Raw genomic sequence first — 72,089 nt, 5'->3', positions numbered from 1 at the left:
TTCCCAGTCAGACAATGGCACTGTATACCAGTATTAAAAATTGTGGGTGCACATAACCCCCATATATTCTTTGAATTCCCAGTGAGACAATGGAACTGTATAGCAGTAGCAAAAATTGTGGGTGCACGTCACCCCAATATATTCTTTGAATTCCCAGTTAGACAATGGCACTGTATACCAGTAGTAAAAATTGTGGGTGCACATAACCCCCATATATTCTTTGAATTCCCAGTCAGACAATGGCACTGTATACCAGTATTAAAAATTGTGGGTGCACATAACCCCCATATATTCTTTGAATTCCCAGTCAGACAATGGCACTGTATACCAGTATTAAAAATTGTGGGTGCACATAACCCCCATATATTCTTTGAATTCCCAGTGAGACAATGGAACTGTATAGCAGTAGCAAAAATTGTGGGTGCACGTCACCCCAATATATTCTTTGAATTCCCAGTTAGACAATGGCACTGTATACCAGTAGTAAAAATTGTGGGTGCACATAACCCCCATATATTCTTTGAATTCCCAGTCAGACAATGGCACTGTATACCAGTATTAAAAATTGTGGGTGCACATAACCCCCATATATTCTTTGAATTCCCAGTCAGACAATGGCACTGTATACCAGTATTAAAAATTGTGGGTGCACATAACCCCCATATATTCTTTGAATTCCCAGTCAGACAATGGCACTGTATACCAGTATTAAAAATTGTGGGTGCACGTAACCCCCATATATTCTTTGAATTCCCAGTCAGACAATGGCACTGTATAGCAGTATTAAAAATTGTGGGTGCACGTAACCCCCATATATTCTTTGAATTCCCAGTCAGACAATGGCACTGTATACCAGTATTAAAAATTGTGGGTGCACATAACCCCCATATATTCTTTGAATTCCCAGTCAGACAATGGCACTGTATACCAGTATTAAAAATTGTGGGTGCACATAACCCCCATATATTCTTTGAATTCCCAGTCAGACAATGGCACTGTATACCAGTATTAAAAATTGTGGGTGCACATAACCCCCATATATTCTTTGAATTCCCAGTGAGACAATGGAACTGTATAGCAGTAGCAAAAATTGTGGGTGCACGTCACCCCAATATATTCTTTGAATTCCCAGTCAGACAATGGCACTGTATACCAGTAGTAAAAATTGTGGGTGCACATAACCCCCATATATTCTTTGAATTCCCAGTCAGACAATGGCACTGTATAGCAGTATTAAAAATTGTGGGTGCACGTAACCCCCATATATTCTTTGAATTCCCAGTCAGACAATGGCACTATATACCAGTATTAAAAATTGTGGGTGCACATAACCCCCATATATTCTTTGAATTCCCAGTCAGACAATGGCACTGTATAGCAGTATTAAAAATTGTGGGTGCACATAACCCCCATATATTCTTTGAATTCCCAGTGAGACAATGGCACTGTATACCAGTAGCAAAAATTGTGGGTGTATATAGCCCCAATTCTATTGCTAGGGGACTTGCAGGGTATTTCTGAGGTGAAGGTGGGGGGGCACACCGTTGGAACGGGGATTTGGGGTGTATATATGGGGTATACGGGAATACACTGTCAGTGTGTTCCATTCAGGATCCTGGGAAAGCTGGGTTGCGGCGATTGAGCCCGTCAGTGCCACGTTACACTGACAAGCTTCTCCCTGGAATTGAAGTTATATGTAAGCCCAATATATTCTTTGAATTCCCAGTGAGACAATGGCACTATATGGCAGTAGCAAAAATAGTGGGTGTATATAGCCCCAATTCTATTGCTAGGGGACTTGCAGGGTATTTCTGGGGTGAAGGTGGGGGGGCACACCGTTGGAACGGGTATCGGGGGTATATATCGGGTATACGGGAATACACTGACAGTGTATTCCATTCAGGATCCTGGGAAAGCTGGGTTGCGGCGATTGAGCCCGTCAGTGCCACGTTACACTGACAAGCTTCTCCCTGGAATTTAGCTCTTATAAGAGCTGTTGGTTGTCTTCTCCTTCCTATCCTAGCCTGTCCCTGCCTACCCAGAATCTAACCCCTAGCTAACTGGACGGAAACCTCCGTCCTCGGTGAATTGCAAGCTCAGAATGACGCGAAGCTGGGCGGCGCTGTTCTTTTAAATTAGAGGTCACATGTTTTCGGCAGCCAATGGGTTTTGCCTACTTTTTTCAACGTCACCGGTGTCGTAGTTCCTGTCCCACCTACCCTGCGCTGTTATTGGAGCAAAAAAGGCGCCAGGGAAGGTGGGAGGGGAATCGAGTAATGGCGCACTTTACCACGCGGTGTTCGATTCGATTCGAACATGCCGAACAGCCTAATATCCGATCGAACATGAGTTCGATAGAACACTGTTCGCTCATCTCTAAAATCAACCCTTTCTTGAGCAATCAATCGCATTATTGGGCACTTTCACCAAACATTGCTTTGACTGTCAGATCTTTGATAATCATCCATTATGTGCATATTATCACATTTCTCCACAAGAGATGAGGAAGAATGGGCATAGAGACCTCTCCAGGGCGTGGAAATGCAGCTGGGGAGCAAGGTTGTGGTCAAGCTACAGCGCATCCAATGGCTATTGGTGAGAGGCAGCCAGCATTGCGCTTCTCCACAATCCCTTGCTTGATGGCTACATTAAGCAGGGTACAACATTGACCAGGCCCAAGCAGCAGAAACAGGTGTTGCAGTGGCTAGCGGATATCGCTTCCAGCAGCTTTTCCACCAGCCAGTCAGCCGCTACCTCCATTTGTCTTCCTAGCCAAGAGTCTGCCCCTCCTTCCTCCCAACATGTCCAATCTTCCCAGCAGAGTCATCCCACCTGTGCCCCCTCCCAGGAGCTGGTTTTGGGTCCTTTTCCCATCTTGCACTATGTTCAACCACTTCCCGAATCCCAGGAGGTAACAGATGACTTTGTGTGTCCTGATGCTCAAACACTGGAGCATCCGCCATCTCCTGGCGATTTTGTGGTTGTGGACCCGCACTGATGACGGAGTGATGATGACGAGACACAGTTGCCATCAGGGCAGGCTGTTATCATGTGCGGTGTGCAGGAGGAGGAGCAGATTGAGGAATTGGAAGAGGAGGTGGTGGACGATGAGGTGACCAACCCCACCTGGGCAGGGTTGATGACTAGAGGGGAAAGCAGCGTAGATCTGGAGGCAAGCGCAGCACCAGAAAAGGTGGCTACAGGCAGCGGCATGTCCAGAGGCAGAGGACAGCTGCTTCACAGAAGCCAGGCCAGACCCAGCAAGGCCCAAGATGTTCCCTGTCCTAGCCACTCGAGAAAAACTCCCCCATCCAGGCCACGTTCCTTGATGGTGTGGAGATTTTTCAATGCATGCGCGGAGGACAAATTTATTGCGGTTTGCACACTGTGCAACTCCAAACTGAGTAGGAGCTCTGAAAAGAGCAATCTTACCACCTCAGGCATGCGCCGTTATTTGGAAGGCAAGCACTGGGCTCAATCGAAGAGAGCAAGCGCAGGACAATCGTCGTCTGGCGTTGCCGCCACTGTCTCTTCCACTGTGTCCAGTGCTGTTGCTGCAATCCAGACCACCTGCCAGGACACCTCCACATCTGTCTCTGCCTCTGTCACTTTGGGGACGCCGAGGAGTTGAAATCAGGACATACCTCCCACCGACCGGGACAGGACACCGGATTCGTGAATGTCCCGCGGAAAATCGGCACGGTTGGGAGGTATGCACACATGTATGTAAGCTTGTGCACTTTTGTTGAATAACAGAGTTCCTAGAGAGCCAAGGTAAAGAGACGAGGGAGAAGGGGCATAGAGACCTCTCCAGGGCAGCCCAGAGTCTAGTGGCAGCAGTGTCAATCTATAATACACGTGGCCACTGCCACTAAGTAATATCTGAAACAGTGCAAAAGCCAAGTGAGAAGTAAAGGGAGGAAATGTCACAATACATAGCCTGTATCATAAAAATGCATGAATGCACCAAACTAACATCACACCTATCGCATACCCTTATTGTAAATAACAGGCAATAGGCCATATAATATGAGGTACTCAGCAATAGGATTGAAGTGGTACAAAACAAGCAACAGTAACGCAAGCAGGCAAAACATATGAGAAGGTCCCAGTACTAACTCACCTAACCAGTACTTAACCCCCATCTTATACAGGGTCAGGAGACGGGGCCTATGTTTGGAGAAGACGGGCCCCATTGTCCTTACATACTATCAGCATGTAAGCTGTGATGTTAGAACAGGTCAGGGACGGGTCTCAGGTGGAAATCGGATTTGATCTAAATCTGAGTTAAGCCCCCAGCATCCAAATGGGCACCCAAGGAGCAGTGGGCCCCGCAACTACTGGGGTTATCCGGGTCCCCTTTATTTTTGGTACACTGAAAGAAAGAAGTATCCTCCCTTATCACAGAATGGCCACACTGAAGTTCTGGTGATTTTCAGCACACGGAAAGCAAGAAGCATCTTACCCCGTCTTACTGTAGTGTCAGTGCCAAAGACAGTGGTGAGACCATGGTGGGGGGCCACACACTTATCACCATCACTGAATGAGCTTCTGGTGGGTGGGAAAGAATGATGAGACCAATATGGATGTCACAGGCTTCTCACTAGAGATGGGTAAATCACCAGTGACCTTAATAAGGGAACGTGAATGTTTTTTTTGTTTTTTTTTTCACCTCCCCCAGGCTTCCAACTATTATACTCTAGGGTCTCTTCACAGTTTGGTTTCTCAATTTTTTTATTCATAAAAACTCATAACTATTTGGAATATTTGGGTTTGACCCAGCTCTGAATGAGTAAATTGCCCATCTGTATTCACCAATCCTAGGCCTTGCTAACACTCAATGGCAAGTCATGAACTGAAGGGGGATGACTGAATGAAGAAGATGAATGATGGGATTATCCAATCATAGGTTTGGAGGGAGATTGTTACATCACTGACTGTGACAACATGCGGTCTCTACAGAGAAAGCTGTGATGGCACATAGAGAGTGACCCTGCAACAAGCTGGAACAGGAGACCGCAGAGCATCAGCAGCATCACACACTGGTACAGGACGGTGCTGTCTTGTGGGTTAATATGGGGTTAATAGGTGTCTATGTAACAGGAATGGAACAATGTCTCAACTACACTCACCGGCCACTTTATTAGGTACACCATCCTAGTAACGGGTTGGACCCCCTTTTGCCTTCAGAACTGCCTCAATTTTTCGTGGCATAGATTCAACAAGGTGCTGGAAGCATTCCTCAGAGATTTTGGTCCATATTGACATGATGGCATCACACAGTTGCCGCAGATTTGTCGGCTGCACATCCATGATGTGAATCTCCCGTTCCACCACATCCCAAAAATGCTCTATTGGATTGAGATCTGGTGACTGTGGAGGCCATTGGAGTACAGTGAACTCATTGTCATGTTCAAGAAACCAGTCTGAGATGATTCCAGCTTTATGACATGGCACATTATCCTGCTGAAAGTAGCCATCAGATGTTGGGTACATTGTGGTCATAAAGGGATGGACATGGTCAGCAACAATACTCAGGTAGGCTTTGGCGTTGCAATGATGCTCAATTGGTACCAAGGGGCCCAAAGAGTGCCAAGAAAATATTCCCCACACCATGACACCACCACCACCAGCCTGAACCGTTGATACAAGGCAGGATGGATCCATGCTTTCATGTTGTTGACGCCAAATTCTGACCCTACCATCCGAATGTCGCAGCAGAAAACGAGACTCATCAGACCAGGCAACGTTTTTTCAATCTTCAATTGTCCAATTTCGATGAGCTTGTGCGAATTGTAGCCTCAGTTTCCTGTTCTTAGCTGAAAGGAGTGGCACCCGGTGTGGTCTTCTGCTGCTGTAGCCCATCTGCCTCAAAGTTCGATGTACTGTGCGTTCAGAGATGCTCTTCTGGCTACCTTGGTTGTAACGGGTGGCTATTTGAGTCACTGTTGCCTTTCTATCAGCTCGAACCAGTCTGGCCATTCTCCTCTGACCTCTGGCATCAACAACGCATTTCCGCCCACAGAACTGCTGCTCACTGGATGTTTTTTCTTTTTCGGACCATTCTCTGTAAACCCTAGAGATGGTTGTGCGTGAAAATCCCAGTAGATCAGCAGTTTCTGAAATACTCAGACCAGCCCTTCTGGCACCAACAACCATGCCACGTTCAAAGGCACTCAAATCACCTTTCTTCTCCATACTGATGCTCGGTTTGAACTGCAGGAGATTGTCTTGACCATGTCTACATGCCTAAATGCACTGAGTTGCTGCTATGTGATTGGCTGATTAGGAATTAAGTGTTAACGAGCAGTTGGACAGGTGTACCTAATAAAGTGGCCGGTGAGTGTATATTTTTTACAACTTCTGATCCAGATGGATGACTGGAAACTTGGCAATCAAAGACTTCAACCCAGACAGTGAACAATATGGTCATAAAACAGAGTATTTACCCAGACAGTTTGCTGTTCTGTCTGGGGTATAATTATAGTCACAATGTAAGTTTAAGTCCAAGTCTTCTAACTGCAAAGGTTGCACAAGGTGAAGAACAAATTCTAAACCGGCTCTGTCAGTATTGTGAGCCACCTGGTTCTGCACATGTCAGTTCCTTAGCGGGTTCTCTGAGATCTATGGTTAATGGATACTGATAACCAATCTATCTCTCTGGATCAGACATTACCTCTCTGTTGGCCAGAGTTCCAGATTGGCCAGTTCAAATCGCACGTTCAAACACTCAACACCTCCTGCCGCCTCCAACTCAAGAACATCCTTCGAATCTGCTCCTTCCTCACTCCTGAAACTACTAAGACGCTCGTCCATGCCCTCAATCTCCCGCTTAGATTACTGCAACACCCTTCTCCATGGACTCCCAGCTAACACCCTCGCCCCCCTCCAGTCCAACCTAAACTGCGCTGCTCGCTTAATTCACTTCACCCCCTGTTCTTCAGCAGCGGCTCCCCTCTGCCAATCCCTTCAATGGCTACCTATTGACCAGTGAATAGAATTCAAGCTACTAATTTTAACATACAAAGTCATCCACAACCTGTCCCCTCCATATATCTCCGACCTAATCTCCCGCTACCTGCTCACACGTAACCTCAGATCCTCCAAAGACCTCCTACTCCGCTCTACTCTCATCCGCTCCTCACACAACAGTCTCCAAGATTTCTCTCGTGCATCCCCCATACTCTGTAACTCCTTAACAAGACACATTAGACTGATCCCCACAATCACAGGGTTCAAGAAGGCCCTGAAGACTCATCTATTCAGGAAGGCCTACAACCAGCGCCGCACCTCCCATGAGGCGACCTGAAGCGAGCGCTTCAGGCGGCGCTATGCCGGGGCCTCAGGGAGGGCGGCATTTTTGCTAAGCTGTCCTGGACTGGCTTAGCACCGAGCGGTGGTTTAGGGAGGCCACTGGAGCAGTGCTGCTCCAGCAGCCTCCCCTCACTCTCAGTCAGAGAGCAGGCAGTCTCTGGGCCTGCTCTCTGCCGGCGAACGGTGCTAAGCCCCGCCCACTTTGATTCACCACGCCCCCTCTTCTCTGCTCAGCCACGACCCCGCTCGGGGGGGGGGGGGGCGGCTTTCTGTAGTTCGCCTCGGGCGGGGAAAGGGGCAGGTTCACCCCTGCCTACAACCTCCAATAACACTACTGTTGCCACATCACCATCTGAACAGTCTCTCACCTCACCTTCTGTCTCTATCCATCTTCCCGCATAGATTGTAAGCCCTTGCTGGCAGGGTCCTCTACCCCACTGTGCCAGTTGGTCATTGTTAGTATCATATCTGTTTAGTATATTCTGTGTACTGTGCATGAACCCTCAAATGTAAAGCACCATGGAATTAATGGTGCTATATAAATAAACTATAATAATAATAATAATAATAATAATCTAGGTGCAGGACCCCCACCATTCTGATACTGATAAGGTATCCTGTGGATGGGTCATCTTTATCCATTACCATTAGGTCTCGGACAACCCCTTTAATACTTTATTATCTTTACAATAAAGGTTGATTCAGATAATAGAGAAGACCAGTAATTCCCATGGCCTCTCACTACAGGATTTTCAGCAGAATACAAGCATCAGATATATAGTAAAGAATAAACCATTAAAGGATTATATATAGCTGTGGATAAGTAAAAGTTAAATATTTTTGCAAATATAAGTAGTTAAAAATTCTGCAGAGTTTTAAAGATTTTCTTTAACCATCTTTGTGGCGACATCTGTTGTCTTGATCGGTTGCCAATGGATACGACCATGAATGCAGAAACTTTCTATGGACTGGGACTTGTCAGGAATCCAGCCATAATTTACTTATTGTATCTGGGTTATCAGGCAGGGCCACTACATGTGTCAGAAGATATCCAGGCCACAATACAGAAATCATGGCTGATTTTCTGACCTTGGAAGGGTCCTGCATTCATGGTCATATCCACTGACAACTGATCAAGACAACAACTGAGGCTGGTCTTACACGACCGTAATGTAAGTCCGCAATTGAGGGTTTTCAATTGCGGACCATTTGCGGACACATTATATTCAATGTGGCCTCTTACACCACCGGATATTTTATGCACGGTGTGCCAGGCCGCAACAGTGGTCTGCAACTTATAGGACATGTCCGTAATGGCCGTGAATTGCGGCACTGCATGGACTCGCCCATAGAACACTATGGGCGAGTACGGCAGAACACGGACATCTGCGGAGCCTATGTTGCCGATCAGCAGCTAGTGTTGCTGATCAGCAACTTGTGGACTGTACGTTCAATACGGTCGTGTAAGACCAGCCTTATGCCCACATGAAATTTAGAGAAAATCTTTAAAAGTCTGAAAAATGTTAATCCCCAAATTTTACTTAACTCCTTGCTCTAGACCAGGGGTGCTCACACTTTTTCAACATGCGAGCTACTTTATAAACTGACCGAGTCAAAAGATCTACTACCTACTTCTTGTGGGCGGGGCCGGGGTGGAGCAGGACACAGCGGCGTTCTGTGGTTGCCTAGTAACGGCCCTCGCTCAGCATGATGGGAAGCCACAGAATTCCCACAACACGGAAGCAAGGCGGCCGCCCAGGGATTCCCGGTGTCTACTTGTTCACAGCGCAGGATGAGAGTCATCTCTGGACACTGGCAGGCCGGGGTCGCCGCAGCCCTAACTGCGAATGAGTACAAGGGCCTTGCACTCGTTCGCAGTCAGGGCTGCGGCGGCCCCGCCTGCAAGTGTCCGGAGATTACTTTCAGCCTGTGCTGTGAACAAGCAGCACCCCGACTGCTCCCTCCATCCCTAAATGCGGGGAGCGCATGATCCCCCTGAGCTGCTGCTGCCCGGCCTGCAAGTGTCCGGAGTGATTGTTCACAGCGCAGGCTGAAAGTACTTTGCGATCGACTGGTAGATCGCGATCTAGACCATATATTAACACTCAGCACTGTAATAGTATGGAACTCTCATGCCACAGCCACAGGCGATGGGGGGGAGGGAGCAATCATTTATGAGAAGGGAACTATTTATAAGGGGTATAATTGTTAAGTGGGTTATTATTTATAAAGGCGAGGGCTATTATTTATAAGGGGAACTATTAATTATGAGATGGCTATTATTAATAAGGGGGAACTATTTATAAGGGAACAGTATGATTTTTAAGGGGTGACTGTTACTGATAAGGGGGAACTATTTTTTAAATGGGGGGACTATTACAGATACAGGGCACTATTTATAAGCAGATACTATCATTTATAAGGAGGCGCTGTAATAAGTGATGAGGGGGGCAAAAATCTATTAGGTGGTACAAAGGTGGTCATTTGAATTGTGCGTGGGAAAAATTGGGGTTAGTATTAGAGATGAGCGAACAGTAAAATATTCGATATTCGTTATTCGTTTCGAATAGCCGCTCAACATTCAACTTTTCGATCGAATATTGAACCCCCTTATAGTCTATGGGGGAAAATGCTTTGTTTCAGGGAATCCCACCATTTTACTCAGGAGGGTCACCATGTCCACTATGACACCTCAGTAAATGATGCCAACACCTCTGGAATGCAACTGGGACAGCAGGGGAAGCATGTCTGGGGGCATCTAACAAGCCCAATTCACAGTTTTACCCCACTATCACAGTCTATCAACTACACACTTTCCACACTCCACAAACCTCTATCAAAGTGGGAAAATACCTGGAAACCTTCTTTACTCCCCAATTGTATGGACAGAAACCCAAGTTTTACTCTAATGAAACCTTAACAAGCACCCCTTTAAATCGCGTTGCCCATGACAACCACCGATGGAATAGGCAATGGGAAATCCAACAGTACCCACCCTGAACTGTCATTGTGGATGTTTGTGTGTGTGATGTGGTAAGACCTTCCAAAATTCACTTTTATGGCCCTTAACGTGAGCCCTTCAAAATTAAGTTACAGGACCTTAAGCTGAGCTACCAGCAGAGATTGAGGCCCTTCAGGTGACTTCAGCCTTCTACCTGCAGAGTTTTAGGCCCTTTTGGGGAGTTAAGCCTTGGACCAGCAGAGTGTTAGCCCCTTTAAAATTCTTAGCCCCTAAAACGGTGGTTCCAGAACCATCATTCTCATTGTGTTGGATTGATGCAGTGGATTGGCCTTGATTTGGATTGGCAAATTGATAACATTTTGGCATCAAGTCCTGGGGGTAACTTTTATTTAGAGGACCTCAATGGTGGAGAATTGGCTGAAACCACTACTACCGGTAATGGTCCTCTAATATGGGACTGTACATTACCTCTACAGGGTTCTGATCAGGTGTTAATAGTCCAAACAACATGCTCCAGTACTTTAGATGTAGATCAGAAACCCCTTTCCCTTTTGACACCAGATTTAACCAAGCTTCACCATCATCATCCTGCTGAGATGGAGCCACTAAAGGAAACCTTGCCTTCAAAGGCATGTTCTGGAGCTGCGACTGAGCCAAATCTAAACACAGAGTCCTTTGGAACTGAACAAAATTCACCAGCAGTGTTTTTGGCCCTTTGGGTGAGTTGAGCCTTGCACCAACACGTGTCCCGTAACATCAGGCGGGCCCTAAGTTCTGCACTAAGTTGCACAAAGTTCCACTTGTCCACCGACGCGTGAACAAGTGCATGCGGCCAGGGACTCTGCATCTCAATAGCGGCACACTGGCTGAATGTAGTTGAGGCTGGGACCGGGTCGCAAACTGTGGCAGCCTGCCTTGTCTCCCCACCCAATATTCCTGGCAGGAGTGTTGAAACACCACCCTCCTCCTCCACCATTGAATCGACCCCAGCTACTGGCGTGGGCAGACGTCAGCAGGCCATGCTGAAGCTCATCAGCTTGGGGGACAGACAGCACAGTGCCTCCGAGGTCAGGGATGCCATCCTGGATGAGATGGCAATGTTTTTTGCTGCACTGCACCTTGGCCCAGGAGCAGGTTGGCGTATGTGAAAATGGCCGGAACCTGGTAGCAGATCTGGAGCTTACCAGACTCAAACACGGTCCACACATGGTCCACGTTTTCAAATTATTGGTGCAACAACAATAATAACAACTTACCCCAATTTACACAAGCTACTGGTTAAAATGCGGTTTTTGTGCTCACATTTTGGCAAGTCTACAGTACCTGGTGCTATACTCAATACACTCCAGAAACGCCTACCACCACCACCACATGCTGAAACCCTAGATACTGTATGTTGAGCAGGGTGTGTGAACAGCAGAGACCTTTTATGGAGTTCCATCTCCAAAACCCAAGGGTTCATCAAAGTTAGCTCCCTCAGTTTCTGCACCATGAGTTTCCATGGGTGGCAGACTTATGTGAAATCCTATCCCATCCTTTCCACTGGACAAGAAACATTAGCATGCACTCATCACAATTCCTGATATGACAGCTGCGTTAAGCAGGATGCAGGGTATAACGCAGACCAGGCCCGAGCACCAGGAAGAGGTGTTACAATGGCTAGCGGATAATACTTCCAGCTGCTTTTCCAGCAGCTGGTCAGCTACTACCTGCAGTCGTATTCATACCCAAGAGTCTGCCCCTCCTTCCTCCCAACATGCCCAATCGTCCCAACCTTGCCCCCTCCCAGGATCTCCTTTTGGGTCCTTTTACTGCCTCTCCCTCTGTTGAACCACTTCCTGAATACTAGGAGCTACCAGACGACTTTGTGTGTACTGATGCCCAAACACTGGAGCATCCGCCATCACCTGGCAATTTTGTGGTTGTGGACCCGCAACCAGCATTTTCCGTCCTCAGTGATGATGATGATGAGACACAGTTGCCATCAGGGCATGCTGTTGTCATGTGCGGTTTGCAGTAAGAGGAGAGTGAGCAATTGGAAGAGGAGTTGGTGGACAACGAGGCGACCAACCCGACATGGGACAGAGGTGATGTATAGCGGGGAAAGCAGTGTAGATGTGGAGGCAAGCTAAGAAGGAAAAAAGGTGGCTACAGGCAAAAGCATGTCCAGAGGCAGCAAGGCCAAAGATTTTCCGTGTACTAGCCACTAATGCAAAACTTGCCCATGTTGCCAGACTAATTCCTCCAACAGGCTAACAACTGCCATCTGGTCTACACCCACCAGGGGCACACTCTCCAAGGTCTGGGACACGTTAATGGCACCCCCTGGCCAAACTACCGCCACTGAGGGGCCTAGTGTCACCAGGAGGGACAAGTATAGGCGCATGTTGCGGGAGTACCTGGTCGACTCCAGCCCTGTCCTCTCAGATCCCTCTGCGCCCTACATTTAGTGGGTCTCCAAGTTGGTTTTCTGGCTGGAACTTGCGCTCTACGCATTGGAGGTCCTTTCCTGCCTTGACGCCAGCGTACTATCGGAAAATGTCTTCAGCGCAGCCGGTGGCATCATCACAGATAAGCACAGCCAGCTGTCAGTGCTGACCAGCTGACGCTGATCAAAATGAGCAGCCACTGGATAGACCCATCATTTTCATTTCCAGCAGTGTCAAGCACACTGACATGAAGTTTGATGTGTGTGCTCACCCTCTACAATTCTTCCTCCTCCTCATACTCCTCCACCATCAGCGTTGCACAATTCTGCTCCTACTAGCTTCAATTCACACTAATGCCCCCAAACTCTTCTGGTTAGAGGCTCAATCCACCCTGATTCCCCCAACTGTGCTGGTTAGAAGCTCATTATAAGTCATGCCAAGTAACACACTGGCACACATGGCTGACTTCATGTTAGGTTGCTTTTCAAGAGACAAAGGCATAGTTCACATTATGGAGAGCAAACAATAAAGGATTTTTGCAATCCTCGACCCCTGGTATAAGTTAAAAATCACATCCTTTGTTCTGGTACAGGGGAGCAAAAAAATCGCACAAATGATATGTAAATTTGGAGGCAGGCTAAGCAGCAAAAAAGGTGGCTACAGGCAGAGGCATGACAGGGGTGATGTATAGCGGGGAAAGCAGTGTAGATGTGGAGGTGACCTAAGCATGAAAAAAGGTGGCTAGAAGCAGAGGCATGTCCAGAGGAAGCAAGGCCAACGATTTTCCATGTATTAGCCACTCATGCAAAACTCACCCATGTTGCCAGACTTATGCGAGATCTCTCCATGTCTTTGAGGAGTCCACCAAGAGGGTCAGCTTTGACGACGCACTACTGATTTTATCAATCCCGCTCCTGTGTGTGATGCAAGAACCCCTCATCACCATCAGAGATAACGCATTATACGCTGAGGAGTCGGGCATAGGAGCAGAACCATTCCAGCAGGATAGTCAGTGCACACTTCTGTCTGCTTCACAGCATATATTGATGGAGGAAGAGGAGGATGACGAAGTGGCAGATGATTTCATTGTCACACAGGAGGCTAGCGGCACCCCCTGGCCAAACTACCGCCACTGAGGTGCCTAGTGTCACCAGTTACATGACAAATTTAGTGTGGTTTGCACACTTTGCAAGTCTAAACTGAGTAGGGGCTCTGATAAAAGCAACCTTACCACCTTTTGCATGCGCTGTCATTTGGAAGGCAAGACCTGGGCTCAGTGGGAGAGAGCAAAAGCAGGACAATCGTCGCCCGGCGTTGCCGACACTGCCTCTTCCACTGTTTACACCAGCCTGGACACCTACACATCTGTCTATGACACATTGGGGAGTTCACCCTCATCCGCCCTTTTGGCCTGCACCATCATGCGTCTCTTCCCAGCCACTCCTCATCTCCCAGGCATTTCATTGCAGGCAGAAGTACAGCGCAAGCCACCCACATGCCTAAGCCTTTAACAGCCTCATCTAAAAACTGCTGGCCCTGGAGATGTTGGTGTTTATGCTTCTGGATACCCAGGCCTTCCGTCACCAGATGGCAGCTGGGGCACCTCTCTATGCTGGGCCTAACCGTTACTACTTCTCTTGGTGTGCTGTCCCCGCCTTGTGCCTGCACATGTCCCATAACATCAGTCGGGCCCAGAGTTCCGCGCTTTTCTGCAATGTCCACTTGACCACCCATAAGCGCCTGTGGTCAGGGATGCTGCTTATCTTTAATGACAGGCCGGGTGAATGTAGTGGAGTCTGGGCCCGGGGTGCAAACTGGGGTGGCCTATCTCCTCTTTCAGCCCAAAATTCATGGCAGGAGTTATCTGAAAGCCTACTGCACTGCAAACTCCACCCCAGCTACAAGCTGGAAACGCTGTAACACTGGCGTGGCGAAATGTCAGCAGGACGTGCTGAAGTTCATCAGCTTGGGGGACAGACAGCACACTGCCTCCGAGGTCAGGGATGCTATCCTGGATGATATGGCAATATGGTTTTCCCTGCTGCACCTGGGCCCAGGCATGTTTGCCTATGTGATAATGGCCGGAACCTTTTAGCAGATCTGGATTGACCAAAAATTGGATTGAGCTGATATAGCCTGAATGAATTTGTGGGTCTCCCACTTAGCTTTAGGGGGTAGACCCTTAAAAATTGGATTGAGCTGATATAGCCTGACTGAATTTCTGGGTCTCCCACTTAGCTTTAGGGGGTAGACCCTTAAAAATTGGATTGAGCTGATATATCCTGAATGAATTTCTGGGTCTCCCACCTAGGTTTTGGGGTTACACACCGTGAACAACTTGATTGAGCTGACATAGCCTGACTGAATTTCTGTCTCTCCCACCTAGGTTTTGGGGTTACACACCGTGAACAACTGGATTGAGTGGACATAGCCTGACTGAATTTAGGTGTCTCCCACCTAGGTTTTGGGGGTACACAACCTGGATATCTGGATTGAGCGTACATAGCCTGGCCTAATTGCTCTGTATCCCTTGTTTTGGGGTTACACAGCCTGAAAAGCTGGTTTGCACGTATATAGCAAGAAGTAACTGCTGTGGATTGCTGCTATTTTGTTGTGGCCCCCCAAAATAAAAGCTGTTTGTCTGGTATATAGCAAGAAGTAACTGCTGTAGAATCGGGCTATCTTGTGTGCGGACACCCCTAAAAGCTGGTTGGAATGTATATAGCAAGAAGTATCTGCTGTAGATGTCTGCTATTTTGTGTGCGGACACCCAAAATAAAAGCTGTTTGACAGGTATATAAGCAAGAAGTAACTGCTGTGGATGCCTGCTATTTTGAGTGCGGACACCCCTAATAAAAGCTGGTTGGAACGTATATAGCAAGATCTCTATACTCCTCTCCCTTTAGTATATAGCTCTGAAAAGAGCTGTTTTTCTTCGGTTTTTCCCTGCCTACTACAAGCTAATGCCTATCTAGCCCTCAGCAGCTGTCTTTCTCTCCCTATCTCTCACCGCAAAATGACATGAATATGCCGGCGGCTGTTCTTATGAATGGGAGGTCACATGTTTTCGGCAGCCAATGGTTTTTTTCAATTTTTTTAACTGCCTCTGTTGTCGTAGTACCTGTCCCACCTCCCCTGCACAGTTATTGGTGCAAAAAAGCGCCAGGGAAGGTGGGAGGAGATACAAATTTTTACTGCGTTTGCCTCGTGGTATTCGATTGGATCGAATATCTACTCGATTGAACGGTGTTTGCTCATCTCATGTTATCATTACTGTTTTGGGGGCAGAAAGGAGGTATTATTAAAGGAGTTACCCCTGGAAGTGCTGCACTATCTTCTTAATTCACTGAATATAATGGTGGTGTTGGTATATCAGCATTTGAGGCCCCCGCTTTTAATTTTGCTCAGAGCCAGTGGCGTAACTAGGAATGGCAGGGCCCCGTGGAGAACTTTTGACCCACTATGTCCCATAGTGGCCCCTGCACACAGTATTATACCCCATAGTAGCCCCTGCACACAGTATTATGTCCGTTAGTGGCTCCTGCACACACTATTATGTCCCTCAGTGGCCCTTGCATACAGTATTAGCCCCCATAGTGGCCCCTGCACACACTATTATATCCCTCAGTGGCCCCTCCACACAGTATTATCCCCCATAGTGGCCCCTCCACACAGTATTATCCCCCAAAGTGGCCCCTACACACAGTATTGTACCCCATAATGGCCCCTGCACACACTATTATGTCCCTCAGTGGCCCCTGCATACAGTATTATCCCCCATAGTGGCCCTTCCACACTGTATTATCCCCTATAGTGGCCCCTGCACACAGTATTATGTCCCACCGTGGACACCCATAAACAATTATTATACTCTGGGGTCTTTTCAGACTCTGTTACTCTCCCGGCTCCTAAGATGTCGGCCACCGAAGTATCCCATCTTCAATTACGTCAGACGTCACATGACCCGGGACGCAGGCCAGGGTCATGAGATGTCAGTCGACTATGCCGAAGCCTGCCTGGATCGTGGAGAGGTAAGTAACAGTGTTTTTTTATGTTTCTTACCTCTCCCAGGCCGCCGATCATTGTACTCTGGGGGAAGAGATGGGGGACATGAATCTGGGGGCAGAGATGGGGGACATGAATCTGGGGGCAGAGATGTGGGGACATGAATCTGGGGGCAGAGATGGGGGACATGAATCTGGGGGCAGAGATGGGGGACATGAATCTGGGGACAGAGATGGGAGGACATGAATCTGGGGACAGAGATGGGAGGACATGAATCTGGGGGAAGAGATGGAGGGGACATGAATCTGGGGGCATAGATGGAGGGGGGACATGAATCTGGGGGCAGAGATGGAGAGGACATGAATCTGGGGGCAGAGATGGAGGGGGGACATGAATCTGTGGGCAGAGATGGAGAGGACATGAATCTGGGGGCATAGATGGAGGGGGGACATGAATCTGTGGGCAGTGATGGGGGACATGAATCTGGGGGCAGAGATGGGGGACATGAATCTGGGGACAGAGATGGAGGGACATGAAACTGGGGAAAGAGATGGGGACAGGAATCTGGGGGCAGAGATGGGGGACATGAATCTGGGGCAGAGATGGGGGACATGAATCTGGGGACAGAGATGGAGGGACATAAAACTGGGGACAGAGATGGGGGACATGAATCTGGGGGCAGAGATGGAGGGGACATGAAACTGGGGGCAGAGATGGAGGGGGGACATGAAACTGGGGGCAGAGATGGAGGGTGTATATGAAACTGGGGGAGAGATAGAGGGGGGACATATAATTTACAGGTGACTGTAGGAGGATTATACTGTGTGCGGGCACATGAAAAATTAATGAGAATGGGCGGAGTCAACACAAAAGTGGGCGGGGCTAAATTTACCGCGCCGCACATTTTGTCCCTCTTTTGGTTCTTCAAAAGTTGGGAGGTATGTAATAGTGCTATGTATATGCTATAGTTGAGTCTAACAGAAATATAGATTCAAGAGCACAGAAATAACAACCACAAGACAGTGAACGGTGGCTGATATTGGTAAGAGTTTATGACTGCAAAGTACTCCGTCCTGGAATCAGGGAACTGCTCCATTAGAACACAAGACATCTATTGTACTCAGCGCCGCACCTCCCATGAGGCGACCTGAAGCGACCGCTTCAGGCGACGCTATGCCAGGGCCCCGGGGAGGGCATCACCGAGCGGTGGATTGGGCAGCGAAAAAAGCAGGTTCACCCCTGATTGTAATGTAACTTAGTATGTGCAATGGTTCTAGGTATATGCTACCATTCTCTTTGTATGGTTGTGTGTAAGCTTAGACTGTAAACTAACTCTGTAAAATGCTTAACCCTGTGTTACTTCCTTTTAGGTCATCAACAGACAATGACCTCATACAGAGTATACAGTGCTTGCCCACAGCTATCCCCATACTCATTAATACTCAGCGCATCTCCCTATAAACCACTGTCAGTCAGAATGTGTGCCAATATACAATGCCTGCTCGTACCTTTGCTCACACTCACCTTACATTATCCTTACTACCAAGCTGGTAAAACACTGGCTTGGCCAATATTTTTGCCTGGGGATGGTTCCTTGAATACTTACTGGATCAATGTCAAATGGGGACCTCCTAAGAGGCCATCCATGCTAAGACATACCCTACGTTTACATGTCCTATGTCTCCTCTTTTCAGTCCTGCAGAAGCTTGAGGATCTTTGAAATGTAAGATTCTTGACATCTATGTTAGAAGCCAGCAAATATGTTTGCAGTAGTAAAAATGCCTTGAGTATGGTAAAAGACTAACTCAAACTTGCCAAGAGGTTTGGGGACCATGGGCATCAGACAGACATCCTAACTTTTTATACTATATTCTGCTATTCACTGAGGTAGTAGGGCCATGAGGCAGTATACTCTCCTGTTGCCACTTTGGACAAGGCCAGTTACAAAACCTTTTTCCAGGGATACTTTGGAGTTACCACCAACAATAGTGGCCCTTGCACTGCTTAAGGAAAAGGGGCTAAGACTGCTGTGCTGGGGTTGCTGGGTTACGGTTTTTTGAATTAATACACCCGCCCCTTGTTTTGATGAGGTCATTTGTTTTGGAAATATACTTTATATAATTCGGGGGCACGTGGGTATAGGCCTCTTACCCTTCGTCTTGGTCTGACGTGAGGAAACAGCTCCCCAGTTACCCATCATGGCTGACCTGGAGATGCTCATCATGGAGAGAGCCAGAGAAGAAGGGCACGGATGGATCCAGGAAATGTTGCAGAGGGCTGCTGCTCAGCTGTCCAGGGATGAAGAGGATCCTGATGTTCCTGTAGCTGCTGCCCGGTCCTCCAGGAGGCCCCACCGCACGGTCCGGAGGCCGAACCGTCTTAGCCCCAGCCCGCCGGCGCGTGGAGCCAAACGAAGCGCGCCGGCGGTTGGTCGGGGCCTTCACGGTGATTCCCGCCGCCACGCTGGGAGAAGATTCAGCCCGCCGTCTCCCCTTGAAACAGCTAGGCCGCAGCCGCGGCCTACTTCCGGCTCTGGCGGCCGCCGGAGCAGAGCTGCAGCAGTCCGGCCCCCTGCTGGAGCAGGGGGCGAAGCTCCGCCCGCTCCTGGCTCCCGGCATCAACCCAGTGGCCTGAGCGTGGCAGATCACCGGGCCCTTCAGCCTCGGCCTCCCGCTGGAGCGGGAGGTGAAGCCACGCCCCCCGCTAGGCCGCAGCCTCCACCCGGCAGTCCAGGACAGACTGTCCGGAGCAAGCTTGCGGCTGCTGCTCCTCCACTGGATCGGCCTCCCGCCGGAGCGGGAGGCGAAGCCCCGCCCACCGCTAGGCCGCGGCCTGCAGCCGGCAGTCCTGATCCCGCAGCTAGGCCTCCTCCAGGAGCCGGAGGCCTACCCCCACCCAACACCATGACACGCACTGCACCCGGCAGCCATCGGGTGGCTGTCCGGCATCTGGATGCAGCTCCCTCCAGCCACCGGGGATTCAGCCGGCCTTCCATGCCCCTTGCAGGAGCAAGGGGTGAAGATGCAGGATCTGGTGAGCTGACACCCGGGACAGGAGTCTTACAGCCCCTGTCACCGGCTACGAGTGTTTTACTGACCACGGAGGGGGTTGGAGGGGGCGGGGCTTCATCATGTGACTCGGATAGTGCTGTAATGGTTCCCCCTACCCCTCCCCCCGTTGTTCTACCTGGTCCCCTGGGATCACTGGCGTCGCATGCTGCCCCTGGAGAGCAGGCTGTGCCGTCCTGCTATCCATCTGTTTCTCAGCCTGCACTGCCGGCTCTCACCACTAGAGGGCACCAGAGGCTTTCAAATCCCAGACAGCTTGCTCGCCAGCCTCCCCAGGGGATCCAGCAACCCCCCTCACCCAGGTCAAGAGTCGCCTCACCTCGGTCGCCTCGGAAACCCAGGGGTCAGCGCATGAGTGGACGTAGTACGCGCGGGCAGGGGTCACGGAAGTCCCGTCGCAGTTTTGATAGGCTTACCTCTTCCGAGTCTTCTCTGTCCTCAGATTGCAGCCGTCATTGTCGCCATGATCGCCGTAGGAGGGAATTTTCTCGTCACCATTCCGTCCGTAGCAGATCTCCTTCGCACCGTGCCTGTAGTCATCGTTCCTCGGGATCTCGAAGAGAACACTGCCGAAGTCGTGCCTGCGGTTCTCCCCGCCTTTCCTGCTGTTCCTCTCCATGCCGTAGCCCGCGCACTTCTGCCCGCCGCCTTCCTGCGTCCATTGTTACTGATGCCAGCCCTCAGCAACCTGCGGAGATGTCCCACCACCCCGCAGCACCTCTGGCCGTCCATGTCCAGCCGCCTCATCTCCCGCCGCACAGACCGGTTACGGGGCCCATGCCTGAAGGTGAGTTGCATTGCCTCCCCGCATGGTCGGCCCTCACCAACCCGGCCCACAGCAACATAGCTTCAGTAGCCAGTCACATTTCCCCAGCTTTAAATAGCTCCATAACATGGTGGTCCCCGGGGTGGGTGCTGGCGGGGTTACGCCTGCGCCGGCTAGTCTACCTCTTGGCCTCACTTTCAAGGATTCAATATACTGCGGAATCTCTCCGCTAGGCACTCATGTCCCTGCGGAGACCCGCGATAAAATTATTAGGGGTGAGTACATTGAGATTTGGTCCTTGCTATCCACTGAACATGGGACAGTGGATAAGGAAAGGTCCTTTGAGCGTGGTTCAGAAAGGAAGCCGAAGGTTGCTAAGACCTTCGGGAATTGGCTGCAGGCTTTCTCGGTGCTGGCTCACATATTATGTCAGCATAGCCCTGAGAAAGGCCCTGAGCTCTTTGTGTACCTAGACTCTATCTATAGCGCCCACAAGCTGCACGGAGGTGCGGCTTGGTGGCGCTATGATGAGGAGTTCAGGCGCCGGCTGGCTTTGACCCCTGCCTTGGGCTGGGCGTCGAAGGCGGCTGACATCTGGATTCAGCTCATCCTTAGTCAAAAGTCGCAGAGGTCTTTTCAGTCCGGAGCCGGGGGTTCTCCCTCCGGTGCAGGATCCATTCCCCACAAGCCGACAGGGTCCTGTTGGCTTTACAATGAAGGACACTGCCGTTTCTTCTCCTCCTGCAAGTTTCGACATGATTGTTCGATCTGCGGAGGTAGCCATTCCGCGCTCAAATGTTCACGTCGGGGTAAACAACTGGCCAAGTTGGGTGCCCCCGGCTCAGGCGAGAACCCCGGTGAGAGGCCCAGTTCTGCGCCCATGGCTAGAGCTGTACCCGCGGAGACGGGAGGCAAACTTGCTTGAGGACGGGTTTAGTGTAGGCTTTGTCATCCCATTTGAGGATTCGCCGGTCTCCTCCTTGTCCGGTAATTTACGTTCCGTGTTGGCTGATGAACCTTTGGCGTGGGATAAGGTGATGAAGGAGGTTTCTTTGGGTAGGATGGCGGGCCCGTTTGACGACCCCCCATTCTCCAATTTGCGTGTTTCCCCGCTGGGTCTGGTACCCAAACGGGAACCGGGTAAATTTCGCCTTATACATCATCTGTCCTACCCCGGGGGGGATTCTGTTAACGACGGTATTTCCAAGGAGGTGGCCGCTGTTTCCTACGCGTCGTTTGACAAAGCGGTTGATTTAGTTCGCCGGGCGGGTAAGGGGGCCTTTCTAGCTAAATCAGATATTGAATCCGCTTTTCGTTTGCTCCCCATCCACCCCAGTTGTTTTCACCTCCTTGGCTGTTCATTACGCGAAAAGTTTTTCGTTGACATGTGCTTGCCAATGGGGTGTTCGATTTCTTGTTCATATTTTGAAATTTTTTCGTCTTTTTTGGAATGGGTCGTGCGCTTCGAAACAGGATATCAGTCAGTTTTGCATTATTTGGACGATTTCCTTTTCGTAGGGCCGGCTGATTCTCCGGTTTGCGAGTTTTTGTTACGATCGTTCAAGTGTTTGATGCGCTCATTCGGTGTTCCCCTTTCTGAAGAAAAGACGGTTGGTCCTGTGACCTGCCTGTCTTTTCTTGGAATCGAAATCGACTCTGTCGCCATGGTCTTCCGCTTGCCAGATGACAAGCTTGACCGGCTGGTCCAGGAGGTTCAAAAGGCGGAGAACTCTAAGAAGGTGACCTTGCATCAGATGCAGGTGCTCCTGGGTCTTTTGAACTTCGCGTGCAAGGTTATCCCGATGGGCCGGACTTTTTGCCGCCGCCTGTCCTTGGCGACCAAGGGCGTCTCTCTCCCTCATCATTTTATTCGGATTACTAAAACGTTGCGTGAAGATTTGAGGGTGTGGCGGCGTTTTTTGGCATCCTTCAACGGTAGGGCCGTATGCCAATCCGACATAGTGTCCAGTGTGGAGCTCTCGTTTTTTACGGATGCGGCCGGGTCCGACGGTTTTGGCGCGGTTTTCGGTAATAAGTGGTGTAGGGCTGAGTGGCCCCCCTCTTGGTTCGATAGGGGGTTAGTTAGGAACTTGACGCTGTTGGAGCTTTTTCCGATTATAGTCGCTGTAGAATTGTGGGGCCAGAGCATCAGCAATTGCCGTGTCTGCTTCTGGTCCGATAATATGGCGGTCGTGCAGGCGGTGAACAGCCTATCGTCTTCCTCTTTGGAAGTGTTAGCGCTCTTGAGACATTTGGTTCTTCGCTGCCTGCAGGCCAACATCTTTTTTCGCGCCCGGCATGTTCCGGGCGCCGATAACAACATTGCTGATGCTCTGTCTCGTTCTAATTTTCAGCTGTTTCGCTTGCTACACCCGTCAGCGGAGGAGGAAGGGGAGCCTTGTCCGGAAGCTTTGTGGAATTTGTTGGAGACCGTTTGATGGCGCTTGTGCGGCGGTCGGTTACCCCCGCCACATGGCGGGGTCACACTGCAGCGTGGAACGAGTTTTTGTCTCACTCTGGCGGTTTGGTACCCGCGGAGGATAATGCTTTGTTTCGCCTTATTTTGAGTTTTTTAGAGGTTCTTCGGGAAGGGGGAGTTTCTGCTGCTGTGGCAGCGCGTAGGTTGACCGGTTTAGCGTTTGTGCTTAAGCTTCAGGGTCGAGTGGATGTCACCAAACGTTTTGTGGTTAGGCAAATTTTGAAGGGCTGGAGGAAGGAGGCGGGGCGGCGTGACATGCGCCGCCCTGTTTCCTTTCCGTTGCTGCAGAGATTGTTGTCTGCTCTCTCTTTGTTGTGCAGGGACGACAGCGAAGTGCTTCTTTTTCGAGTCGCCTTTTCCCTGGCTTTTTTCTGTGCCTTGAGGATTGGCGAACTCCTTCCGGCCAGTAGATTTTCCGGTGGGGGCTTACAGGTGGGTGATGTCGTCCTTTCTAGCTCGGATGTGCGGATTTGTATTAGGCGGTCCAAGACCGACGTGTATGGCCAGGGTTGTTGGGTTCCGATTCGTCCGACTGGGTCTCCGTTCTGTCCGGTTCAGTTGGTTCGGGAATTCGTCAGTAGCAGGGTTCCATCTCCGTTTTTCTTAGTACATAGCTCTGGCTTGCCTCTCACCCGTTACCAGTTTTCCTCTGTCTTTAAGTCCTCTTTGCAGTCTTTGGGTTTGGACCCCCGTGATTTCGGCACCCATTCCTTCCGCATCGGGGCGGCCACTACGGCCGACCTGTGCGGATTGGACTCGGAGTGTATCAAAAAATTAGGGAGATGGAAATCCGACTGTTTTATGCGTTATGTGCGACCTGACCTTTTGCTTGTTTAATTTTTCCCCATTTTGTTTATTTATGTCTTGCTTTCTGTCCCGTTTTCTTTCAGGTTTTTCCCCGATGTCGGTGTGGATTCTGGGCCACTCCTTCATTTATTGGGCGGAGCGCAGGGCTGCTGTGCGTCCGGTGGGTCCGTCACTCGGGTTTTCCGGTGTCTCGGTACAGTGGTTGGGGATCAGGGGTATGCGGTGGATTAGAGTTCTGGCTGAGGTAGCGAAGATAAGCAGGTCAGTGCCGGGTACGCTGATTCTATTAGTCCATGCTGGGGGTAACGATTTGGGAAAAGTCAAGCTTGGTGAGCTGATTTCGGTAATCAAGCAGGATTTCACTCGCATTGCTGAATATTTTGAACGTGTGATCCCGGTTTGGTCGGAAATTATCCCTAGATCTCACTGGCGAGGCGCTCGTTCCCATAGGGCCTTGGAGCGCTCCCGTAAGCTTTTAAATGTGAGGGTTGCGAAACATGTACGGGCCCTGGGCGGGGTGGCCATTCGTCATTCGGAGTTGGATGGAGACAATAGCAATCTCCTTCTTTCTGATGGGGTTCATTTGAACCCCATAGGTTTGGACATTTTTCTGTCCGGGCTGCAGGACGGCCTTGATAGGGCCCTTCTTTTGGCTGGTGGGGTTGGTCGGGGCCAGTAGTAGGTTCTTTACTCTGTCCCCTCCGTGGCGGGAGTTTGCCACGTCCCGTGGCGAGATGGTCGAGTACGAGGGGCCCGCTGTCCACCTGCGGGCCATAGGAGAGCCGTCATGGAGGAAGTCTTGTTTCCTTTCGTTTGCACTTTAAATAAATCTGTAAATAAAAGCTGTGGCCAACCCACTTTCAAACCATGCCGGAGTCTGGTATGTCTTTGTTGTTTAGTTACACTAAGGGGCGGTATTAAAGGGTAACCTCTAAGGGATCGGTCAGTCTCAGCAGTCTGGTGGAAGAATCAACAATTCTCCAGACCTGTTTGGTGTTTGCCATGGCCCTACAGTCTGCTTGTGAAAGTCTCAGCAAGACAAGTATGATGAAACTTCATGATCAGAGCTGGCACGTTTTATTCTGTTTTAATACAGTTTGTTCGTACAGAGTCTGTTGACAAGGATTTTCATCTATTTTTTTTTTTTGTACTAAAATCCACATCAAAGAATGGCCAACCTGAAGTTCTGGTGATTTTCAGCACACGGAAACAAAGAAGCATCTTGCCCCATCTTACTGTAGTGTCAGTGCCAGAGACAGTGGTGAGACCATGGTGGGGGGCCACACACTTATTACCATCACTGAATGAGCTTCTGGTGGGTGGAAAAGGATGATGAGACCAATATGGATGTCACAGGCTTCTCACTAGAGATGGGTAAATCACCAGTGACCCTAATAAGGGAAGGTGAATGTTTTTTGTTTTTTTTAAATTTCACCTCCCCTAGACTTCCAACTATTATACTCCGGGGTCTCTTCACAGTTTGGTTTCTCCAAAAAAAAATTCATAAAGAAAAAACAAACTGATTGGAATATTTGAGTTTGACCCAACTCTAAAAAGTCAATTGCCCATCTGTATTCACCAATCCTAGGCCTTGCTAGCACTCAATGGCAGGACATGAACTGAAGAGGGAAGACTGAATGAAAAAGATGAATGATGGGATTATCCAATCATAGGTTTGGAGGGAGATTGTTACATCACTGACTGTGACAACATGCGGTCTCTACAGAGAAAGCTGTGATGGCACATAGAGAGTGACCCTGCAACAAGCTCGAACAGAAGGCCGCAGAGCATCAGCAGCATCACACACTGGTACAGGACGGCGCTGTCTTGTGGGTTAATATGGGGTTAATAGGTGTCTATGTAACAGAAATGGAACAATGGCTCTACTATATTTTATACAACTTCTGATGCAGATGGTTGACTGGAAGTTTGGCAATCACAGACTTCAACCCAGATAGTGAACAATATGGTCATAAAACAGAATATTTACCCAGACAGTTTGCTGTTCTGTCTGGGGTATAATTATAGTCACAATGTGAAGTTGGGTCCAAGTCTTTACCTCTGTGTACATAAGGTGAAGAACAAATTCTAAACCGGCTCTGTCAGTATTGTGAGCCACCTGGTTCTGCACATGTCAGTTCCTTAGCGGGTTCTCTGAGATCTATGGGTAATGGATACTGATGACCAATCTAGGTGCAGGACCCCCACCATTCTGATACTGATAAAGTATCCTGTGGATAGGTCATCTGTATACACTACCCATAGGTCTAAACCAGGGGTCCTCAAACTTTTTAAACAGTGGGCCGGAGGCAGAGCAGGTTGCACAGACATCGGGAGCGGTGCCCTCCAATAGGTAAAGTGAAGTGTGCTCCATGGTCTGGCCTGAGCTCCCCAGGAGCTTCATTATAAATGCACGCCTGCCCCTGGTCTAACCCTTTAATATTAGAGAATAATAGAGAAGACCAGTAATTCCCATGGCCTCTCACTGCAGGATTTTCAGCAGAATACAAGCACCAGATATATAGTAAAATATAAACCATTAAAGGATTATTCACACATATATATATATATATATATATATATTAGCAGTTACCCGCGACTTCGCCTACGGGTTGGCAGTGGCGGTGAACTGCTTATATTTCTTGTTCCCTCATCTCTGCCCTCAGTTTGTTGTCCCCTCCTACCCGCGACTTCCTCGCAGCCTCCCTGACCCTGGCGCGAACCACCTGCAGCGCGGCCCGTGGCCCCCCATGTCCCTTTCCTTGCGGCTGCGGCGGGCCCCTCCTACAGGATGGTGGGTCGGGAGGCAACGGCCTTGCTGCTGCGCCTCGGCCCCCCCTCTTTCCCTCTACCTGCGTCCCCGGCCCTGCCCTTACCCACCACCCACTCCCCCGGCCCCCTGCCCCCATATAGAGATTACAGTGACCTCCTACATCTCCCCCTTCAACCCAGCACCAGCCACCTGTGACTCCGGTGACCGTAACCACCCCCTCCCTTCCACATGTGCAATCTGCCCCCCCCCCCCCCTCTACGCACCCTCGGCCCTGTGGTGCCATTTCCCCCCCAGAAGAACCCCTCCCTAACCACTACCACCTCCCCCCCATTACACACCACCTGTTGTAACCCCCCGCCTCCGCTAAGGAACCTGCTCATCAGTGTCCCCACAACACTTACCATGATGATGCCGGGGAGCTGTGTGTGTCGCAGCTGCAGCTTCAGCAGTCATTCGTGGTGTTACTCGAGGCGTCTGTGTTCCCAGCCGCAGAGTACAGGGGTTACGTGCGGCTGGCCGTGTTCGGCCGTGTTCCGCTGCTGTATGGTATGCCGGCCTGAGGCAATGTGTGGCGGCCGGCATATGAGCGGCGTATGGAACCATGCGGCCAGCCGCCATGTTCGTAACAGTGTGTGAAGAGAGTGGAGTAGTCTGGTGGGCGGAGCTGCGGATCCTCCCAGTGGTGGGGGTCGGTAAAGATGGCTGAGCCGGAGAGTGAAACAGGTCGGCTCCTGCAGGATGGTGAAGGTGAGTGTGAAAGTGCTGAAGTACAGTATATGTGAATGTGATTGTGTGTGGTTAGGGGCTAGGTTGTAGAGAGGAATGTGAAGTTTAGGGGCATGCTATGGGCCAAAGTGTGTGATTTTGCAGAGATGGTGATGTACTGTATCTTACTGTTTGTATTTGAACCCTACAAATTGTACAGCGCTGCGGAATATGTTGGCGCTATATAAATAAAATGTATTATTATTATATTATTATTATTATTATTATTATTATTATTAATGATTGGCGGACCGGGAGAGTTAAGGGAACGTAAAAAATACTGTTACTTACTAGAGATGAGCGAGTACTGTTCGGATCAGCCGATCTGAACAGCACGCTCGCATAGAAATGAATGGACATAGCCGGCACGCGGGGGGTTAAGCGGCCGGCCGCCGTCAAAGCGGAAGTACCAGGTGCATCCATTCATTTCTATGGAGCATGCTATTCGGATCGGCTGATCGGAACAGTACTCGCTCATCTCTATTACTTACCTCTCCACGATCCTGCCAGGTCTCCTTCCTGACGTCCTTTCTGACGTCTCTGACGTCACATGAACCTGACCTGCGTCCCGGGTCATGTGACGTCTGACGTCATTTCAGAAGGACGGCAGCGGAGAAGACAGCATAGGAGCCGGGGACAGGTAAGAAACAGTGTTTTTTTATGTTTTTATTCCCCCGGGTCTCCGATTATTATACTTTGGGGTCTGAAAAGACCCCAGAGTATAATAATTGTTTATGGGTGTCCACTATGGGGTATAATACTGTGTGCAGGGGACACTATGGGGGATAATACTGTGTGCAGGGGCCAGTAAGGGACATAATACTGTGTGCAGGGGCCAGTAAGGGACATAATACTGTGTGCAGGGGCCACTATGGGGGATAATACTGTGTGCAGGGGCCAGTAAGGGACATAATACCGTGTGCAGGAGCCACTATGGGGGATAATACTGTGTGCAGGGGCCACTATGGGGGATAATACTGTGTGCAGGGGCCAGTAAGGGACAAAATACTGTGTGCAGGCGCCAGTAAGGGACATAATACTGTGTGCAGGGGCCACTATGGGGGATAATACTGTGTGCAGGGGCCAGTAAGGGACATAATACTGTGTGCAGGGGTCATTATGGGGGTTAATACTGTGTGCAGGGGCCACTATGGGGATAATACTGTGTGCAGGGGCCACTATGGGGGATAATACTGTGTGCAGGGGCCACTATGGGGGATAATACTGTGTGCAGGGGGATCGGCAAGTGACATCGCAGGCCCCACAAAGACTATCATTATACTCGGGGGTCTTTGCAGACCCCCGAGTATAATGATCGGTGGACTGGGAGAGGTAAGGGAACATAAAAACTGGTACAGCACGGTGCTGTCTTGTGGGTTAATATGGGGTTAATAGGTGTCTATGTAACAGGAATGGAGCAATGGCTCTACTATATACTATATAACTTCTGATGCAGATGGTTGACTGGAAGTTTGGCAATGACAGACTTCAACCCAGACAGTGAACGCGACAATATGGTCATAAATCAGAGTATTTACCAGACAGTTTGCTGTTCTGACTGGGGGTATTATTATAGTCTATTATCAGGGCCGTAACTACCACAGAGGCAGCTGCCATAGGGCCCGAGACATCAGGGGGCCCGGTGACAGCTGCTACCGCTGCGTTTGTTTTTTTTTAATAGGCCGTTACCGAGCTGGAGCCGGGATAGGTAAGTGACACCGCGGGCCCCACAAACACTATAATTATAGGTAGGACGCCGATGCGCTGAATGCATAGGTGTTCAAAGCCGGAGCTGTCAGCTCCTGCTTTAACGCTGAGCTCCGGCCTCCGGCATTTGTAGCCGCGATGTGATGACGTCATCACATCGCGGCTACAATATGTGTATGAGGGAGAGAGCTGCGAGGGAACGAGGAATGGTGAGTGTGTGTGTGCGTGAGTGTGAGACCAGCATGACACTGGGGCAGATGGAGGGGGAGAGAACGGCATGGCACTGGGGAAGATGAAGGAGGGAGAACGGCATGGCACTGGGGCAGATGGAGGGGGGGAGAACGGCATGACACTGGGGCAGATGGAGGGGGGGAGAACAGCATGGCACTGGGGCAGATGGAGGGGGAGAGAACAGTATGACACTGGGGCAGATGGAGGGGGAGAGAACAGTATGACACTGGGGCAGATGGAGGGGGAGAGAACAGTATGACACTGGGGCAGATGGAGGGGGAGAGAACAGTATGACACTGGGGCAGATGGAGGGGGAGAGAACAGTATGACACTGGGGCAGATGGAGGGGGAGAGAACGGCATGGCACTGGAGCAGATGGAGGGGGAGAACGGCATGACACTGGGGCAGATGGAGGAGGGAGAACGGCATGGCACTGGGGCAGATGGAGGGGGGGAGAACGGCATGACACTGGGGCAGATGGAGGAGGGAGAACGGCATGACACTGGGGCAGATGGAGGGGGGGGAGAACAGCATGGCACTGGGGCAGATGGAGGGGGAGAGAACAGTATGACACTGGGGCAGATGGAGGGGGAGAGAACAGTATGACACTGGGGCAGATGGAGGGGGAGAGAACAGTATGACACTGGGGCAGATGGAGGGGGAGAGAACAGTATGACACTGGGGCAGATGGAGGGGGGGAGAACAGCATGGCACTGGAGCAGATGGAGGGGGAGAACGGCATGACACTGGGGCAGATGGAGGGGGGGAGAACAGCATGGCACTGGGGCAGATGGAGGGGGGGAGAACGGCATGACACTGGGGCAGATGGAGAGGGGAGAACGGCATGACACTGGGGCAGATGGAGGGGGGGAGAACAGCATGACACTGGGGCAGATGGAGGGGGAGAACGGCATGGCACTGGGGCAGATGGAGGGGGAGAACGGCATGGCACTGGGGCAGATGGAGGGGGGGAGAACGGCATGACACTGGGGCAGATGGAGGGGGGGAGAACAGCATGGCACTGGGGCAGATGGAGGGGGAGAGAACAGTATGACACTGGGGCAGATGGAGGGGGAGAGAACAGTATGACACTGGGGCAGATGGAGGGGGAGAGAACAGTATGACACTGGGGCAGATGGAGGGGGGAGAGAACAGTATGACACTGGGGCAGATGGAGGGGGAGAGAACAGTATGACACTGGGGCAGATGGAGGGGGGGAGAACGGCATGGCACTGGAGCAGATGGAGGGGGAGAACGGCATGACACTGGGGCAGATGGAGGGGGGGAGAACAGCATGGCACTGGGGCAGATGGAGGGGGGGAGAACGGCATGACAATGGGGCAGATGGAGGGGGGAGAACGGCATGACACTGGGGCAGATGGAGGGGGGGAGAACAGCATGACAATGGGGCAGATGGAGGGGGAGAACGGCATGGCACTGGGGCAGATGGAGGGGGAGAACGGCATGGCACTGGGGCAGATGGAGGGGGGAGAATGGCATGACACTGGGGCAGATGGAGGAGGGAGAACGGCATGACACTGGGGCAGATGGAGGAGGGAGAACGGCATGACACTGGGGCAGATGGAGGGGGGGGGGGGAACGGCATGGCACTGGGGCAGATGGAGGGGGGGAGAACGGCATGACACTGGGGCAGATGGAGGGGGGAGAACGGCATGACACTGGGGCAGATGGAGGGGGGAGAGAACAGCATGACACTGGGGCAGATGGAGGGGGAGAACGGTATGGCACTGGGGCAGATGGAGGGGGAGAACGGCATGACACTGGGGCAGATGGAGGGGAGAATGGCATGACACTGGGGCAAATTAAGGGGGGGGAGAACAGCATGACACTGGGGCAAATGAAGGGGGGAGAACAGCATGACACTGGGGCAGATGAAGGGGGGGAGAACAGCATGACACTGGGGCAGATGAAAGGGGGGAGAGAACGGCATGACACTGGGGCAGATGAAGGGGGGAGAACGGCATGACACTGAAGCAGATGAAGGGGGGGATGGCATGACACTGGGGCAGATGAAGGGGGAGAACGGCATGACACTGGGGCAGAGACGGGGGGAAATGAAACTGTGGGTAGATAAAGGGGGAGAATGGCATGAAACTGGGGACAGAGATAGAGGGGGGGACATGAAACTAGGGGTAAATGAAGGGTGTATATGAAAATGGGGGAGAGATGGAGGCGGGGACATATAATTTACTGGTGACTGTAGGAGGATTATACTGTGTGGAATCACATGAAAAATTGAATGAGAATGGGCGGAGTCAACATAAAAGTGGGCGGGGCCTAATTTGCTGCGGCGCGCTGAGCGCGCCACACGTTTTGTTCCCTCTATCTAGTCTTCAACAGTTGGGAAGTACAGGTTAGAAGTGCGAGACCCCCCCAGTAAGTAGGGCCCCGCCAAAGTCAATTGCCGAGGGGCCCGCAAACCCTGGATCCGCCACTGCTTCCTGGGATGTCATAGTGGACTTGGTGACCCTGCTGAGTCAAACATTGGTTTCCCCTAAACGAGTATTTTTCCCCATAGACTATAATGGGGTTCAATGTTCGATCGAACAGTCGAGTATTAAGCGGCTACTCGAATTCAACTTCGAACATTTCCCTGTTCGCTCATCTCTAGTGAGTATGCATTTCATAAAATTTTTTCACTGTCTCTAGCAGATTTAAACCTTAAACGTTTTGCCTGGACAACCCCTTTAAGCTTTATACCCTGCCATTGTACTCATCACATCGTCGCAGTTCTTCACTGAAGCCAGAGGAGTATACATTACATCGACGTCAGTGTCCATAACACTTGCATGGTGAAGATGGGGTGTATGTCCTCTGCTTCACTGAAGAAGCAGCAGAGAGGAGTTTGATGAGAGTCATTGGACTCATCTCAAGGTAAGTATAAAGGTTTATTTCTTTAAGTGCGGGTACGGATGGATTGAACACAGTGCGATTTGGGACACCAAACCTCCAGTCTATAAGGACCTGTGAGAGGTTTAGTGTCCCATATCGACTTGACAAATTCTCTTAAACGTTTACTAATTTGCTCTGGGAAAGAATAGAAAAAAGCAGCAATTCTACCATAGTGTATTTTCCGCTATAAAGTTTGCACCATTCACCATGTGGCTTAAATAAATTGAAAAAATACTCACTGGATTAATACAGTTATATTGATGAAAAATTTTATTTTTTATTACATTTGCAAAGTGAAACCTTTTTTTCTCAATTTTTTTTTTTTTTTTTTTTTTTTTTTTTTGCATTGCAACTTTCTAAGACCCATAAACTTTTTTTTTTTTTTTTTTTTTTTTTACTTTAATTGAATTATTCAGGGCCTTTTTTGGGGGGGGGGGGAGACCTGATGTTTATATTGATACCTTTTTGGGAAACAACACTTTTTGATCACTTTTTATGACTGAGAGATGCTATTTTTTTAGATTTTTTTGTACACCGTTCATGAAGCAGTAAAATTGTTACAGCTGTATTGCTCGGGTCATTGTGGATGCAGAAAAACTCAAATGCATTTTATTTTTTATTTTATTTTTTATTTACAAAACTGTTTGGAATAAATATTTTTTTGGAAGATTTTTTAACTTTAGGTTTTTTTAATAGGTTTTTTTTTTTTTAATCACTTTGTTAGTTCTCCTAGGGTACTTGAACTTGTCTATAACTCTACCTAAAATGGATATACTGAAGTTAGAGCTGGGGCTTCCAGTGGATTGGAATAAGGTTTTTAGTGGCTGATGTAGAAAGGCTATAGGTCAGTTACTCATTTGTTAAATTGTTTTTTTGTATAAAGACAACTTTTGGGTTGGTGACAAGTACCTGACTCGGAGTGTATCTATTGAAAACATTATCGATCTGTGAAATAGGATTGGGGTACACAATTCAGAGATGCCCTCCATGACATACAAGTAGCCTCTCTATTGAATGTATACACATGATTAGTGAGCGCTATGGAGTGACAGATAATGCACTTTATTCATCCTGTGTGTAATAGTATAATCTATTATTAGAGGTAGACATATTGGGCAATTACACACTATGGCTAGAGGTGACTTGTGTGTCATATTCATACGGGGATGTGTTTTGGGTAATTGGGTGGAGGTTCTTATACTGATGTTGCACCACCATATCTAACCCCTCCACCAGTGTTCTCTATGTTTTGTCTCATGACTTTCCTTTTGTCAATAATTGGTAGTATATCTATAACGATAACACATTAACGACTGGTGGCTTAGATTATATAGAATAGATACATGTCCCTGTATAATGGCTATTCCCTTAATTTACTCCTATGGTTGTTAAAACTAAAATGTTATGGCTCTAGCAAGACAGGGATGAAGAAATGGAAACAAACAAGTACTGGTTGTGAAGGAAAAGGGTTAAACTTATAGCGCCATTTGTTTCAGTGTTATGAAGGTAGTTAGAAGTAAATATAAGAAAATATGAAGATGCCAAATGTAGCAAATGTCTAGACTCGTTGTCTTTAGAATGTTTGCATTACGTTAGGTAAATGTTCTCTCAGGTTAATGAGTTGGAAATATTCCACCAGTTTCATCAGCGCACCACGAGGATCTACGGTATAAAAGAGGGACCATTCCTGACTGTTATACATACACATATTACTAGAGACTCTCATACACACAGCCATTACTGCTGACTCTCATACGTACACTGTTCTCATCACAACAGGGTGCACAATGAAGACAGACATGCTGGTCCTGCTCATCTCTCTTAACCTCTGTGCTTTATTCCACCTAGGTAAGTTATTATCAGGTTTATGATCTGATTTGGAGATCTGCAGCATTAAGTGTTTGACATATGTTGTATAAAATTAAGAAAGGCTTATTTTTTAGGTTATGCTCTTGACTGTGTGTCTCAGAAGTTTTAGTTCAGAGGATGTTTTATGCCATATGTGTAAAGGGTGTGTTACAATCTCATTCTCCTGCAATATTTTTTACTTTGCAAATTGTGCAACGAAAATCCAAATTTGGGGACACAATGATGGTGACAAATGCTGTTTCATGGAATTTGCATGCTTTTCCTGCTCATGTAGGGTGTGTGATGTCATAGCAGTGGTAGGATCTCCTCTCTCTGCACAGGATGCCACTGGCAAGAGTCGGAAACAACAGTGGTCCAGAGAGCTGAAGGCGACCCCCAGGTCACCCACTGCCTCATTTACTTATTACTTCAAAGTTGTTGTTTAAAAAAAAGTGCATGACTGTAATGTGCTCTGTAAAATGGCGGTGGCCGCTGAATATGTTTGGGGAGGTGATAGACTCCATTTAAGGTATATTAAATGTATTTCCAGAAAACTATCCATCAATCTGCTCAGCTTCTCCTGCTCTATAAGATGCTGCCTGCAGATTATACTGTATTGTCTGTACATGTCACTCCCTATAAATGGTCACAAACATTTCAGCAAACTTTGCATAAATCAAAACTGCAAACAAATATAAGATTCTTTGTAATGTCTGGAAGGAAAATGCAAATGTGAATAGAACTTAAAGGTCTATAGTTCCAGTATAGTCCTATTTATTGCATCCTATTACGTCCTATTTGATTCTGTTTCCTTAGGAATTAGGGTTAACTGAATTTTAAATAATATTTTAGTTTAGGTTAGAAATTTTAGCAGTTATATTAAAGATCACGGTAGCAGGATCTCCCAATGTTTTATTAAAACTAGCTAGATCACTTAGGATCCTGTAGTGATCTAGGACCAGTTCAGTAAAAAACATAGGCAATCCCAGTATTGCAGCCTTAAGGGCACTACTACACAGTGTTCTGAACACAGCCATTATTGCATACAGATCTGAGGCTATAGGGGCTTTTACTTAGAGGTAAGTGACACTGATTCATCCCAGGCCATTTCTTGTTACAAAAATAATGTGGAGGTTTATTAATGTCTTTAAGGAGAACAGGAACACAAGGAAAACTTCCAGAATAACAGAAATATCAGTCAATGTCTCATTAGCTTACATCATCAGAGAAGCTCATAGTTGGGGTTTCTTCTTCTGGATATCTTGTAGAGTTACAGCTTAGTTCATGCTTGATCATCTGGTTGATGGGTTCTGGGCTGGTCACAACGTCTTGTTCAGTATGGTAGAGAGAGATAGCAGGCAGACCTGCCATAGATCCTCCATGAATAACCACCACCCTCCACTATGACGACCACCCACAATGACCCAGACATGTGTATCTGTCACTCATTTATGTTCATGAGCGGGGGTGTTGCCTTTCATCTTGATGCTATGTAAGGACATCTCTAAAATGGTGTACGCTAACCGCACTCGCATACCAAAATCTAGAAGAGTGAAGTTAGCTGAGTATTAACCCTATGTATGCCATGAATATTGTAATATTGTAAAATATAACAGGTGCCACACTTCCTAGTCCTGACACACAGACTATATCAGTCATTCGTGCCTGTCTGATAGTTTAGAATAATATTGCACGCTCATGTGCAACAGTGCAAGAGGCTGAGCGCTGAAGCCGATAATACATCTCTATTGCGCAAACTGGGAGCTAGCACAATAGAGATGTATTGAATGCCATGGCACAGTGCTGCACAGAAGGAAGACAGGAAGAAGACAGGTAAAGTATAATAGGGTAGGGGGTGGGCTGAGTGAGTTGGGAAGGACTAGCATTGGGAGGAATAGCTAGGGAGATAGGGAGGGGGAGTTAGAGGGGATGGGGGAAAGGGAGATAGTGTGAGAGCCTACAACTACCAGAATGCATTGCAGTAGGAAGCTACACCTTGAAAACAAATGCAGAAGATGCTAGGCGGTCCCAGAGAATCCCAGACGTCAAAACATTGGTAAAGGTATATGGTTGCACTTATTAACCCATTAATACTGTAGCGCTCACAGACCTTTTTTAACCACTTCAGTACCAGGCCATTTTGTTCTCAAGGACTAGACACATTTTAGGTTTATTTTGTATGTGCAGTTTAGAGGGCTGTAACATTTTTATCATAGGTCTAATTCAACTAATTTTTGCGTCTTTTTTCGGGGACACATAGGGCTTTATTTTTATGTTGTTTTTATTTTCGAATGTGTTTAAAAAATTTTTTATATCCAGGCAAATATAAACAAAATAGGAGGCAAAATTGTGTCTGGTTTTCACTTTTCTTTTCTTTTTTTTTTTCTTTTTTTTATTTAATAACACAAAGTGCCACTGAAAAACGTTATAAAATAGTTTTTCCTCTCCGTTAATTTCTATTTTGTATGGTGTTGTCAGGGGTGGAGCTATAACCTTTAATAACGGCCTTTTATTGGCATATTATTTTACTTATTTTTTATTTATTTATTTTATTTATCTTATTTTGTAAAAAAATAAACACTTTTTTTTATAATTTTTTTTTTTTTTTCAGATGTTGTCCCCATAAGGTCATAAGATACCTTTGGGGACATCTGATCACTTTTTTTTGTTAGAGAGGCTGATTTCTCCTATAACTGGGGCTGATGCCTTAGTCCCAGTTGCAAGAGGAATACAGCCTCCTGCATGCTGTATACACAGTATACAGAGCTGATCTGGGTCCTGTAGGACCCAACAGCTCTTGTAAGACACTGACACTGGCGATCACGTGACCACCAGGTCACAGGGTGGCCGCATCATGGCGGCACCCCTTAGCCATGTATACAGCGCTCATTAAGCGCTGTATACACAGCAATTGAGAAGGCAGGAAAGGGAATAAAAACTCCTCTCTGGGAGCTCCAGCTGAAGTTACAGCCGGCTCCCAGTAAAAGCAGCTGCACGATCTTGTGCATCTGCTGTGTTCTGACAGGACGTAACGGCACGTCCTGTCAGAAATAAGGCAACCACTTCCTGGATGTTTATAGTCTATGGGCGGTCTGGAAGTGGTTAAAAAAGTAATTTTTGCCTGGGAAACCCCTTTTAGCCGCTTCAGACGAAGTTCGGTACTCCGATTAGTTTTAGTGCTATTATTATACAATGTGGTCACCTCATACCCCAGAGTAGAAATCGGTGGCACAGGAGAGGTGATGGAAAATAACAAACATTTATACTCACCTGACTTAACCTCTCACGGTCTTCTTAGATCTCCTCGCCTCACCTCTTCGGTATTATTCAGCATGCAACTGAAGTCACACAGCCCAGACATCACTGCCTGTAATTGGGTCTCAGTGGTCACGTTGGACGGGCTGATGTCATTACGCTCGTGTGTCACACATGACTGCTGGGGCCTGATCACATCTCATTCACAAGCTAGAAGGGCCCCACAGATGATGAAGGGAGCCATTGGGGCCCCAACCATCTCTAGTGGGTCCCGTAGCACTCTGGCCACATCCCTTGCGATCGTGATCGTTACCAGACCTCCACTGCCTATTAAAAAAAAGCAATGGGAGTCTGGGTAGAGCCCTCTAAAGGCATTCACCAGTCCCCCAGTGGGCCAGTCTGACCCTGCTTATAACTCAGATATATATGTTAAACCTATCTTGAGAATACTGTTTATCTGCTCAGGCCTGTCACTGCATGCTACATGAGGATGCTGAACAACATTAGGATGTGATATCCAGGTGTAACATCTCTGCCTGTTCAGGTCACTGCGCCACCCTCTGCTCGCATGCTGTGGTGAAGGAGGCATGTGCAGTTTGAAAATTTGCTTAGAGTTTTTAGTTGCACTGTGTGAACACAGCTCTAGTTCTGTAATTGAATTTGCACCACACCCGTCTTCTGCCCTTGTTGCCTCTGTCCATTAAGTGGTTAAATTTTTCTTGCCTTGTGATTGACAGCCTGCCTTCCTGTCAGGTCCTATTTAGTCTTGGCTCACATTCACACTGGTGCCTGTTATTGCCTCGTGCTTGCTGGTTTCTCTTGCTGTTAATTTACTTGTATTCTTATCCTTGACCTCTGGCTTTCCCTACTGACTATTCTTTTGGACTTCGATTTGGCACTGCATTGCTCTACTGTTACCGAACCCTGGATAGCTGACCTCCCTTTGTTGTTGTTCGTCTTGTCTGCGTTTTGTGTATCACTTATACAGGAAGGGAACATCTTCGTGGTTGCCGCCTATTACGTAGGATAGGGCCTGGCAATAGGAAGGGACAGTTGGGGGCTTCACCTTAGGGCTCACTGGCCCTTGTGCCCCTTCCTCCAGGGTTCGCCAGCAGCTTCTGGGGAACTATCATCTGGCTATTCCCTAACACCAGGATGTAATGTGTCGTGCCCCATTGTGACCAAAGCAGAGTAAGGACTGGGAAGAAGCGAGGATCCATGTTGGAATAATGCAATGGGTAAAGGCAGGGTTTTTTTAAAAAAAAAAAAAGCAAGACAGACCACCTCTGTAATGTGTGCTTCCATCACAACTGAGGGGAACTGTAGTTGGTTACCAGGCCACCTCTCTCCTGAATCATCTAAATACAATATATACAGTCCTATGAAAAAGTTTGGGCACCCCTATTAATCTTAATCATTTTTAGTTCTAAATATTTTGGTATTAGCAACAGCCATTTCAGTTTGATATATCTAATAACTGATGGACACAGTAATATTTCAGGATTGAAATGAGGTTTATTGTACTAACAGAAAATGTGCAATATGCATTAAACCAAAATTTAACCGGTGCAAAAGTATGGGCACCTCAGCAGAAAAGTGACATTAATATTTAGTAGATCCTCCTTTTGCAAAGATAACAGCCTCTAGTCGCTTCCTGTAGCTTTTAATCAGTTCCTGGATCCTGGATAAAGGTATTTTGGACAAACAATTCAAGTTCAGTTAAGTTAGATGGTCGCCGAGCATGGACAGCCCGCTTCAAATCATCCCACAGATGTTCAATGATATTCAGGTCTGGGGACTGGGATGGCCCTTCCAGAACATTGTAATTGTTCCTCTGCATGAATGCCTGAGTTGATTTGGAGCAGTGTTTTGGATCATTGTCTTGCTGAAATATCCATCCCCGGCGTAACTTCAACTTCGTCACTGATTCTTGAACATTATTCTCAAGAATCTGCTGATACTGAGTGGAATCCATGCGACCCTCAACTTTAACAAGATTCCTGGTGCCGGCATTGGCCACAGCCCCAAAGCATGATGGAACCTCCACCAAATTTTACAGTGGGTAGCAAGTGTTTTTCTTGGAATGCTGTTTCTTTTTGGACGCCATGCATAACGCCTTTTTTTATAACCAAACAACTCAATCTTTGTTTCCAAAATGAAGTTGGCTTCTCCAAATGTGCTTTTGCATACCTCAGGCAACTCTATTTGTGGCGTATGTGCAGAAACGGCTTCTTTCTCATCACTCTCCCATACAGCTTCTCCTTGTGCAAAGTGCGCTGTATTGCTGACTGATGCACAGTGACACCATCTGCAGCAAGATGATGCTGCAGCTCTTTGGAGGTGGTCTGTGGATTGTCCTTGACTGTTCTCACCATTCTTCTTCTCTGCCTTTCTGATATTTTTCTTGGCCTGCCACTTCTGGGCTTAACAAGAACTGTCCATGTGGTCTTCCATTTCCTTACTATGTTCCTCACAGTGGAAACTGACAGGTTAAATCTCTGAGACAACGTTTTGTATCCTTCCCCTGAACAACTATGTTGAACAATCTTTGTTTTCAGATCATTTGAGAGCGGGCTGTCCATGCTCGGCGACCATCAAACTTAACTGAACTTGAATTGTTTTGTAGAAAGAAATGGTCCAAAATACCTTCATCCAGGATCCAGGAACTGATTAAAAGCTACAGGAAGCAACTAGAGGCTGTTATCTTTGCAAAAGGAGGATGTACTAAATATTAATGTCACTTTTCTGTTGAGGTGCCCATATTTTTGCGCATTTTCTGTTAGTACAATAAACCTCATTTCAATCCTGAAATATTACTGTGTCCATCAGTTATTAGATATATCAAACTGAAATGGCTGTTGCAAACACCAAAATATTTAGAACTAAAAATGATTAAGATTAATAGGGGTGCCCAAACTTTTTCATAGGACTGTAATTACATGTGACACCAGTACATGTAAGTGACATAACAAAGGAACAGTAATGACATAACATAAGTAGGCAGGTGGTATTTTGATCACAACAGGGTCAATAATAACTCACAGAAACAACAGGGATACAGCAGGTCAAGTGCTAAACAGTTGTGTCCATTTGAATCACATAAAGGTGGCAGACATCATATTTAATCATCTTCCACAAATTAAAAAAAAAATCTACAAATTTTGTATAATAAAGAGTCTTGGATAAAAATTCAATGTAGAGCATGTGTTTATTGAGGGAAAGGAAATAAGCAAGCAGAAAGGCAAAAATGTGAAATAATATTAAGAGAAAATATAAAGGATAAAAGATGCATGGGTCCATCGGCAGACACCTAGAATGACCATACAAGTATTCCTGGAACCAGGTGGGTAACCGAATCATTCCCATATATCCTACTGTGTTATATGTGGGTACAGTGCATGTAAACTTTCACATGTATGAAAAACCATCAACCGTTTGCTCTGTCTGGAGAAAAGTCTTTACCCACTCCATTCCTAAATAAAGAAAAAAAAAATAGAAAAAAAAAAATAAAACACTCGGATGATGAATATATACCCATGTAATTTCCCTTTAGAGGCATGGGGAGGTGTGTTTTCTCTAAAACACTTTCAGAAGGTAAGTAGTTATGTGTCTGTTCCATGTCCAACAAAATGGCTGAAAGGTTCAATGCTGCGTCGTTCCATATCCACTTGGTTAGTGGCAAACTGGTCTCTGTATAATCTATAGGAAATTAAAGAGTTCAGTATTTCTTTGTAATCTGGCTCTGCCCTGAGCTGTAGGAGTGTACCATACTATGATGGCTACATTCAGTTATGTTACATTGGGAGATAACCTGTTGGATGTAACCTTGAATTTGTAACAAAAAAAAGTCACAGAAATGTCTTGATATTTGGACCACAATTCTTCTAGAGCAGGGGTGCCCAATACATCGATCGCGATCTACCGGTCAATCGCAATGGACGTATGGGTCGATCGTGGGATGCAGCCAGGGATCCCCGGTGTCTGCTTGTTCACAGTGCAGGCTTAGAGTCAACTCTCAGCCTGCGGTGTGAGCACTCCGGACACTTGCAGGCCGCTCTTAGGGATGGAGGGTGCCGGGGTGCTGCTTGTTCACAGCGCAGGCTGAGAGTCATCTACGGACACTGGCAGTTGATGCTGCCGCAGCCCCAGCCTGCCAGTGTCCAGAGATAACTCTCAGCCTGCGCTGTGAAAATGCAGCACCCCGGCACCCTCCACAGGCCCGTCACGGCCACGCCCACAGGGCAGCCTGGACCCGCCCACAAGAAGTGGGCAGTAGATCTTTCGACTTCGGCATGTTATAAAGTAGCTCACATGCTGACAATGTGTGAGCATCCCTTATCTAGAGTGTATGGTTGCTGTGTGTCCCTTGATATCAATTTGTATTTTCACAGAGGAATTTGGAGCAAATTTTGAGGTGGATTCCACAACATAATCAGTTCCAAATTCCAACTGAATTGAGTCTCATTCATTTCAATGGGAGAAGGATGCTGATCTTCTTTGACTAGAGAAAAAATAAACGTCATGCTCAAGCTACAGAAGGATTGTGCCTGAGAAATCTCATTGAAACTAAAGCAAAGTAGAAAAATACCACCTAGCTGGCGCGGGATTTGGTGAAGTGGAAAAATTCTGCTTCTATAACTTCCTCTCTGTGTACCCAGACATTGGATTAATGCAAATCGTGTTGGTTTACATTACAACAATGTTTCATTCGCATGGTGTATCCTAAGGCAAATCAAAGGAAATCTATTTACCAATAAAGTATAGAAGTAAAAGCAAGAAATGTGTTACAAATTGTATTGTTTGTGAAAGCAGACACATAATGTGTCCATGAATGTAACAAGGCAGCATACACTTTCTAACTTTCTTTATTTCTGATATAATATTCTTTAAAATTATTTCATTTTTTCCAGGATACTGTGAAGCAGGAGAAGAAGGGGAAAAGAAAACATTGTTTGACTGTCTGGCTAGCGGCCTTAAGGTACATTGCATTAAAATCACACTGAACCGGGTGACATAAGAAAAAAACATTTCCATATTTGTTTCTAAGCTGACATAGTAGAACCCTCAACACATAAAGCCACTGTAACATAGTAACATAGTAGATATGGTTTGGTAAAGATACAAGTCCATCAAGACCAAGCTATAAACCTACTGAGCTGATTCAGAGAAAGGCAAAATCCCAATGAGGTGGAGGCCGATTACCCCATTAGTGGTTCCTTCCCAACTCCAAATACGGCAAATGGATTCAGTTCCTGGCTGAACACCCTATTCCAAAAATGTCTTCCTCCCATACCCAGTGATATTCTCACTTTCTAGAAAGGTATCCAAGTCCCTATTAAATGTGTGCAAGTTATCAGCCATCTTAACATCCTGTGGCAATGATTTCCATATTCTCATCACCCTGTAAAGAAACCTCACTTATGACTATGGTAACACCATACAAGTAGGTAATGCCCCCTTCTCATGGTTACAGGCCTTGGTAAAAATAAATAATAGACAATATCTTTGTTCATTCATCTATTTCTGCATGGTAGCTAGGTCGCCCCTAAGCCATCTTTTATCGAAATGGAGTAACCCCGGGTGATCTTTGGCTTCCATGTGCTGCCGTTTTACAGTATATTTGGATCTGCTATTTAGATTACAGTCACACATAAAGTATTATTCACATTGTGCACATGCTGTCAATATTTTTCCACTAAGGGTCAAACCTAAAGACTTATATGACTTTGACATTCCATGGCCTTTTGCTAAAGTGGAATTAGTACTTTAGTCCTAGTGACTGCGTCTTTATTTCTCCTGAACATTGCATGAAAATCTCTAAAATAAAAAATTATATACTGACATCTGTGATAGGACCAGGGACAAAGTGGTAGACAGGTTCCTGTCATACACGATATAGATGTAGCTGAGAAAAACTGTGATCCTCGCTGGTGGGTTTTATCAAAACCCTGGTAAAAAGGTCTGGCTGCTGGAGTAGGGAGATTGGGCGTGTCTCTACTCCACTCAGCCACTCCAGGTTTTGAGATGTGTGGGGTTAATTCCTGTGTTCCTGAAAGGGGCTCTATCACTGGGAAAAGTAATATTTAACTAATCACATCTTTGCATAGCCTTTAGAAAGGCTATTTCACACCTACCTTTAGTATGTAGATTGCTTCAGTGGTTTCTGAATAAGTCCGTTTTTATTCATATGCTAATTACGCTAGGTTCACACCTGCGTTCACTAGTCCGTTCTGTGGTTTCCGTCTTCTGCATGTCAGAAGACGGAAACCACAGACCGGGTCCGGCCGTGAGCGGCGGTGCGCGTTTTATGCTTTACGCCGCGAAACCGGTTTTCTTAATCTGGACACAGAGTACTGCATGTCCGACTCTGTGTCCGGATTATAAAACCCGGTTTAAAACACTCACGGCCGGACATCTTTCTCACCCAAATGAATGGGTGAGAAAGACTCCTGCAGGTTTCCGTCTCCTGCTCTGTTTTATGCAGGAAACGGAAACCTGCATAATGGAGTGCCGGGCGCAGATGTGAACGAGCCCTTAGACTGTTGCACAATACATCGTGCACTCCTCTCCTGTTGTTTCCTATGGGAGGCTGCTGATGATGATGATGACGACTCAGCTTCCTGTTTGCCTCACACACATAGGAGATAATGGGAGAGACAGTGCTGCTGGGAACTTCCTGTACTGAATGGAAGCTCATTAGCATATGAATAAAAACGGATTTATTTATGCTCCTGGGAAACCAAGTATGAGTAACACTGTTGTATTTTGTGTTTAGGGAGCTGTGCAGAAGGCCTAGTTCTCATAGTTAGGATGCCTGTGTTGAAGGTAGAAGCTGGATGGCTAGGATTTTATTTTGTATTTTGTTTTTTTTTCTGCACCACTTCTAATAAAACTGGTTGCAGCCAGTTGCACCACATTCTGCTGGACTGGACTTTCATTTTGTGCCAAAAGTGCTCGTCTATCTGAGGAGACGATGATCCCTGAGCTAATCCCATTACACATCACATTATTTTATGTATCAAAGCTTGAGAATATTATACTAATCTTGAATGTTTTTGTCTTTTTACAGGGTAACACAAAAGCGCTTATACAATTTATTAAGGCTGCTTGCAACAAAACGGTAAATCATTCTATATACTGATATATACTTTGCTAATAGATCTCTTAGACCTGATAAGGCTTGTGGAAAACTCAGAATGGTTTATAACCCTGAGATTAAATTTCTGGAGCTTTTTAGTCTATTTATATTTAAGAGCTAAACTCATTCCCTGCCATCCTGGCCCGAGGAGCTGCTCAGTCACACTAGGTTGGGGAAATTTTGTTTCGCTAATAACTGCAACTAGATGTATGAGTTCTGACAGTATCAGCATTATACAGCCATTCTTAGGGGCCGTTCACATGGTGTAACGCGGTGCTTATTTTGTGCTTATTTTGGCACGGAGCGCCGCGTTACGCTAGGAGTATACGCTAGTGTAACGCGGCACTCCGTGCCAAAATAAGCACAAAATGAGCACCGCGTTACACCGTGTGAACGGCCCCTTACATGGATTTTCAAAGTAAGTCCACCAGACTCATGGGGCACAAGATAAGATACCCTGATTTAATTAATTATATAATAAATATTTTGATTATGATTAATATTTATTTACGTATTTCTATTGTGAAATGCTCTTTAAATAAGATGAAATACAATAGACTTTACAAAATAGTAATGGTTAAATATTTAACACGCAAGGCCAGCAAAATAGGATGTTTTATTAATGGGAATATTCATTTCCAGCCATGCTCTGCTATAAGGTTATATATATATATATATATTGGTCTAAATTCAATGATTATAATATGTATGCTATAGCTGTAAAATCCACATTTAGGGTGCATTCACATGGAGTAACGCGGCGCTCAATGCGCCGCGTTTATGGTTTGCGCCACTTTTTTTACATTGTGCATTTACGGGCACGTTTATGTGGCGTTATTTTCGGTGGTAAAATAACGCCGCATAAATGCGCACGTAAAAAAACACGGCGTAAACGTGGCACATTGAGCGCCGCGTTACTCCGTGTGAATGCACCCTTAAAGAAAAATTCTGTAAAAGGTTTCTATTCTCAACCAATCAATAACAAAAAAAAACTACTATAGTGGTAGGTGGCATAACTGCTATAGGGCTTGTGGTGAGGATGGGTAGTCACTACAGATGAGCGAACAGTAAAATATTCGATATTCGTTTCGAATAGCCCCTCAATATTCGACTATTCGAACGAATATCGAACCCCATTATAGTCTATGGGGAAAAATGCTTCGTCTCAGGGGAACCTACCATTCGTCTCAGGAGGACACCAAGTCCAGTATCACACCCCAGGAAATGATGCCAACACCTTGGAATGCAACTGAGACAGCAGGGGAAGCATGCCTGGGGGCATCTAACAAGCCCAAGTCACTGTATTATGTCGGGATCCCTGTCAGCTTGCGATATGCGGGAGCTGACTTTTTCCCATAGGAATGCATTGACCAGCGTTGATTGGCTGAATGTCATACAGAGTACAGCATTCAGCCAATCAACACTGGTTCTGCCGGAGGCTCGTCTGTGAGGAGACGGAGTCTAAGATCGGACCAGAATGGAGACTGCTGTGGACCGATCTTAGACTCCGCCTCCTCCGGCAGAACCAGCGTTGATTGGCTGAATGCTGAACTCTGTATGGCATTTGGCCAATCAACGGTGGTCAATGCATTCCTATGCCGAGATGTAGCAGAGCTGGCCGTGCGCTCAGCTCGGCTACTCCGGAGATGAAGCTGAGCTGTGCTGTTCTCCTCATATTTATTAGTAAGATGTCCTGTATTACTAATTCCGTCTCAGGTTATTTGAATGTATTACTGTTGCTGCCATCTGCTGGCCAGAATTTGCATGCTGCACGCCCTTGTTCTTGTTAATAAAGTTTTTTCTCTCTGGGCGTGGTTTTTGGCAAAGCCCTGGTCCATGTCACTCCATGCAGCCATTTTAGCTCTTCATAGCTGTGTGACAGGACTTGCTTATACTTGGGCTTGTGAAGACATCAGTTTTTGACCAGCAGTTAGCCTCAGGAAAGACACCAACAGGACTGCATTCAATACTGCTACTACTAAGGATATCACAGTAATGTATTATCACTTGTCGCTGCTCTTGGGTCAAATAAACCCAGGTTGGTTCATCATATCATCGTGTCTATGTTTGAATCCATCTATCCTGAGCTCCTGCCAGTCCGGTCTGCTCCACTGCTTGGATACGAAGGTAGGAGAGTCACACGGCCACTATTAGTTACACCTTCAATCGCCTTCATGTGGGGACAGAACACGAGCTGAGCGCACGGCCAGCACTGCTACATCGGAGATAAAGCAGAGCTGGCCATGGGCTCAGATTGGCTACTCCGGAGATGTAGCAGAGCTGAGTGTGCGCTGACCTCTGCTACACCTGAGATGCAGCAGAGCTGAGTGTGCAGCAGTGTTCAACGCACACTCAGCACTGCTACATCTGAGATGCAGCAGAACTGAGTGTGCAGCAGGGTTCAACGCACACTCAGCACTGCTACATTTGAGATGCAGCAGTGCTGAGTGTGCGTTGAACCTTGCTGCACACTCAGCTCTGCTGCATCTCAAATGTGGCAGTGCTGAGTGTGCATTGAACCCTGCTGCACACTCATCTCTGCTGCATCTCTGGTGTGTGTGCTGAACTCTGCTGCTTCTCCATGTAGAAGAGCTGTGTCAGCACTGCTACATCTGAGATTGGACCACAATGGAAACTGCTGTAGACCGATCTTAGACTCCGCCTCCTCCGGCAGAACCAGTGTTGATTGGCCGAATGCTGTATATCGCAAGCTGACAGGGATCCCGACCAGATAGAGCCCCAAAGAGCTGGGTGAGTAACATTCCCACCTAAATAAAAGTAATCCCTAGCTAACCCTGCCTGTAGATCTAGCCCTGTCTCACAGTCATAGTTCACAGTCTCAAATTAGCTGAATGTTAAATCCACCATTCGTCTAAATTGAGGTCACCTGATTTAGCCAGCCAATTATTTTTTTCAGATTTTTTTCGATGCCTCCGTTGTCGTAGTTCCTGTCCCACCTCCCCTGCACAGTTATTGGTGCAAAAAAAGTGCCAGGGAAGGTGGGAGGGGATATAAAATTTTAGTGTGTTTGCCTCGTGGTATTTGAAACAAATTGAATACCTCGAACGGCCTGATATCTATTCGATCGAACAGTGTTTGCTCATCTCTAGTAGTCACTTAACTGCTTACCATGCTTGACAATGTCATAGGGTCTACCTGCAAGCGCTACAAGGGGAATTCACTGCATATAGATTTCCCCACTGATTTGTACACTATACTACTGTATGTTAAAAGGGTTTTCTGGCCTTCCAAGAGTCAACATCTTAGAGGGACAGAATGAACGATCACCATGGATTGAATATCTGGGATCCCTGCTGGTCAGCTGTATGAAGTGACAGCAGCGTTCTGTGTGGACATTTATGTTTCATAGCCCAGGGAACATCATCTTCATTCAGAACCAACTTTTCAAGACAATATGAAAGTGACATGCTATGTGTATCGATGTGTAATCAGCCAGTAGTTGTGATGTATGCCGCTTGTCAAGGGTTTCCTACCCTGTTAATGGTTTTCATGTGTTTCCGTTTAAGCTGTATTGACAAATACTATGTGTGAATATTATACTGGACTATCAATATAATGCACATTATTTGTAATATTGAAAAGCGTAAAGAATTAACATGTGCACAATAACTATAATAACAATCTAACTATAGCTTATTTATATCATCTTAGTATGAAAGAGGTCCGAACTCTGGAAAAGCATTTATCCAAGAAATAGAAACAATTATGGTAAGATATATATGTATATACTAGCTTTTACCCGCGACTTCGTCTGCGGTGAGTTGAGTATTGGGCGGACACAGACGTGTGAAACTGTAAAAGTGCTTTAAAAAGTTTGGTGGGCTAGCAAATGTGTTTTGATGTGTTATATTGTGTATGTTGTGATACAGACAATGTGATGTGTTATACAGCCTGTGTACAGGAGTATATATGTATCAGGTACTGTATATAGCAGTGATAGGTAATACATGTAATATATAGTATATACAGCCTGTGTACAGGAGTATATATGTATCAGGTACTGTATATAGCAGTGATAGGAGATACATGTAATTATATAGTATATACAGCCTGTGTACAGGAGTATATATGTATCAGGTACTGTATATAGCAGTGATAGGAGATACATGTAATTATATAGTATATACAGCCTGTGTACAGGAGTATATATGTATCAGGTACTGTATATAGCAGTGATAGGAGATACATGTAATATATAGTATATACAGTCTGTGTACAGGAGTATATATGTATCAGGTACTGTATATAGCAGTGATAGGAGATACATGTAATTATATAGTATATACAGCCTGTGTACAGGAGTATATATGTATCAGGTACTGTATATAGCAGTGATAGGTAATACATGTAATTATATAGTATATACAGCCTGCGTACAGGAGTATATATGTATCAGGCACTGTATATAGCAGTGATAGGTAATACATGTAATTATATAGTATATACAGCCTGTGTACAGGAGTATATATGTATCAGGTACTGTATATAGCAGTGATAGGAGATACATGTAATTACAATGTGATGTGTTGTATTGTGTATGTATAGTGGAAAGCTATATGTAAATGTGAGTGAGTAGAGTGAGGGCTACTCCTGAGGTGACAGTAAGGAGTGTGCAGGCAGGAAATGCCAGGCAGTGTGTGTGAGTCTATAGCTGGGGCTAGGAGTCCTGCTTTTGTGAGTCTCCTACTAGGAAGCCATGTTGTTTAGTGGCACCAAAAGTAGCCTGTGACTCAGTCCTAAGGGAAAACTATGTTTGTGGAAAATTGCACGCAAATCCGTCCAGGCGTTTTAGCGTGATTGAGGAACAAACATCCAAACTCACAAACATCCAAACACACAAACTTTCACATTTATAATATTAGTAGGATAAATTTTTCATTTTTAGATAAAGGGTTTCAAATGTTAAAGATGTTAAAAATAAGTATATTTCAGTAAAGTGAACCTGTCAGGGCTATTAGGGCTATTATGTATCAATGGTGTATTGTCCCAAATAGCAAAATCTTAATTTTGTCAGTGACCACAATGAAAAATAAACTTGTATAGTTGCCTGGAGATGAGACTGATAAGTCTCACTGGTCTCATCTTTCATGTTCCGGGCTCTAGCATAGTTATTCACTGACGCTGGGGAAGTATACAACGGCTTCACTGTGCTAATACTCAATACTCGGCACATGCCCACTTAGGTCAAGATGAACTTTTTTGGCCTGGAGTACCAGGAGTTGGGTAAGTATAATGTTTGTTTTTCATTGTGGCCAAAGACTGAGTAAATATTTTGTTTCAATTAAAGGCATCAGTTTTAACACAGAAAGATATGAAAAAAACAGATGCGTTTAACATATTGCAAAAGTGGAGAAAAATGATACCAAGTGAGAGACAGTCATTAGGTTGTGTGTATATATACTGTATAGTACTATCACAAAAAGAATATTAGAGTAATAATAGTTAGAAACTTATGAAAACTTCACATTTCTACTTTTTCAAGTAACTTATAAGTTACAACTTTGCATTCTTTTCGATTGCATATTGTCTATGAAAATGTTACTATATTAAATAATTGTAAATTATATCGTAGCAATGTATAACCATTCATTTATTTATCATTGTACAGGAAACAGTAAATTGTCCTACTGATGGGCTTGCTGAAATAGACCTTGTAAGTTTTATTTATTCTTTATCACAGATGGAAAATCCATTATTTATGCAGATAAAATGTATTTGTTATATTCTTATAAAAAGTCATGTGTGTTGTTACCAAATAATTTCTTAGTTAGACATATAAAATGGGATACCTGCACCCGTAACCAATGAAATAACATAGATCTTTCCACCAAAAGATTTTCCAATTAAAGGGGAAAATACAACTAAAGGAAAAATGTGATCTTATAGTAAAGTGAATATACAACCATGTAACACATAGCTGGGCCACGTCCTTCAGAGTTAGAGCCGGTCTTCACTTTAGTTATTCGGGAAGTGTTTTCAGTAAAGGGCTTCCCTTGTAGGGTGTCCATATGAGTAATCCAGGGTAGGCTTACAAATTTGGTCTAAAAATTAGACAGTGTAAAATTTGCACCAAGCAGCTTTAACATTTATGTGCACATTTTCTATATCTTTAGGCAAAGAGGCTTAAAGGGGTATTCCCATGTACATAATCATATCTATATTTGTAGAGAATTAAAAGTTAAACATTTTTGCAAATATAAGGAATTAAAAATTCTGCAAAGTTTTAAAGATTTTCTCTAACTTTCTTAGTGGCGACATCTGTTGTCTTGATCGGTTGCCAATGGTTCCGACCACAAGTGCGGAAACTTTCTATGGACTGGGACTTGTCAGGAACCCAGCCATAATTTCCTTATTGTATCTGGGTTATCAGGCAGGGCCACTACATGTGTCAGAAGATATTCCGGCCACAATAAGGAAATCTGATTTTCTGACCTTAGAAAGTTCCTGCATTCATGGTCGTATCTACTGGCAACTGATCAAGACCACAAGACTGTGACCACAATATATTTAGAGAAACTCTTTAAAACTCTGCAAAATGCCGGGTGTGTAACTATGGCGACCGCCCGGGAGCTTTACTTTACGCCGTAGACAACCGGCGCTAATGTCTCCAATCAGTCCCCGGACCGATCGGAGGCATTAACTCCTCCGGCGCCACGGTCAAATGCGCCGGAGGCGTCGCCATTTTGCCGGTGATCGCCGGCACCTGGAGCAAGCTCCAGGGCCAACGTTACGTTTCCATGACAGCCGGGAGCCTTGTAAAAGCTCCCCGGCCGGTCTGCATTCACTTTCTTTTGCAGGCTGGTCTATGCAGCCTGCAAAAGAAATGATGATTTTTTGCTATGCATTGCAATGCATTGCAATGAATCATCATTTCTTTTAGTGATCAGACCACCTGGGGTTCAAGACCCCTAGGGGTTCTAATTAATGCAAAAATATGTATATATATATATATATATATATATATATATATACACTCACCGGCCACTTTATTAGGTACACCTGTCCAACTGCTCGTTAACACTTAATTTCTAATCAGCCAATCACATGGCGGCAACTCAGTGCATTTAGGCATGTAGACATGGTCAAGACAATCTCCTGCAGTTCAAACCGAGCATCAGTATGGGGAAGAAAGGTGATTTGAGTGCCTTTGAACGTGGCATGGTTGTTGGTGCCAGAAGGGCTGGTCTGAGTATTTCAGAAACTGCTGATCTACTGGGATTTTCACGCACAACCATCTCTAGGGTTTACAGAGAATGGTCCGAAAAAGAAAAAACATCCAGTGAGCGGCAGTTCTGTGGGCGGAAATGCGTTGTTGATGCCAGAGGTCAGAGGAGAATGGCCAGACTGGTTCGAGCTGATAGAAAGGCAACAGTGACTCAAATAGCCACCCGTTACAACCAAGGTAGCCAGAAGAGCATCTCTGAACGCACAGTACGTCGAACTTTGAGGCAGATGGGCTACAGCAGCAGAAGACCACACCGGGTGCCACTCCTTTCAGCTAAGAACAGGAAACTGAGGCTACAATTTGCACAAGCTCATCGAAATTGGACAATTGAAGATTGGAAAAACGTTGCCTGGTCTGATGAGTCTCGATTTCTGCTGCGACATTCGGATGGTAGGGTCAGAATTTGGCGTCAACAACATGAAAGCATGGATCCATCCTGCCTTGTATCAACGGTTCAGGCTGGTGGTGGTGGTGTCATGGTGTGGGGAATATTTTCTTGGCACTCTTTGGGCCCCTTGGTACCAATTGAGCATCGTTGCAACGCCAAAGCCTACCCGAGTATTGTTGCTGACCATGTCCATCCCTTTAAGACCACAATGTACCCAACATCTGATGGCTACTTTCAGCAGGATAATGCGCCATGTCATAAAGCTGGAATTTATCTCAGACTGGTTTCTTCAACATGACAATGAGTTCACTGTACTCCAATGGCCTCCACAGTCACCAGATCTCAATCCAATAGAGCATCTTTGGGATGTGGTGGAACGGGAGATTCGCATGATGGATGTGCAGCCGACAAATCTGCGGCAACTGTGTGATGCCATCATGTCAATATGGACCAAAATCTCTGAGGAATGCTTCCAGCACCTTGTTGAATCTATGCCACGAAGAATTGAGGCAGTTCTGAAGGCAAAAAGGGGTCCAACCCGTTACTAGCATGGTGCACCTAATAAAGTGGCCGGTGAGTGTATATATATATATATATATATATATATATATATATATATATATATATATATATATATAAATTTTTTAAAAAAAGTATTAACAATTCTAATCACCCCCCTTTCCCTAGAACGCATATAAAAGTGGTTAAATACTGTGAAACACATACATGTTAGGTATCCCTGTGTCTGAAATCGCTCGCTCTACAAATCTATAAAAATATTTTTCCTGAACGGTAAACGCCGTAGCGTGAAAAATAGTCAAAAGTGCCAAACCGACATTTTTTTTTTGATTCTGATAAAAAATTTGAATAAAAAGTGATCAAAACAATAGCATTTCCCGAAAATGGTAGAACTAAAAAGTACACCCGGCCCCGCAAAAAAAGACGCCCTATACATCCCGTACACGGATGTATAAAAAAAGTTACGGCTGTCAGAATATGGCGACTTTTAATTTTTAACACAATTTTGGAATTTTTTTAAGGGGTTAAAATGTAAATAAAACCAAATAAATTTGGTATCTCCAGAATCATAACAAAACACAGAATACAGGGGACAGGTCATTTTGGCTGCACAGTGAACGCCATAAAACTGAAGCCCGTAAGAAAGTCGCAGAAATGCATTTTGTCTTCAAATTCACCCCATTCTGACGTTTTTTCCAGCTTCACCCGGCGTGTGATGTAGCCGGGGGAGGGGGCCGGGAATAAAGCGGAGGCCCGCTGCAGCCAAGTCAATACGGTCGAGTCAATTACCGTATTGACTCGAGTGGTAATTGATCTGATCTGCAGTGAAAGACATCTGTGGGAGACCACTGAAGCAGCGCTGCTGCCGATAGGTGAGTGGTGAGGCAGCGCTGTCTCCAGCGCCGCTTTAAGATGTTTCCAAGGCAGAGAAGATGCTCTGGAAATATCTGGGGGTGGTCCTGGAGACAGCGCTACCTCACCACTCATCTATCGGCAGCAGCACTGCTCCAGCGGCCTCCCACAGATGTCTTTTGCTGCAGACCAGTCATGTGACATTTTCAATTACTGTATTGATGCGAGCATAAGCCGAGGCGCACTTTTTCAGCACAAAAACTGTGCTGAAAAACTCGGCTTATACTCGAGTATATACAGTAATTAGCATATTCTTTTTTAGGGTATTTTAAAACTGGGGGGTAGTTTAAAATAACATTAGTGTTGCCTGAACAGCCTTTTTAAAGGCTATTCACGCATATGTGGGGCTCATTCAGCATAATTTTGCTGATAGAGCCCCTTTAAAAAAATATATATATATATATCCTAGACAATCCATTTAACCTGTATATGCAGCAATTTTGTACTGACAGTATAAATATAATTTTCATACAATTTAATACAATCTGTCCTATTTGTGAAGCTAATCTCAAATAATGCATTTATTACACTTTTTTTTAGGCTGAAACATCAAAAAAAGTTGCTGAGATTTTAAAGAAAACTAGGGCACAGATGCAACCACTTCTAGTAAGTTATGCTTATTCAATTTCTAATCTGATGTACTACTATAAATACATCCACTCCACTTGAATCCACCATGTATTAGCTGTATTACTACAATCAACTTGTTTCATCCACTATACTCCCAGCATAACTCACTGCGCGCTGCTATTGTCTTTATAATTTTAAACACACGAATTCTAACTAGCATAAAATATAACTTTTATTTTGATCAGCTAAAAATAATATAGCCAGGGCTATTAAAACAAACAAATAACAAACACACCAGCAGACGTGATTAGGACAACTCCCAATACACTCTTTCAGTATGTGTCCCCACAGACTGCTGGCGCAATTATATTGATTTAAATGAGCATCCAGGGAATAGTAAACTAACTCTCTGGCACATGCTAGTAAACACCACTTTATAGGTTCAAGAATAAGAGGTTGTTACTCTAGCTGCTGCCGTCGCTGTATAGGATAATCATCCCCCCATTACCCTGCTCTGATATCTTGCATAGAGCCCTGGAGCCTATTGACACTCATGCACACTTACACACATGCCACCCTATGTAAGCTAGGTGCGGCTTTTTTACAGATTAAGTGTGCATACCAAATGCTGGTCTTAGTAATTTACTGACATTTATGCTCTTTCACTATGTCCCTGCCTGTTCAAAATAAACTACAGGTATCCAGGTTTAAGATGCGCATAATAAAATCTCTCAACGCGTTTCAAAGTTAAACTTATCATCAGGAGAGGATGTAACAATCAAAAAAAATAATAAAGATATAGTTGCGGTTAAAACCGCATTTCCCGGTCCCTGATGGTGGGAGCCGGTACGGAGTGTCTGACGCTGACTGCTGCAGCGCTGGGGTTTAAATAGAGCCCAGACTGCTTCTAAGGATACGCCCCCTCGACATCATTCGGGTCTCCGCCAATCAGATTGCAGAGTCTCCGTGCGGAGGATAGCTCCTCCTTCTGTGGGCGTATGTTTGCCTCCGAAGCGTCCAAAATAAACAGCGCTGTTACTGTCTATGGAAGAGGAACCCGAAGGTAGGTATATATCATATCTGACAGATATTGGGAATGAATCGCTCCACACCAAAACTCTTTATTGCCATTAATACGCAAACACACAACTCCCTGCATTTATTGGCAGGTGAAAAAGATCGTGTAGCATATAGATAGGTCTGAAAAGTGGGCAATACCCTGCGTTTATTGACGGGTAAAAATACCCGCCTAGCATACATATTCATTTAGCGGAAGTTCAAAAGGAACCATGATAGGGGGACATTTCTGAGAATCAGTCCCATCATCACTTCTGTACACTATCGATGCGAATAAAAAATAAAAAATGTTTAATCTAATCATTTACAAGATTACTGCTACGGTAAAAGGACTTAATATGGAGTTAACCCTATCCCTACCATAGTGTACTAAGAGGAGCTATAGTGAAAGGACTTAATATGGAGTTAACCCTATCCTTACCATAGTGTACTAAGAGGGACAAGTGCCTCAAGACATGCCTTTCCCTCATTGTTCCTATTTCCTGGGTTTTTATAGGTTAGAGAAGATATCAAAATTAGTGGAGTATATCCAGCCCTACTGTCTATTTAGTCTCAAATAAATGGGGCAAAGGAAATTTGATCGTTAAGACCTTTTGGTCTTACACATTGGAATTTAAAGATCCACCTCGCCTCGTGTTGTAACAAAAGGCGATCCCAGTCACCTCCCCTTGTGGGTTCGGGTACATGTTCAATACCCTGAAACTTCAAAGTTTCAGGGTTGCCACCATGGTACTGCCACACGTGGTTCGATAAAGTTTTATCCTCTTTCCTGTTGATATAACCAATATGTTCCAACACTCTCTTTTTGAACTCACGTCGGGTCTTTCCGACATAGTTGAGTGGACACGGACATGTGACACAGTAGATCACTCCTGCCGTCCGGCAGTTGATAAATTGTCTCGTATCATAATGGATGTTAGTCGTTACGCACAGTACTTGATTCCCTTTCTGTATGTGTTCACATGCCTTACATGTACCACACTTGAATGTGCCGTGTGGAATACTGCGATTTAACCACGTTTTCTCAGGTGCAGCAGGTCTAAGATGGCTATGTATCAATAGGTCACGTAGGTTCCTGCCTCTCCTGTATGTGACACTAGGTCTTTCACTCACAAGGGGTCTAACCTCTGAATCCATTGTGAGAATGTCCCAATATGATCTTAAGATATCCAGTACATTCTTATATCCCCGGTCATAATTGCCTATTAATCTGACAATTTTATTGTCACTAATCGAACGTTGTTTTGGTGTAAGTAGTTCTGTTCTATCTCTACTCTTTGCATCTTTTCTTGCTTTGAGTAGTAATGGGTTAGGGTAACCTCGTTGCCTAAATCTGGCTCCTAATTCTTCTGATTTTTCTTCAAAGTCCTCCAAGTCCGAACAATTCCTGCGAACGCGCAGAAACTGTCCCTTGGGTATGCCTCTCCTCAGGGGTGCTGGGTGATAACTATCCCACCTGAGGAGAGAATTGGTCGCTGTATCTTTACGAAATAGGTTGGTTTTCAACTTGCCAGATTCGTCGACTGTGACAGTGATGTCTAGAAAGGTGATGGTGACCGGGTCTATAGTCGAGGTGAATCTCATGTTGATGTCATTATCATTCAACTTTTCCACAAAAGTGTTAAAGCTCTCCACTGTACCTGTCCACAGAATCAGCACGTCATCAATATAACGTAGCCAGAGCGAGATATATGGAGTCCATTGTTTGTGCTCTTCTGTAAAGACGAGGCGCTCCTCCCACCAGCCCAAAAATAAATTAGCATAAGTCGGGGCTGCAGAGCTCCCCATAGCGGTCCCCCGCTGCTGGTGGAAGAAGCGCCCGTCAAACGTAAAGTAGTTTCTAGTCAGCACGAATTCTAGGAGCTCCAAAATAAACTCGCCATGGTCTGTTAGCTGAGTTCTCCTACTCTGTAGGAAGTATCTAATCGCCGCACACCCCTTGTCATGCGGGATCGAACTATATAATGCTTCAACGTCTAGAGACGCTAGAAACGAACCTGGTGGAAGATGGACGTCCTGTAATTGTCTCAGGACGTCCATCGTGTCTCGGGCATAGGAGGAAAGAGATGACACGAAAGGGCGAAGCACCCTATCTAAATAGATGCCCGCCCTCTGCGTCAGTCCCCCTATGCCCGAGACAATGGGTCTTCCTTTAAGGGGAGATACCCCTTTGTGGAGCTTCGGAAGGCTGTAGAAAGTAGGCACAGTGGGAGTTCTATTTTCCATGAACGCCAGTTCTTTTTTGTCAATGAGGCCAATTTCAAGGGCCCTTTTGAGGATGGAGTCTAATTCCCTTTTGAAAATACTTGTAGGGTTGCTATCAAGGACTCGATAAGTCTCTTGATCTTCTAACAGTGACAAACACATTTTTACGTATGTATCTCTATCCATCAATATAACGTTCCCGCCTTTATCTGACGGTTTAATAACAATTTTATCGTTATTTGATAGATCCTTTAGAGCCATCATTTCTGTACGTGTCAGGTTATTGCCTTTCATTAGGTCAGATGTTTCTACCCTAGTCAGGTCCCTGATCACCAACTGTTCAAAGATTTCAATGGAGCTATTTTCAAAGACCGGGGGTGCGCTAGTACTCTTTGGTTGGAGGCTTGTGAGTGACTTTGTCTCCTCTATGCCCTCCCCCTCCCTCCATAGTTCTTCCAACAGTTTAAGATTTTCAAAATCCTCAGGGTCTATCCCCAACTCCTCACATTTTTTCTTATTAATTGCGTTCATGTATTTCATCCATTTTAGCTTTCGTGTGAATAATGAAATGTCCTTTACCCATGAAAATAAATCAAATTGCACTGTTGGCACAAATGACAGGCCTTTTTTGAGTACATTATGTTCCTCCGATGTTAATTCATGGCTTGAAAGATTAACCACCTGCATTTCGTTAGTTCTATTTAGTGTTTCACAAAGGGGATTGCTCTTTATTATTTCTGAGGTGGATTTGGTTCTCCCCGACCCCGTAAAAAATACTGTGTGATCGGGGGACCCCTTGATAAAAAAAACCCCTGTTCACTGTTCTGCTGTGGGTTTCTAGAGGTCCTAGTGGCTGGACTATTAGAACAATACTGGATCCTGCTGAATCTTCCCTTATTTCTGCTCCTAGCACCGGGAGGACGTTGGTTACGTTCAGTATCTGATGTTTCAAATTCGCTAGAAGAAATATCACTTTGGTTTCGGGTATTTAAACCCACATAAGCTCTATTTTCTTTAAACTCGAGCAAATCTCTCTGGAATTGAAAATGTTTCCTTGATTTTATCTGACTGGTATATCTCTCTATATTAGATTGCAAATCTTTTTCTTTCTTACTAAAATCTACTTCTGCTGAGAAAGTTTTAGCTTTAGTAATCACTTCCTTCAAGTTTAATGACAACTTCTGAAGGTTATCTTGCTCTTCCTCAACTAAAAGCGCTATCAGCCTTAGGGAAGATTCAGTGACCTCTTTTTCCCACTTTTGCATTAATTGTTGTGATCTAATCCTTTTCGCAGGCAGTATCCCATTTCTCAGTCCCCTAGGGACTATCTTATGTTGTAGGTAATTTTTCAAGCCCTGTAACTCCCACCATGAATTCACGTAATCTCTATAAGCCTTAGTGAGTAATTTAAAGGTGTCTTTCATGGATGTGGGGAGTTCACTACCAACGTACTCCTTTTCGGAAAAAACACTTTTGGCTTCCTCTAACCATTTATCGGTTTCAAAATTCTCTGATAGAAAACTAGACATGATAAATAGATATTATCTGGTTCTTGTTAGACTGCCTCCTATCCCAACTAAGGGGATACTAGCTAAATTCTATTTGACAAAGAGGGGCACAAAATGCTACCTTTAAACACACGAATTCTAACTAGCATAAAATATAACTTTTATTTTGATCAGCTAAAAATAATATAGCCAGGGCTATTAAAACAAACAAATAACAAACACACCAGCAGACGTGATTAGGACAACTCCCAATACACTCTTTCAGTATGTGTCCCCACAGACTGCTGTGGGGACACATACACAAGCCTCCAACCAAAGAGTACTAGCGCACCCCCGGTCTTTGAAAATAGCTCCATTGAAATCTTTGAACAGTTGGTGATCAGGGACCTGACTAGGGTAGAAACATCTGACCTAATGAAAGGCAATAACCTGACACGTACAGAAATGATGGCTCTAAAGGATCTATCAAATAACGATAAAATTGTTATTAAACCGTCAGATAAAGGCGGGAACGTTATATTGATGGATAGAGATACATACGTAAAAATGTGTTTGTCACTGTTAGAAGATCAAGAGACTTATCGAGTCCTTGATAGCAACCCTACAAGTATTTTCAAAAGGGAATTAGACTCCATCCTCAAAAGGGCCCTTGAAATTGGCCTCATTGACAAAAAAGAACTGGCGTTCATGGAAAATAGAACTCCCACTGTGCCTACTTTCTACAGCCTTCCGAAGCTCCACAAAGGGGTATCTCCCCTTAAAGGAAGACCCATTGTCTCGGGCATAGGGGGACTGACGCAGGGGGCGGGCATCTATTTAGATAGGGTGCTTCGCCCTTTCGTGTCATCTCTTTCCTCCTATGCCCGAGACACGATGGACGTCCTGAGACAATTACAGGACGTCCATCTTCCACCAGGTTCGTTTCTAGCGTCTCTAGACGTTGAAGCATTATATAGTTCGATCCCGCATGACAAGGGGTGTGCGGCGATTAGATACTTCCTACAGAGTAGGAGAACTCAGCTAACAGACCATGGCGAGTTTATTTTGGAGCTCCTAGAATTCGTGCTGACTAGAAACTACTTTACGTTTGACGGGCGCTTCTTCCACCAGCAGCGGGGGACCGCTATGGGGAGCTCTGCAGCCCCGACTTATGCTAATTTATTTTTGGGCTGGTGGGAGGAGCGCCTCGTCTTTACAGAAGAGCACGAACAATGGACTCCATATATCTCGCTCTGGCTACGTTATATTGATGACGTGCTGATTCTGTGGACAGGTACAGTGGAGAGCTTTAACACTTTTGTGGAAAAGTTGAATGATAATGACATCAACATGAGATTCACCTCGACTATAGACCCGGTCACCATCACCTTTCTAGACATCACTGTCACAGTCGACGAATCTGGCAAGTTGAAAACCAACCTATTTCGTAAAGATACAGCGACCAATTCTCTCCTCAGGTGGGATAGTTATCACCCAGCACCCCTGAGGAGAGGCATACCCAAGGGACAGTTTCTGCGCGTTCGCAGGAATTGTTCGGACTTGGAGGACTTTGAAGAAAAATCAGAAGAATTAGGAGCCAGATTTAGGCAACGAGGTTACCCTAACCCATTACTACTCAAAGCAAGAAAAGATGCAAAGAGTAGAGATAGAACAGAACTACTTACACCAAAACAACGTTCGATTAGTGACAATAAAATTGTCGGATTAATAGGCAATTATGACCGGGGATATAAGAATGTACTGGATATCTTAAGATCATATTGGGACATTCTCACAATGGATTCAGAGGTTAGACCCCTTGTGAGTGAAAGACCTAGTGTCACGTACAGGAGAGGCAGGAACCTACGTGACCTATTGATACATAGCCATCTTAGACCTGCTGCACCTGAGAAAACGTGGTTAAATCGCAGTATTCCACACGGCACATTCAAGTGTGGTACATGTAAGGCATGTGAACACATACAGAAAGGGAATCAAGTACTGTGCGTAACGACTAACATCCATTATGATACGAGACAATTTATCAACTGCCGGACGGCAGGAGTGATCTACTGTGTCACATGTTCGTGTCCACTCAACTATGTCGGAAAGACCCGACGTGAGTTCAAAAAGAGAGTGTTGGAACATATTGGTTATATCAACAGGAAAGAGGATAAAACTTTATCGAACCACGTGTGGCAGTACCATGGTGGCAACCCTGAAACTTTGAAGTTTCAGGGTATTGAACATGTACCCGAACCCACAAGGGGAGGTGACTGGGATCGCCTTTTGTTACAACACGAGGCGAGGTGGATCTTTAAATTCCAATGTGTAAGACCAAAAGGTCTTAACGATCAAATTTCCTTTGCCCCATTTATTTGAGACTAAATAGACAGTAGGGCTGGATATACTCCACTAATTTTGATATCTTCTCTAACCTATAAAAACCCAGGAAATAGGAACAATGAGGGAAAGGCATGTCTTGAGGCACTTGTCCCTCTTAGTACACTATGGTAAGGATAGGGTTAACTCCATATTAAGTCCTTTCACTATAGCTCCTCTTAGTACACTATGGTAGGGATAGGGTTAACTCCATATTAAGTCCTTTTACCGTAGCAGTAATCTTGTAAATGATTAGATTAAACATTTTTTATTTTTTATTCGCATCGATAGTGTACTGAAGTGATGATGGGACTGATTCTCAGAAATGTCCCCCTATCATGGTTCCTTTTGAACTTCCGCTAAATGAATATGTATGCTAGGCGGGTATTTTTACCCGTCAATAAACGCAGGGTATTGCCCACTTTTCAGACCTATCTATATGCTACACGATCTTTTTCACCTGCCAATAAATGCAGGGAGTTGTGTGTTTGCGTATTAATGGCAATAAAGAGTTTTGGTGTGGAGCGATTCATTCCCAATATCTGTCAGATATGATATATACCTACCTTCGGGTTCCTCTTCCATAGACAGTAACAGCGCTGTTTATTTTGGACGCTTCGGAGGCAAACATACGCCCACAGAAGGAGGAGCTATCCTCCGCACGGAGACTCTGCAATCTGATTGGCGGAGACCCGAATGATGTCGAGGGGGCGTATCCTTAGAAGCAGTCTGGGCTCTATTTAAACCCCAGCGCTGCAGCAGTCAGCGTCAGGCACTCCGTACCGGCTCCCACCATCAGGGACCGGGAAATGCGGTTTTAACCGCAACTATATCTTTATTATTTTTTTTGATTGTTACATCCTCTCCTGATGATAAGTTTAACTTTGAAACGCGTTGAGAGATTTTATTATGCGCATCTTAAACCTGGATACCTGTAGTTTATTTTGAACAGGCAGGGACATAGTGAAAGAGCATAAATGTCAGTAAATTACTAAGACCAGCATTTGGTATGCACACTTAATCTGTAAAAAAGCCGCACCTAGCTTACATAGGGTGGCATGTGTGTAAGTGTGCATGAGTGTCAATAGGCTCCAGGGCTCTATGCAAGATATCAGAGCAGGGTAATGGGGGGATGATTATCCTATACAGCTACGGCAGCAGCTAGAGTAACAACCTCTTATTCTTGAACCTATAAAGTGGTGTTTACTAGCATGTGCCAGAGAGTTAGTTTACTATTCCCTGGATGCTCATTTAAATCAATATAATTGCGCCAGCAGTCTGTGGGGACACATACTGAAAGAGTGTATTGGGAGTTGTCCTAATCACGTCTGCTGGTGTGTTTGTTATTTGTTTGTTTTAATAGCCCTGGCTATATTATTTTTAGCTGATCAAAATAAAAGTTATATTTTATGCTAGTTAGAATTCGTGTCTTTATAATTTGTTAGTATATTAACCACTCTGTAGCAATTACACTAGCTTTGATATCTCTTTCTCCATACCCTGCTGTCTCCTTCCTTTTCTCACCTCCCTGTCTTTGATTGTGACCTGAGCCTATCTGCCATTATCCACACCCCGATTCACATCTGATAGTCATTTTACAAACCTCCAGTTGTATAAATGTAACCCCTTAGGTCATTGCAATCAAAGTGTACAATCAAAATGTGAAATATAAGTGTGCTGATTAGAATTAGGCCAAAATTGGAACAGAAGTTAACTCTAACCAACTGCTGCAAACATTCCTATTATTCAGCCAAAATGCTTCTCACTATAATTACTGTTGTTGTTCCTATACTAGTAAAAAACACTTTTCCACCTCAAACCAGCCAACCCAGCAAGGAATTCCTCATCTCCCCATCTATCCCACCCCACCACCTGACTTTCCCTGCACAGCTACTCACAAATCTGCAAGCTTTCCACCCCACACACTGACAACGCCCCCCCCCCCCCGCACCCAGGACCATTAGGGGGGGCAAACTGGGCAATTGCCCAGGGCCCCAGCCCTTGCAGATGCCCCCTGTCGGTGGAATACTTTCCCTATTAACCCCTTCCCGCCGATGGCATTTTTTGATTTTCGTTTTTCGTTTTTGACTCCCCTCCTTCTAAACCCCATAACTTTTTTATTTCTCCGCTCCCAGAGTCATATGAGGTCTTAATTTTTGCGGGACAATTTTTTCTTCATGATGCCACCATTAATTATTCTATATAATGTACTGGGAAGCAGGAAAAAAATTCAGAATGGGTGGATTTGAAGAAAAAATGCATTTCTGCGACTTTCTTACGGGCTTTGGTTTTACGGCGTTCACTGTGCAGCCAAAATGACATGTCCCCTGTATTCTGTGTTTCGGTATGGTTCCAGGGATACCAAATTTATATGGTTTTATTTACATTTTGACCCCTAAAAAAAATTCCAAAACGGTGTTAAAATTTTTTTTTTCTAATAGTCGCCATATTCCGACGGCCGTAACTTTTTTATACATAGGTGTACGGGGATGCATAGGGCGTCTTTTTTTGCGGGGTCGGGTGTACTTTGTAGTTCTACCATTTTCGGGAAATGTTATTGCTTTGATCACTTTTTATTCAAATTTTTATCAGAATTAAAACAGTGAAAAAACGGCGGTTTGGCACTTTTGACTATTTTTCCTGCTACGGCGTTTACCGAACAGGAAAAATATTTTTATAGATTTGTAGAGCGGGCAATTTCGGACGCGGGGATACCTAACATGTATATGTTTCACAGTTTTTAACTACTTTTATATTTGTTCTAGGGAAAGGGGGGTGATTTGAACTTTTAATACTTTTTATATTTTTTTATATTTTTTTTTATTTTTTTTTTGCATTTATTAGACCCCCTAGGGGTGTTGAACCCCAGGGGGTCTGATCACTAATGCAATGCATTACAATGCTAATGCATTGCAATGCATTGCAAAAAATCATCATCTCTTTTGCAGGCTGTATACACCAGCCTGCAAAAGAGAGAATTTGCAGACTGGCTGGGAGCCCTTAACAAGGCTCCCGGCTGTCATGGCAACGGGGGGTCGGCCCTGGAGCATGCTCCAGGAGCTGGCGATCCCTGCCAAAATGGCGGCGCCCATGCGCCGCCGGGAAGATGGCGCCTCCGGCGCCTTTGACAGCAGCGCCAGAGGGGTTAATGCCTCCGATCGGTCCGGGGACCGATCGGAGGCATTAGAGCCGGTTGTCTACTGCTTAAAGCAGTAGACACCCGGCGGCTATGACGGCCGCCCGGCTCCCGGGCGGTCGCCATAGTTACAGACCCGACACGCGCCGTACTATTACGGCGCATGTCGGGAAGGGGTTAATATAGGGAAAATATATGTCAGAAGGATGTGTAACTGGAGCTGCAGCTATTGCTAGAGGACACTCCACTCAGCGCTCTCAGGAGGCTTCACACCCCTGTAACACTCAGGAGGGCCAGGGCTGGTATCACGGGTAATATATCAGATGTGGCCGGATTTCAGGGGGTCCCTGGGTCCCAAATATTTACAAAATCTCTTTTTTGATGTCCCCGACTACCCACCCCCACGTGATATCTGACAATGACAACAGACAACCAGTTCTCGGGGGTAGCCGTTGCTCTTTTACTAGCAGGACAAAGGAATACAAATGTACATATGGAGTAATTCTTCACATACAATACAGCAATCTTTGTAGGTAGTGTCCAATTAAGCAGGTGATGGAGCTTGGAGCATAAATGCTTTGGATAGTTTAATTAGTAGTTGCTTGGGTAGTTAAACTTGTATATACTTGTAAAGATGGCCTGTATCCAGGGGGTTAGTCCTCAACAAACTGGGTACACGTATGTAGAAGAGCAAATACAATTGTCAGCAGAGGGAAACCCTCAATTTCTGCCAGACTAGCTATGGGCTTCTTAAATATAGATTTGTCCCAAAGACTGAGGGTGAATTCACACTGAGTAAACGCTAGCTTATTCTGAACGTAAAACACGTTCAGAATAAGCGGCGTCTAAAGCAGCTCCATTCATTTCTATGGGAGCGGGGACACGAGCGCTCCCCATAGAAATGAATGGGCTGCTTCTTTCACTCCGTGCAGTCCCATTGAAGTGAATGGGGAGTGCCGGCGTATACGGCAAGCTCTGCTCATGCCGGAGCGTACACGCCGGCACTCCCCATTCACTTCAATGGGACTGCACGGAGTGAAAGAAGCAGCCCATTCATTTCTATGGGGAGCGCTCGTATCCCCGCTCCCATAGAAATGAATGGAGCTGCTTTAGACGCCGCTTATTCTGAACGTGTTTTACGTTCAGAATAAGCTAACGTTTACTCAGTGTGAATGCACCCTTACTTGAATAGAGAGATACGTGTAGAAGTCCCAGATGTATGGATAAAACAGGTCCGTAAACTTTAGTGCTTGTAGGCTTGGAGTTTCAGAGGAAAGTGTTCTCTGAGGAGAATCTTGAGTACAGAGGAAAAGACATCTCTGTTTGGAGTGCCCTGAGACTTGGCTGCCATTTTCAGCTCCACATGTGCTGGTCCTCTAGCTCCACACAAAAGACCCAGACAAAAGGTCTCCAACCCCCCTAGAGGGGGATGTAACTCCAGTGGCGGATCCAGGGTTTGCGGGGCTCTGGGCATTTGACTTTGGCAGGGCCCTACTTACTGGGGGTCTCACACTTCTAACCTGTACTTCCCAACTGTTGAAGACCAGAAAGAGGGAATAAAACGTGCGGCGCGCAGTATAATCCTCAGTATAATCCGCAGTATAATCCTCCTACAGTCACCCGTAAATTATATGTCCCCCCTACATCTCTCCCCATTTTCATATACACCCTTCATCTGCCCCCAGATTAATGTCCCCCCCTCTATCTCTGTCCCCAGTTTCATGCCATTCTCCCCCTTTATCTGCCCACAGTTTCATGTCCCCCCATCTCTGCCCCAGTGTCATGCCGTTCTCCTCCCTTCATCTGCCCCAGTGTCATACCGCTCTCCCCCCCTTCATCTGCCCCAGTGTCATGCCATTCTCCCCCCCTTCATCTGCCCCAGTGTCATGCCATCCCCCCCTTCATCTGCCCCAGTATCATGCCATTCTCCCCCCTTCATCTGCCTCAGTGTCATGCCGTTCTCCCCCCCTTCATTTGCCCCAGTGTCATGCCGTTCTCTCCCCCTTCATTTGCCCCAGTGTCATGCCATTCTCCCCCCCTTCATCTGCCCCAGTGTCATGCCATCCCCCCTTCATCTGCCTCAGTATCATGCCATTCTCCCCCCTTCATCTGCCTCAGTGTCATGTCGTTCTCCCCCCTTCATCTGCCCCAGTGTCATGTTGTTCTCCCCCCTCCATCTGCCCCAGTGTCATGCCGTTCTCCCGCCTCCATCTGCCCCAGTATCATGCTGTTCTCCCCCCCTCTATCTGCCCCAGTGTCATGCCGTTCTCCCTCCGTTCATCTGCCCCAGCGTCATACTGTTCTCTCCCCCTTCATCTGCCCCTGTGTCATGCTGTTCTGTCCCCCTTCATCTGCCCCTGTGTCATGCTGTTCTCCCCCCTCCATCTGCCCCAGTGTCATGCCGTTCTCCCCCCTTCATCTGCCCCAGTGTCATGCTGTTCTCCCCCCTCCATCTGCCCCAGTGTCATGCCGTTCTCCCCCCTTCATCTGCCCCAGTGTCATGCTGTTCTCTCCCCCTTAATCTGCCCCAGAGTCATACTGTTCTCTCCCCCTCCATCTGCCCCTGTGTCATGCTGTTCTGTCCCCCTTCATCTTCCCCAGTGTCATGCCATTCTCCTCCCCTTCATCTGCCCCAGTGTCATGCCATCCCCCCCTTCATCTGCCCCAGTATCATGCCATTCTCCCCCCTTCATCTGCCTCAGTGTCATGCCGTTCTCCCCCCTTCATTTGCCCCAGTGTCATGCCGTTCTCTCCCCCTTCATTTGCCCCAGTGTCATGCCATTCTCTCCCCCTTCATCTGCCCCAGTGTCATGCCATCCCCCCTTTCATCTGCCCCAGTATTATGCCATTCTCCCCCCTTCATCTGCCTCAGTGTCATGCCGTTCCCCCCCCTTCATTTGCCCCAGTGTCATGCAGTTCTCCTCCCCTTCATCTGCCCCAGTGTCATGTTGTTCTCCCCCCTCCATCTGCCCCAGTGTCATGCCATTCTCCCGCCTCCATCTGCCCCAGTGTCATGCCGTTCTCCCTCCGTTCATCTGCCCCAGCATCATGCTGTTCTGTCCCCCTTCATCTGCCCGTGTCATGCTGTTCTCCCCCCTCCATCTGCCCCAGTGTCATGCTGTTCTCTCCCCCTTCATTTGCCCCAGTGTCATGCCATTCCCCCCCCTTCATTTGCCCCAGTGTCATGCCGTTCTCCCTCCGTTCATCTGCCCCAGAGTCATACTGTTCTCTCCCCCTCCATTTGCCCCAGTGTAATGCTGTTCTCACACACGCACACCTTTCCTCGTTCCCCCGCAGCTCTCTCCTCTCTCTCCCTCATACACATATTGTAGCCGTGATGTGATGACGTCATCACATCGCGGCTACAAATGCCGGAGCTCAGCGTTAAAGGAGGAGCTGAGCTGTGACAGCTCCTGCTTTAAGCGCCTATGTTTTCAGCTCATCAGCGTCCTACGTAGTAATATCTCTCCACTCTCAGAAGAGCGAGTCTTATAGCTGAGCGTCATTCCTGGGCTGTGAGGAACGTCCTCCTGACTGTACTCTTCCATAGCCTTGTACTGTCAGAGGGGCGTTATCTACCGCCCATTGATGCTGCTAGGCTAGAAGGCTCACCTTTCCAAGAGAGATATCGTTGCTGAAACTAACTGCACCAATATCTCCATCATGGCGAATACCGGCAAAGCTGACTGCACTAAACTCAGTCAGCTTTCTAGCAGTATATAATAATGCACATCTCTGAGTACATGAGAGGTTCTCTTTAAGTACAACTCATCTGCATCAGTTCTCTGGTTATCCAGGACCATTGTCCAACTTGCAGAGGTGCGATGTATGTCATTGTAAGCACTCACAAGTGAGGAGTACATAGAACATGGCTCCTAGGAACAACCTGCTTACTGAAGCTTACTATACAGTGCAGGGCAGGAAGAGGTTAATTGCTGGCTGACATTATGAGGGGGCGTCTGCAAATAAAAGGAGTCTGGTTATGTTCTTCATATGGGGAACGGAGGAAACTGATAGTCGTGAAGTGTTTGTCCTGGTATAGTGGTCAGCGGGTGACGTGACAGTAATTAATCCTAGTATAGTGGTCAGCGGGGTGACATGAAAGTATTTAGTCCTAGTATAGCGGTCAGTGGGGGACGTGACAGTATTTAGTCCTGGTATAGCGGTCAGCGGGTGACGTGACAGTATTTAGTCCTGGTATAGTGGTCAGCGGATTGATGTGACAGTATTTAGTCCTGGTATAGCGGTCAGCGGGTGACGTGACAGTATTTAGTCCTGGTATAGCGGTCAGCGGGTGACGTGACAGTATTTAGTCCTGGTATAGCGGTCAGCGGGTGACGTGACAGTATTTAGTCCTGGTATAGCGGTCAGCGGGTGACGTGACAGTATTTAGACCTGGTATAGCGGTCAGCGGGTGATGTGACAGTATTTAGTCCTGATATAGTGGTCAACGGATTGATGTGACAGTATTTAGTCCTGGTATAGCGGTCAGCGGGTGACGTGTCAGTATTTAGTCCTGGTATAGTGGTCAGCGGGTGACGTGACAGTATTTAGTCCTGGTATAGCGGTCAGCGGGTGATGTTACAGTATTTAGACCTGGTATAGCAGTCAGCAGGTGATGTGACAGTATTTAGTCCTGGTATAGTGGTCAGTGTATGATGTGACAGTAATTAATCCTGTTATAGCGGTCAGCGGATTGACGTGACAGTATTTAGTCCTGGTATAGCGGTCAGCGGGTGACGTGACAGTCAGTGGCGTAACTAGGAATGGCGGGGCCCCGTGGCGAACTTTTGACATGGGGCCCCCCCGACACCAAAGATCTCGACTGAGTCCCTCCTACGCATTCCTGCGCGCTCTATTATGTCCCATAGTGGCCCCTGCACACAGTATTATGTCCCTTAGTGGCCCCTGCACACAGTATTATACCCAATAGTGGCCCCCTGCACACAGTATTATGTCCCTTAGTGGCCCCTACAGGACTAAATACTGTCACGTCACCCGCTGACCGCTATACCAGGACAAATTGTGGATAAAAAAAAATCTGGTCCTGTGCATTACAATTTAGTAACTCCATGTGCCTCATATTAATAGCAGTTAACCCCATCATCTCCCTCACATTAACCCCTGTCTGCCTCACCATAAGAGTTACTGATATGTGAGAGACATGGAGGTAATAATAAAGTATCTTCATTACTATTACCCCCATATGTCTCACATATCAGTAACTCTTATGGTGAGGCAAACAGGGGTTAATGTGAGGGAGATGATGGGGTTAACTGCTATTACTATGAGGCACATGGAGTTACTAAAACACAAGTAATCCCCCCAAATGCCTGATAGTAATAAGTATAGTAACCCCAGTACGTACCTGTGTAGCTTCAGTTTCATTTTCCTGGAGCAGCTTCTTCCTCTTCTCTTCTGTGCTGGATGGCAGGGATAAGCCCCGCCTCCTCCTCTCATTGGTGGGCAGAGGACAGCAGAGAAAGGGAGGGGGGAGAGAGGGGGGGGACGTCCTGCAGCGCTGACAGGAGCCAGAGCTGCAGCTCCTGTGTCTCAGCCGTTGCTGCAGCTTCGGGGCCCCCTGTTGGTGGAAAGTATTCCACCAACAGGGGGCCCCGATCATTATACTCGGGGGTCCGAAAAGACCTCCGAGCATAATGATAGCAGCGGTAGCAGCTGTCACCGGGCCCCTAATGTCCCGGGCCCTGTGGCAGCTGCTACCGCTGCTATACTTGAGTCCCCCTGCGAACTTCCGGTTGGCACATGCGCAATGGAAGGGCGGCAAGAAGACTTCCTGTTCCTTAGTGAATTAACCAGGGCTGGGTATGTACTTCAGGGTATGGTCCTCGGGTTACGACGAGCCTGCTGCAGAACCTCATTTTCTGAATGCTATACAGTGTATAGCATTCGGCAAATGAAGGCTGATTGTGTAGCAGGCTCGTCCTTGCTACGAGCAGGTAAGTATGCTGTTACCAGTTGACTTTTTCTCATTGAAATGAATAGACCAGCGTTGATTGGCCAGTGGCCAGTGGTTTGGCCAATCAACGCTGGTTCTGCCAGAGGCTCGTCTGAGGAGGCGGAGTCTAACATCGGACTATTCATTCCAATGAGAAAAACTCTTGCCTGCCCGTAGCAAGGACGTGCCTGCTGCAGAATCAGTGTTCATTTGCCGAATGCTATACATATATATAGCATTCGGCAAATGAATATATATACTGTATAGCATTCAGCAAATGAGGTTCTGCAGCAGGCTCGTCGTAACCACGAAACAGTATGCCTATACCCCTGCTAGACATGGCAAACTCTCAAAACCGGAAAGAGATCTTCGACCGGAAATAGGAAGGGCGGGACTTAATCCTTTGTTATTGTTGTCAAAGGGGGACTCATGTATGGTGGTAGTTACGCCACTGGTGACAGTATTTAGACCTGGTATAGCGGTCAGCGGGTGATGTGACAGTATTTAGTCCTGGTATAGCGGTCAGCGGGTGATGTTACAGTATTTAGACCTGGTATAGCGGTCAGCGGGTGATGTGACAGTATTTAGTCCTGGTATAGTGGTCAGCAGGTGATGTGACAGTATTTAGTCCTGGTATAGCGGTCAGCGGGTGAAGTGACAGTATTTAGTCCTGGTATAGTGGTCAGCGGGTGACGTGACAGTATTTAGTCCTGGTATAGCGGTCAGCAGGTGATGTGACAGTATTTAGTCCTGGTATAACGGTCAGCGGGTGAAGTGACAGTATTTAGTCCTGGTATAGTGGTCAGCGGGTGACGTGACAGTATTTAGTCCTGGTATAGTGGTCAGCAGGTGATGTGACAGTATTTAGTCCTAGTATAGTGGTCAGCGGGTGACGTGACAGTATTTAGTCCTGGTATAGCGGTCAGCGGGTGATGTTACAGTATTTAGACCTGGTATAGCGGTCAGCGGGTGATGTGACAGTATTTAGTCCTGGTATAGTGGTCAGTGTATGATGTGACAGTAATTAATCCTGTTATAGCGGTCAGCGGATTGATGTGACAGTATTTAATCCTGGTATAGCAGTCAGTGTGTGACGTGACAGTATTTAGTCCGGGTATATCGGTCAGCAGGTGACGTGACAGTATTTAGTTCTGGTATAGTGGTCAGCGGGTGACATGACAGTTTTTATTTCTGGTATAGCGGTCAGAGGGTGAAGTGACAGTATTTAGTCCTGGTATAGCGGTCAGCAGGTGATGTGACAGTATTTAGTCCTGGTATAGTGGTCAGCAGGTGATGTGACAGTATTTAGTCCTGGTATAGCGGTCAGCGGGTGAAGTGACAGTATTTAGTCCTGGTATAGTGGTCAGCGGGTGACGTGACAGTATTTAGTCCTGGTATAGCGGTCAGCAGGTGATGTGACAGTATTTAGTCCTGGTATAACGGTCAGCGGGTGAAGTGACAGTATTTAGTCCTGGTATAGTGGTCAGCGGGTGACGTGACAGTATTTAGTCCTGGTATAGTGGTCAGCAGGTGATGTGACAGTATTTAGTCCTAGTATAGTGGTCAGCGGGTGACGTGACAGTATTTAGTCCTGGTATAGCGGTCAGCGGGTGATGTGACAGTATTTAGTCCTGGTATAGTGGTCAGTGTATGATGTGACAGTAATTAATCCTGTTATAGCGGTCAGCGGATTGACGTGACAGTATTTAGTCCTGGTATAGCGGTCAGCGGGTGACGTGACAGTATTTAGA

The sequence above is a fragment of the Leptodactylus fuscus genome, chromosome 9 (assembly GCF_031893055.1).
Source record: "Leptodactylus fuscus isolate aLepFus1 chromosome 9, aLepFus1.hap2, whole genome shotgun sequence".
NCBI classification, from domain to species: domain Eukaryota; kingdom Metazoa; phylum Chordata; class Amphibia; order Anura; family Leptodactylidae; genus Leptodactylus; species Leptodactylus fuscus.
Note: the sequence above shows the minus strand (reverse complement) of the source record.